Source organism: Globicephala melas, chromosome 15, assembly GCF_963455315.2.
Source record: "Globicephala melas chromosome 15, mGloMel1.2, whole genome shotgun sequence".
NCBI lineage: Eukaryota > Metazoa > Chordata > Mammalia > Artiodactyla > Delphinidae > Globicephala > Globicephala melas.
Genome location: NC_083328.1, coordinates 83050791 through 83121074, shown reverse-complemented (window position 1 = coordinate 83121074; position 70284 = coordinate 83050791). Strand labels below are relative to the sequence as shown.

The 70284-nt window shown below is 50.9% G+C and overlaps 2 protein-coding genes across 2 annotated transcripts; both read right to left on the bottom strand.

Moving 5' to 3' along the window:
* Positions 1 to 25237: 25237 nt before the first annotated feature.
* Positions 25238 to 33092, bottom strand: LOC132593515 (uncharacterized). The gene is given in 4 exon segments (XM_070043729.1): positions 25238 to 25251; positions 25558 to 25831; positions 26417 to 30282; positions 33068 to 33092. Coding segments are annotated over 4 exon segments (4179 nt in total).
* A 120-nt stretch (positions 33093 to 33212) lies between these two features.
* On the bottom strand, positions 33213 to 58917 carry LOC132593514 (uncharacterized). Its single transcript, XM_070043728.1, is given in 4 exon segments — positions 33213 to 33226; positions 33533 to 33806; positions 34392 to 38257; positions 58869 to 58917. Coding segments are annotated over 4 exon segments (4203 nt in total).
* Positions 58918 to 70284: the final 11367 nt, after the last annotated feature.

Below are 70284 nucleotides of genomic sequence, written 5' to 3'. Positions count from 1 at the left end.
CCAGATGAGACTGTCCCCCAGGAGCAACCGGAACTCAGGAGGGACCTTCAGTCAGGGACGTCCAAAGTCCTGACCCACAAAAACCGCAAAATAATAAGGCTGTCATAAAAAAACAATAATAAAAAGCAAAGTACTATGACAGGTCTCTCTCTCTCTCTCTCTCTCTCTCTCTTTCTTAATATCCTTCTCTCTCCCTCCCTCCCCGTCCTCCCATCCCTCCCTCTGTCCCCTCATCTCCCTCCCCCTCCCCCTCTCTCAGCTCCTGGGCTCCCCTGCCGGTCCACAGGCCATTGCCTTCGATGCCACTCATCTGTCTGCAGGCGACACAACACCCCACGTGACAGGACTGCACGGCCGTCCTGAGTCGCCACAACCAGGAGCAAAGCTGGCGAGCCCCGCCCGAGGCTCAGCAGACGCCCCCGACCCAGCCGCTGGGGTCTGGGGTCCCTGGTCTCTTTGGGGGCTGAGCAAGTTCTTTCAGGAGAGAACGTGAAGGGGAAAGAAATGTGATGATATTTCACATTTATGGAACACGCCTTACTGCCCGGCCCCCGTGCTAAACACTTTATCCCACTTAATCTTTACAACAATCCAACGAAGAAGGGATTATGACTTATCCCCCTCTTACAAATGAGGAAACGGAAGCTCACAGAGGTTACCCAAGGCCCCACGGCTAATGCCTGGATGACCAAGTTCAAGCCTGGGAGCTGGGCTCCAGGACCCACGCTCTTGGCCACGGACCATGTTACTTGCAAGCAGCTCTGAGGCCGAATGCAGGCTGGCGAGGGCAGCCCCTGCGAGAAACCCAGGGCGCCGAAGAGCCCACCGCTGCCCCCGGGATCCCTGAAGGCCCTTTAAGGCCAGTCCTGGGTGCAGCCTCTCCTGCCCACGAGGGCCTGTCAGTGTATTGATTTAGACCAGAGCGCCAGGCAGGCTGGCAGCAAGTCCCCCAGAAGAGACCCTGGCTGGTAAAGTGGACAGACGCCCCAGGACCTCCGGCAGTCTACAGCAGTAGGAGTGTCCTGAACGGCCGTGGATGTGTCTGGGCCACGGAACAGAGGAGGGGCAGCAGGAGTCCCCGCTGACGGGGTCTGACACAAGCCAGGGCTGAGAGAGGCAGGGCAGCTAGCAGCTCTCCTTCCAGCCACGGGCACAGGGCATCCACTTTGCCCAGCCGTCCAGCCCCCCACTGGAGCCTCCTCACTCCACCTCCAATGGGCTGAAATCCCCGTGCATCCACCTGGAGCGGAAAGGGCATGCACGAGCTCACAGAGGAGGAGGGCGTGAGGGGCACACCTGGGTCCAAGCGCTCATCAAGACACCTTCCTTCTCCTTCCCGATGCAGCCCTGAGACTGGCCTTATAACCCCGGCTACGTGACCAGCTCTGAACCAACGGTTATCCCCAAGGGATGGAAGATGCTGACTGCCCAGGGCTGGTGGCCTGCACAATGGATGGAGGTGGGATAGGATCTGCTCACCTGAACCTCACAGCCTGAGACCAGGGGAGGGGAGGCGCTCCAAACCCACTGCGGCCCCGCCACCTGGAGGCGGGTAGGAGAGGACCCGGGTGCTGGCCCAGAACACTGTGCTGCAGGCCGGCCCTTCTCGCTTTTAAAGGTCTGTGCTGGACTGTGCCATTCCAAGCCACGTGTCAGAGGTAGAAGTGGGGCAGCGGGGCTGTGACCAGAGCTGTTCCCGGGCATGTGACCTGGGCAGTCGCCAGAGGCCCCATATGCTCAGAAGGGCCCATCCTTGGTTTCCTGCTCTGCTGTCACCACCTTGAAGTTCCTGACGATGTGTTAATAAGGGCACTGCATTTGCATTTGCAAATTGGGTAGCAGGTGGTGGCTGTGATCAGCTTCCCCTCAACACACACACAACCCCAAAGCAGTGACGGTCCAAGTTCACTGTCTCTGTGTGTGCCAGGAATTCTTCCACAACCTCATGTCCCAAAGGAGGCAGATATGATGACGTCACAGGGTTTTCCCAGAGACCTGGGAAGGGGCTGGGAGACCGTCTACAAGGCTACGAAATCCAACTGCCCTGCAACTTACGGACAAGTCAGGCTTGGGGTCATGGGATCGTGTGTGTGTGTGTGTGTGTGTGTGTGTGTGTGTGTGTGTGTGCGCGCGCATGCACACGCGTGTGTGTTTCTCTCCTGGCCACCGAGAATCTGTTTTCCCTCCAGACAGAGATTCTTAATGTCTAAACCCAAGTCGGAAGAAAATCAAGGTGTGCTCTGCAATGGTCTGGGACCAAAATGATTCACTTCCAATAAATCTTTTGTTTCGTTAGAAAAATCCATGAGACTTGGGCAGCATCTCCACACAGACAATTTCCCTCCGAATCTTCCAGTGACACTGATGCTCAGGGGACAGACAGGCTGTCGGCCTCTTTCAGTCCCTGGGCTGCAGCCAGGGCCCCAGGAGGGTGAGGGGCCTGGTGCCGTGACCAAGCCAGAGGCTCTTCTCCGAGAGCCGGCTCCCTCATCCCAGCCCCAGTTCCTGGCCCTGCTCTCCTTCCACTGCTGGGGTTGGCAGAGGTTTCTACAGGGATGGTCAGGTCTGGGCCTGGACACCCCAGTTCACACGGGACCATCCCCTCCTATGCTTGCTGTCCTGGTCTCATCGTTAATATCACTGCCTTTCATGCCCCTCATCTGGGTGATACAGTCTCCCTGGTGTGACGGTTAATTCTGTGTCAACTCGCCTGGGCCAAGGGAGGCCCAGCTCAGAAGCTGGAAGAACATTCCTTTTGGTGTGTCTGAAGGGGGTGTCTCCGGAGAGGTTAGCATTTGCATCAGAGGCTGAGCAAGGGGATGCCCCCCCCCAGTGTGGGTGGGGATCACACAATCTCTTGATACCTGAACAGAACACATAAGTGGGGGAAGGGATGCCCTCTCTCTGCCTGAGCTGGACGTCCGTCTCCTGCCCACGGGCGTCGGCCCTCCTGGCTCTCGGGCTTTTGGACTCAGACGGGGACTTGTGCCGGCCACCCTCACTTTCAGGCCCTTGCACTGAACTAAGCCCCAGTGTTCCCCGGGCTCCAGCCGGGAGGTAGCAGACCGTGGGACTCCTTGGTCTCATAATCACGTGAACAAATTTCTACAATAAGTCTCCTCTTCCGTGTCTCTCTCTGGCCTCTTGGTTCTGTTTACCTGAAGGAGCCGGACTCACACAGACGTTGGTCCTGAGCGTGGCTCTAGAGGAATAGAATTTTCAGCATGAGTTGTCTGAACCGGTTCTGGGGTTTCTGGAATCCACTCTCTCACCTGATTAGATTGAACGATGCTAAGAGTCTATTTCAAGTGAGCGCTGACTGTCCGTGGCGTGAAGTGTTGGTAGAGGCGCACGAACATCTGCGTCGGCTTCTCCTCGTCACCTCATCCTTGCAAGAACCAAGGAGCTCAGGGGCCGTAAGTGATGCTTTTGGAGATTTTGGGAAAACCAAGGAATAGGACGGTGTTGGTTGGTGGCTGTGACTGTCCCTGGACAAACAGGTGAGAGAGAAGGATGGTCTCAGGGCTTCGGATTCACAGCTCCAGCCCACAAATGCCCCAAGAGCTTCGGGGTGGGCCCTGATGGAGCCCTCGTGTCCTGTGGCCCCAGAGCTGAAATTGCTGAAAATCAGACACACAGCGTCATCCCGACTGGATGGGTCACACAACTGAACCCCCAGCCTCGCCGGCGGTGAGAGGGAGGGTACTGATGGGGGAAGAGGGGACCCTGTACGTTGGGATGGGGGTACAGGAAGACCCACATGAGGCGGGCGGGGCAGGGCCTGAGGCTCCACCAGGCAGGAAAGCTGGCCTGTCACACGGTGTGCGGTGTGCGTCGGGCCGTGGGACCCGTGGCCCTTGTGTGAGAGACGGTCTCTCTGCTCATCTCTGCATGTCTCTGGATCTTGTTCTGGATGTCTCTCTCTCTCTCTCTCTCTCTCACTGTCTCTCTCTGTCTCTGCCTGTCTCTCTGCACGTCTGATTTTGGCCCGCAGTTCTCCGAGTTTCTGCCCCTCCCTCCCTTCCTCTCTGCTGATGTGATGGGAAATCCCTTTATCACACCACCCCTCTGCCCTGCCACGTGCCCAGGTTGGGGCCAGGCAGGTAAGGCCAGCTCTGCCCTTGTCCTCTGGGTGGACACCCCTGTCCTCCCTCTGCCGGCGGTGTTTGGACCCATCATCTGAGTGGGGGGTTGAAGCTTAGAGCTCCGAGCTTGGTCAGGAGGGGAGAAGGAGGCCTCAGCGTCACCTCTGGGGACCACCGGCCCTGGGTCCCCCCAGCTGATGGCCATCGCCACAGGGCTCAGCCCAGCACTCCGGCTTCCTGAGACGTGAGCAAAATGCTCGTGGGAACCTAAGGCTGCCCCGGCTCCAGACATTTCATCAACATCCCGATCTGGTCCCCTCTAGGGTTAACAGGCAATTTGTAGCACGAGTCTGCAATTTTTCATCAAATCATTTTTGAAGACAGAGGTTGAAACCCCAGAGGCAGCTCCCAGGGAGGAGGGCCAGGTGGGGCGAAGTTCCTGCTACATCGTTCTCAACTGTCTAAAAGTTCCCGCGAATCTTCTGGTCTCCTCTATGCTCTCTCCTCATTGATGTTGTTAAAGTATAATTTTTTTTTAAAGGGAAGATCACTATTTTCATATATAAATATAAATAAGCCTGTGTCAAAGATTTTATGGTAGTCAGTAAGTAATGGGAAAAACTGTCAGGACGTAAAAAGTGGTTCAAAGGAGAATCCAAAGGACAGCCGATCAGGACGCCGACGTGAATGTCCTTAGTGAAGACACAGGCTGGCTTCTTGGGGGCAGAAGGGGTGTCATCGCCACCACCACCAGGCCAAGGCATCTGCATTTCTGAGGACCAATCTACCCTACATCAATTTTCTATATTTTACGGGGCTGGAAAATAGCTCAAAGGCAATGAAAGTCACAGACACCCCATAGAATCTGATAGTCCAGGTTGGTGGCTAGGAATCTAGTTTTCCACAGAAAAGATACCCGCTTAAGTCTTCTATGATTTTTTTCCCTTAACAGTTTTTGCATTAAAATATTTTGTTTCTGGGCTTCCCCGGTGGCGTAGTGGTTGGGAGTCCGCCTGCCGATGCAGGGGACATGGGTTCGTGCCCCGGTTCGGGAGGATCCCACATGCCGCGGAGCGGCTGGGCCCGTGAGCCGTGGTCGCTGGGCCTGCGCGTCCGGAGCCTGTGCTCCGCGACAGGAGAGGCCACAGCAGTGAGAGGCTCGCGTACCGCAAAAAAAAAAAAAAAAAAATTTGTTTCTTTTGCCCCTGATCCCTGCGAAACTTTCCTGAAATATTCCCTTTTATTCCTGGGGCCTCCTGGACAGGCTGTCGTCAGCCTCTGCTCCTGCAATTTAGAAGCCAGGACTGGCCACCTTGGGCAGGATGGAGGCGTCCCATCCCCAGTCATTTCCTGTCCGGTCCCCCCTCCCCCTAACTCATTCCCCCCTCCTCCTCCTTTAGTTTATGTTTTTTAAAAAACTGTGTTAAAATACACACTTCCTAGAAGTTACCATTTTGACTATTGTTAAGTTCAGTGGCATTAAGCACATTCACACTGCTGTGCAACCATCACCCCCCTTGGTCTCCAGAACTTTTTCATCCTGTAAAACTGATGCTCAGGCTTCCGTGGTGGCGCAGTGGTTGGGAGTCCGCCTGCCGATGCGGGGGACGCGGGTTCGTGCCCCGGTCCGGGAAGATCCCACATGCCGCGGAGCGGCTGGGCCCGTGAGCCATGGCCGCTGAGCCTGCGCGTCCGGAGCCTGTGCTCCGCAACAGGAGAGGCCACGACAGTGAGAGGCCCGCATACCACAAAAAAAAAAAAAAAAAAAAAAACTGATGCTCCATCTCCATTAAAGAGTAGCCCCCCCCTCCCCAGGCCCCAGCCCCTGGCACCCACCATCCCACTCCTTGTCTCTACGGATTTGACTTAGGTAAGTACCTCACACGAGTGGAGTCTGCACTGTTTGTCCTTCTGCATGTGGCTTATTTCACGCAGAGTAATGATCTTTTCTTCTCATTTCTGCTCGGCTGAAACGTTCTGCGTTCATACTGGGAGCCTTCGAGGGAACATGGCAAGTGTGAAGATACGTCTAAAAAGAGGCGGCGTGGCCAGGCCACTCTCATTAGTGCACATGCAGTGGGAGTCTAGGGAATCACAGTTCTCTGCCTTAAATACTCATCTCCCTCTGAACCAAAGACCTGGGAGGGGCTGGGGGTCACCCCACTCAGAGTAAATCCCATGGGCGCAAGAGGAACATGCCCTCTTTTAGCGAAGTGAGGTGCTTTCCCAAAGAAGGGAGGGGGCTGCTGGGTGGCCACAGCTCCAGCAAGTGCCCCCCGAGGACGGGGGTGCTGGGTAATGTTGGAGGAGCTGGGGGCGGAGGCAGGGACCCAGTGGGACAGTCCCCACGTGGGGAAGACTCCAGGACTGGGGGAGAGGGGTTTCCACGTAACTCCTTCCAGAGGTGTTACTGAAGAGTAGGAATATTTATTTTTAAGTACTTTTATGACTTTCTTTCAAACAACGTGGCTCTGAGCACACAGCAGGCTTTAGGGGACGCTAACGCTTACCTGGATTCTATTCATTTTAGCGGAACCCGTGCGTGAGGGCCTGTGCCCTCTGGTTCACGGTGTGTGGCATCTCAGTGCACATTTGCTGACTTACTGTGGAATGCTGAGCCAGTGGTTCCAGTGCGACGTGATTCAAGGAGTCTGGGAAAGTGAGAAGGTCTGGCTCTGAGTCAGAGCCTTTGAGCTGAGCCCAGAGTGGAGTCCTGGGTGCCTGTGGCCTTGCCCACAGGAGGGCCATGCTGGTGGCCACTGTCCAGACCGACGGACCTGGCTGAGCCTCTGTAATGGGTCCCTGATGCCCAGGACAGCTCAACGTCCCGGATGTCTGGAAGATCCAGTCAGCCCAGGATGGTTCCCTCTGTCCCAGCCAGAGTCCCAGGCAGGAGAGGCCCAGAGATCCCACCTCTGAGTGCTGGTGGCCTCGGAGGCGGCTGCAGTTCCTGGGGTCCAGGGCCCATGTGACCCCATGAGCAGAGAAAGGGGCCCCCGCCATCTCCTCCCTGCACCGGCCACTTCCCTGGGACTCCGGTGCCCTCTGTAGGCTGTTCCTCAGAAAACCTGCAAAGATGCAGAGAGAAAACCACGAGTTAGTGACTTAGATAAAAATGTATTTGCTTCCCCCCTCTGAGAAAAGGCCAGCCAGGGCAGCAGGGCGTCCGCAGGTCATGTGGTTTGCCTGCTGTGCACATTCCTTACACGGGTTTTGGTGAAATAACGGATTTGACGGAGGTGTAGGGCGAGGCTGCTGGACCTGCCACAGTGAAATAAAGGAAGCCCCCTCCCTCCCAGCCCCAGCAACATCGTCGTCAGAGCCTGTGTCTCTGCCCGGCTCCTACACCTGTCTCTGGCCCACTCCACTCAGTGACCTGGCCCCTGCCGTCCCCAGCAGCCAGTGTCCTGCCTGAAATGCCCTCGAGGTAAATACACGATGTGGCTCCTGGATCCTGAGTGGTACCCAAGCAGCGCCCCTCACGTGCTTGGCATGTGGGGAAGGCACCCGCGGAAAGTGGTGCCTCTTGTTATCAGCGTGCCAACAGCCCACTGCTGGGTCGGGAGGCCACGGAGAGGATGACACACAGAGGGACAGCGGGGACATTTGGACACAGGACACGGAACTCAGAGTGGCAGGAGGGAGGGAGGAGGGAGGAGCAACACAAGGAGGAGAAGAAAGACAATAACATTCGTAGAAATGGGAGAAACAACAACAAACTAGCAGACGGTGTTTTTCTTTTTATGGTGGGGACGCTGTGAATCACCACCCTGTCAGGTTGCCCTCTAGTGGCCATTGGAAGGATTGCACCCAAAAGTCTCACGTTTTCCCCAAAGAAATTCACTTGTGACCGGAGGATCCTGGAACAAAAATTTCAGGGGCGCGACATACATATATATATTTTTTGCGGTACGCGGGCCTCTCACTGTTGTGGCCCCTCCCGTTGCGGAGCACAGGCTCCGGACGCGCAGGCTCAGCGGCCATGGCTCACGGGCCCAGCCGCTCTGCGGCACGTGGGATCCTCCCAGACCTGGGCACGAACCCGTGTCCCCTGCAGCGGCAGGCGGACTCTCAACCACTGCGCCTCCAGGGAAGCCCCAAATATATTTTTAAAATCACTTTATCTTACAAGTTTTATTTTAATTTTTTAATATTAATTCAAAATATAACCACGTTTGTTTTAATATAAGGCCCTGTTTTGTTCTGTTTGAATAAAACTCTCCGTGTGGCCCCTGAGGGCCCCTTTGGGTGTACGCCCTGCCATCTGACCAGGAGGGTCTTAGAGGTAAATTCCTGGCCCTTCTGCCGTCGGTGGAGAGGCTTCATGTGTGGTTGCAAGTTTACTCGGTAAACTTGGAACTTCATATAATAAAGGAATGATTTTTCAGTATAAGTATGTCCCCAACATTGCCTGGAGAGGCCTGGAGATAAAGCGTGTCAGGTCCTGTAGGACCACCATCTGCCCCTGACTCAGAGGTGAGCTGGTCCAATGGGCCTTGAACCCCTGTATGAACGCGCTTTGCTCACAGAGTCTGTCATTTTGAGCCAGAACTTTGTCAAGGTTATTAGGAGAACTGGACTCACGAGAATGATCAGGCCTCCCTGGGGGATGGACCTCAACCTGGAGCCCCAAATTCAGCAGGTGCGCAGCTGATAACCACCTGCCCAGGTGAGGATCTTCTGTCAGTTCCCATCTCCCCTGAAGAATCGATGTGTACGCAGCAAGGGGTATTGCCAATGACACAGACGCCACCTGGTTCTGCCAGCAGATCATCAAGGTCTGTTTTGTTGTCCATCACCACCTGGCCATCTGGTCCACTGAGTCTTGCTGGCTTTGGGGAGAGTCTGAGTCGTTGTGTACTGGCCAGGCCGATACAACAGAAGCGAGGACGAGAGACTCCATTCTCAGCCAACAAATCTGCGTGAAGTCCACAGCTGTGCGGGTTTTCATCAGGGAGCTCTTTTTAACCAGGCGCAGCCCAGGATTCTGCAGGGGGAGGCGAGTGCCCGCAGCCTGTCCCGCTCCACAGAGCTCTCCAGGCTGAGACACTGTTTGCCACCTCCCTGCGGACCCATTGCCCCTGTGGTTTCACACAAACCTTTTGGCCCAATTGTCCAATTCCACGAGGGAAGTGGCATCCTGAATGCAACTGACAATCCCTTAATATCACCCAGCGTGCTGAGCTTGGTGACGTCATTTTGTCAGTGACTCAGGGCAGGGCTGCACCACCTGTTTATCTAGAGCCCAGAAAAACCGCCAAGTCAATAATGACTTACCCGTCTGGGGAATGGGCTGTCACTGACCATTTTAGTGAGGACACCTGGCCCTGAGGGTGGATCCAACCTGGGATGGCCCCTTGCCAGTTTCCACGTCCTGGAGGCCTTTTTGATCAGCCAAACGGGGCTGTTAAATGGTGACAGATGGTCTGTAACATTCCTGTCTGCAGCAAGCCCTGAGTTAACAATCCCCCATCCGCCTGGAGGGCAGCCCAGCTTGCGATGAACAGCCCGCTGGGCTTGGGTAACGTAGGGGATTGGGTGGGAGTGGACACGCCCCACTGTTACGACTTGAATTCTTTGCTGAGGGTCAGACCCCCCCCAGATGACAGTGACATTCTGAGCCACAAGCAGCCAAAACGCCAGGGCCCACAATGCACTCTGCTGCGGGACCACCATTGCCAGCACCCCCAATGGCCCAGAGACCCCACCCACAGGCGTATCAGCACCCGTGTGTCATAGATCATCACATTCACCCCCAAATCCCCAATGTCATCCGTTTAATCCCACCCTAATGGGGACCTGGAAATATGGTCATGTGGGAACCAGCACCCAAGAGCCCCAGAAGAATCTGAATTCCCCCCATTCTGCCCTTTATCCTGATAGGAGTAGAGGGTCCCTGGTCCCAGTGGGTCCTGGAGACCTCGGTCCATCCCTGACTATGTCAAACGCCTGAATCATTTGGGTCTGCAATGTCCCTTCACCAAACAGACACACCAACCAGGCTGCCTGGGGCTCCCCCGCTTCTGCCCACGTCTGCCCTTCACTCTGTACTTCATCCCTAGAGAAGGATCTCATTTCAGCAGCCCCGTCAGCGGTTCTGTGCAGAGTGAGGCCAGCAAGTGACCGACCTGGTGGAGCCCCTCACAGGCCCCTACTTCCCTCTGACATCGTCCGCGACCCCCGGGACACCACGGGAACACCCGTGGCGGAGGGCACCTGAGCAGCCCGTCACCCTCCACCCCCAGAGCCGGCTTTGCCCTGTGGCAGTGGGCCGAGGAGCTTCGTGTTCCCACCAAGCCACGGGGTGCCTGTTGGCGACCTTGCTCACTGCTCCAGTGTCCAGAAAGTGGCCTCTGTCATCTGTCACCGGGAGCGGAAGTCTGAATGACTCTGCCCTCGGCCTCGTGGTACCCAAGACACCGAGAAAAAGACACCACAGCAAAGCACTGGATGGAGCCACGCAGAGGAGAGACATGGCAAGACCAGCCTCAGCAGTGGGCGGGCCCACGTGGAAGCCGACCCGGGGCCACTGGCCCGACGCACCCCTCCCGTCTCATCAGAAGGGCCCCGTCCCCTCCCCTCAGGGGACAGAGAGACAGTGGGGTTGGCCGGGTGCCGTGTGACACAGAGCAGAGACGACACACAGTCTGACCTGGGGAGAGAGATGCCCGCACGAGGGGCCGGGCCCACACAGGCTGCGTGCGAGGTGGGGATGTGCTCCAGGCCCGAGGCCCCTCCACTGGTGGCCGAGTGGGGTCGAAAGACGGCACACATGAGACTGCCTCTCCCAACATCCCCTTACGATCCGGCAATCCCGCTTCTGCGTATAAACCCTAAAGGATTGTAAACAGGATCTCGAAGAGCTGTTTGCACACCTGTGTTCACTGCAGCGCTGTTCACGATACAGGAAACATGGAAACGCTTAAACATCGGTTGGTGGATGGCTGGTACGCACCGTGCGGTGTAGACATCGGTGGAACGGTATTCAGTCTAAAGCAGAAGGGAACACTTGCTGTGCTACGTACAGCAGGGATGAGCCGTGAGGACATCGTGCTGAGTGAAACGAGCCCGACACGAAACACAGACACGGTGAGAGCCCACTCCATGAGGATCCACGGTCATCAAAGTCCTAGCAGGTTCGACGGTGGGCCAGGGGAGGAGGACTTGCTCCACGGGTAGAGTTTCAGTCTTTCAAGGTGAGAAAGTTCCAGAGATCAGATGCACAGCGATATACATAGAGACAACACCACTGCACTGCACACGTAAACATGGTCCGGATGGTTTTGTGTTATGTGCTTTTATCACAATAAAACAAGGAATAAGAACCTCAACTTGGGCTTCCCTGGTGGCACAGTGGTTGAGAGTCCGCCTGCCGATGCAGGGGACGCAGGTTCGTGCCCCAGTCCGGGAAGATCCCACATGCCGCGGAGCGGCTGGGCCCGTGAGCCATGGCCGCTGAGCCTGCGCGTCCGGAGCCTGTGCTCCGCAACCGGAGAGGCCACGACAGTGAGAGGTCCGCGTACCGCAAAAAACAAACAAACAAACAAACAAAAAAAGAACCTCCACTTATCTGTCCTAAAACTGCTGCTTTCAGACCCCCGGGTAGCACTCATTTCTTCTGTGTACCATGGCCTCCTGGGCTGTGCACGTCCCAATTCACAGAACCTTCGACTATGTTAGGTTACGTGGCAAAAGGCAATCGAGTGTGCAGTGAGTTAGGCTGGCAGATGAGCCGACTTCAAATGGGGAGACTGTCGTGGATTATGGGGGCGAGGCCAGGCAGGCCGGCCAGCACAGGAGCCTTCAGATTGGAAGAAGGAGGCCAGAGGAGGTCAGAGGGACCTGTCCTGTGCCATGAGCTGAATTTTCTCCACCCCCCACCCCGAATATTCACTGAAGCCCTAACTCCCGTGACTGTGTCAGGATATAGGGACTTCAGGGGGTAATTAGGTTAAATGAGGTCAGAGGGGCGGGGTCCCCAATCTGTGGCTTTGTGAGAAGAGGCAGAGAGGGAGATCTCAGCCTCTGCCCCACGTGAGGACCGTGGGAAGGGAAACACGGCTGGCCAGGAAGAGAGGCCTCCCCAGAAACCAACCCTGGCGGCACCTCGATCTTGGATTCCAGCCTCCAGAACTGTGAGAAAAGAAACGTCCGTGGTTTAAGCCCCCCAGCCTATGGCTCTGTGTTGTTTCAGTCCGAGCTGACGGAGACAGCCCACTTGCTGGCTTTGACGATGGAGGAAAAGGTCAGGAACCAGGGAATATAGGTGGATGCCAGCAGCTAGAAAAGATTCTCCCCCCAGAACCCCAGGAAGGAGCAGAGCCCTGCCCACACCTGGACTCCAGCCCCGCGAGACCCACGTCGGGCCTGTACGCAATACAGCTGCAAGACGAGAGATCTGTGGTGTTGTAAGTCACTAACTTTGAGGCAGAAACTCAGACATATCTCAGGATCGAATACATATATCACGAGTCTGGACTTTTCCTAACCCTAACTTCCATGGTTTCATAGATTCTACCACATTCTCTTAACCTTTCCAGAACTTTGCAGACTAACGAGTCCAGTTGTTTCTAAAGTCTTTTATAACGGCCCCTTGTTGTTTTAGATCTCTTTCCCCAGGTCTTCTTTCTCTTCCTTTGCCCCCGGACATAGATGACGAACACTGTTGCAGAACTGAGGATTCAGCTATATCATGCTTTGGGATGAGGTCATCATGGTTTTGGCTTTGTTTCCCAAATTGACTCCGTTATGGTGCCTACCCAGATGTCGTTAGCTGTGTGGGCTGTGGCGGATGAAGCCAACGTCTGTGGGAACACGGTACGATGGCTCTTTATAGTGTTTGTAACTGATTTCTCACAGTTATCCTTGTAGAGTCTGGGTTGTGTATTCCCTCAATGTAACAGGCTCATCTGCCATCTTTTGATTGGTTCACAGCGCCTGGAGGAATTTGCATGCATTTTGCCACTTGGAGGAACTTGACATCATCTGTGAGGCTGGACGTTTACCAGCACACTCTCTGCTTGAACACACTGCTATATGATTTTTAGTAGACACCAGCCCTTCCGCTCAATACTTAATCATGCTTCATCCAAGACAAAGTCAGTTCATGTCCATAGAGTTGTCTGGCCCTAATCTAGTCCCAGATATGACTTCTCCTTTCTCTAGCTCCTCATAGGTACCCTGCTCCACGGCCACCACTGGTAACTTACTAATATTCTCCCTATGTGTTTTACATATTTTGAATCTATGTTATCAGGTGCATATGCAGTTACATCGTCGCACCTTCCTGGTGCACAGATCCTTCCATTATAGTGACATGACTCTATCTCTAGTAATGTGTCATAAGTTAAAGTTTACTCTGCCTGATAACTAGTACCCGTATAGATAAGCCAACTTTCTTTTGGTTAGTATTTACATTCATCTTTTTCCAAGAGTTCACTTCACACTTTCTCTGCCCTTAGGTTTAAGTAGTTTATCTTGAAGGCGGCAACAAGTTTGTTTTTTTCTTCCAGTCTGGCAATCTTTGTCTTTTAATTGGATTATTTAATACATTGCTGTCAAATAAAATTGATAATATCTTTGAACTTACTTTTTATCCTCTTACCATTGGTTTTCTTTTGGTCCTACATTGATTATCTTCACTTATCGTCTTCATTCTCGCCTTTAAAAATTAATCAAGTGTGTGATATATTCCATTTTGTCCCACTAAGAGCTTGGTGGTTCTAAATTATTTTACTATCATTTCAAGCTAAAGTAAATGGTCCTTGTGGAACAAATTATAAATCCAGCTTTGAAGTCTAGAAGGCATTCGATCAAGAAGGTGTTGGTTCTGAAGCATCTTTTGGGGGCCAGGTGAGGACAGGCAGAGGCAATTTGGGTGAATTTTCTGGTTTGCGGTTTGAATGAGTCTCGCGGTGGCACTGGTTGTTCTCGTGAACTTTTGAGTGGCCCGCACAGCAGCAGGTATGAGGACTGTCCACACATTTGATCTGTTGTGGTGACTTCTCTGAAGTTTATATTAAGTCATTTGGCTTGTAGGGCTTTGGGGAAAACAGTTTTAGATTTTAGTGATTCCACGTCAGCAGGGTGAGAGAAAAACTGAAAACCTCATAAGGTATCCGAAGAGTAAACATCACTGAAGGACTTTACCTCCTCTTCCGGGGAGGGGCTTAGGGCATTGCCGGTGGAGGACGCCTAACGTAGATGGTTGTCTTGGGCGGGTACCGAGTTCTGTGACTGTCATAAAAAAGAATTCCCGAAGTCCATCACTGGGGTGGGGTCAAAGGGCATATGGTAATCGTTATTTTTCATGCTTCTTAGCAAGAGTGCCATCCCCTGCGATCCAAGGAAATGACCTTGTCCTTGATATTTACCAGCGATTCTGGTAGGAAGGAAACAAGAGGGGTAAGAAGGGGAGAGAGCCTGGAGCACCAGCTGGAGGCCAACGGTAAGCTCTGCTTGGGCTACTAACACTCATGACCTTGGGAGTAAACTTGCTGAAACTCAGTGCCCACCTCTGTAAAACGGTGGCAGCAAAGCCCATCTCGTTAGGTGGTCCCGCGGGTGTGGTGGGATGTGCAGAATCACCTGGCCCAGCGTCTGGCCCACGGCGGCAAAGCCCTCGACACACAGGAGGTTTCCCTTCTCATATTCTGATTTTCACGTCACTTCACAGCCCATCTTATTCCAAAGATGGCTTAATATGGATCATATAGACACAGAGGCTGCAGCAACAAAATAGGCATTTGGAGTAGATAGATCAGGCAGCAAAGACGAAGAGGGAGGAAAGGGCAGGGCTGGGAAATGGGGCCCAGGCTCAGGTGGGCGCACACCTGCTCTCTCGCTCAATTCATCCTTTCAAACTAGCATCTGTGAGCTCGGGGCCCTGAGCTCAGGCATGAGTAAGGCCCTTGGATAAAAATCATACATTTCCCTAGGATAGCCACGGTACTCAGAGTTTTAGGGAGGAATGGATTACTTGGATATTAAAACAAAAGCTGAGATTTGAGTAGAAGGCAGAATTCAAATGAGTTACAATTCTTAGGAGTTTATAGGGGGTACCATAATTAAGCAAGGGCTGCATCACTAATATCTGATGCCACGGCCCCTTCCCCATCAGAGCCCTTACCTGCCTTGTGCAAGAACTGTGGATGTGAGCACATCACCCACTCCACCCTCCCTAAATTGACGGGAACCAGGGCTCCTCAGAGAAAGGGCTGAGTCCACTTCTGGGGCAGGAGATGCATAGCTGAGCCTCGAACATCTGGTCACCCCAGGAGGCAAGGACGCTCTCAAAGTCTTTGAGTCCCGGGGATACGGGCTGACCCGAAGAGGCTCCCACTGGCCTCGATGAGACAGATGACCACCCAGAAGAATAATGGGGGCAGTGGCTGAATACATCTAGTGTATGAAATGCCATGAGTTTACGAGGGGAAGAAAAACCTCTCAAATTGCTAGGACATCAACTCTGTATTATGAAAATAGATTAAGGAAAAAAATGAAGCATTTATCCTCCTGTTCCCATAAAAACCGTATTCCAGAGTAACCAAGTAGTTGATGAGGAAAGAGTTCTCCGTGTTCTTATAAATAGAATTCCAGCTTAAAAATGCCAAGGGAATGATGTGATTAGAATATCGTCGTTTTGCAATTTCTAGTGAAGCGATGGAGCTAGGCATAGTCAGAAGCTCCTGCTCACACCATCCGGTGAAACGTGGACGGGCAAATTTTATGATGAAAGGACCCGATTCAACCAAGTGGGACAGCCCAAAGGAGACACCCTGATATTCTCTGCCTCTGGATGGGAGGTAGTGGGATTCACACCTGCCTCACCCAGAGGTCTTTCCCAAAGACTCAGACCTGAGACTGACGGAGCATCTCAGTCTAACCACCAGTTCCCAGGAATGCAGGGCGCTAGGGCAGTTAAACCAGACCTGGGGCTCCTATAGCCGGACAAATATTCAGTTTCTTCAAAAGATAAATGCCATACCCACCCCCCAAATAACAACGAAACTTGCGAACAAAAATGAGGAAAGCAAGAAACTCCGTAAGTGGAAAGACATGTTAGAGACATTTCATCCAACACAAATGTGCTGACCTTGTTTGGATGTGAGTTTGAACAAAGCAACTGCGAAGAGGCATTTTGAGATAATCAAGAAGTAATAAAAGCGGAACTGGCTTATATAGTATCAAGGGATTGGTGGTATTTTGTTAGGGGTGACGATGCGATGGTGGCTATGTCGAAGGATTTAATGAGTCCTTTTCTGGAAAAGACACATATTGGATTATTTTCAGGTGAATCCAGACGTGTTCGGGATTTGCTTTAAGACACTTTAAGAAAACAGGGTTATAGGTAGGATGGATGTAACAAAACTGGCCAAATATTAGACACTATCGGGCCTTAGGGCACCTGGAGGTTCATTTTCCTATTGTCCTTACTCCCGTGGGGCTTCAGCTTTTCCAGAACAAACAGGAATATTTATACTCCAGTGCTTTTCTCAGGGAAGCCTCAGGAATCCTTAATATGATGACGCTTCCCTCTAGTGGTGGCTGGGAAGACTGAAGCCGAGATTCTGCAAACGTGCATCTGAATCTCGCATAAGCAATACGCCAGGTGCACGGCAGAGGGCGCCAGGTGGGCCAGGGAGGAGGGGATGGTTTTGCTGAATCTTTCAGTCACTGAACTTTCCATTTTAATTGTTACGTAGTGATTCCAAATTAATTGCCTGTATAGGGACGTTTGGTTAAAAAAATTAAAATGCAATTTAAATTTTTCAAATGCTCAAGGTAAACGATGCCCAGAGTCTGGACCCCGACTTCACATAACCCCCAAACCCGGCCAAGGACCCCGTGGTTGGTGAGCGACCCCTGCCCTGACAGCCACGAGCTCAGAGTCCACGTGTGCCACCCCGGGACCTGGTGGGTGACCCGAGCCTTACCCAGGACCACTTCATGGCCAGACCCTTGTTTGTACTCACTGTTCCCCACCCCTGTCCTTCTGCTCTCATTTATGTGACACTCTGAGCCCCTGTAGCCGTCTGTGGGAAGGAAGGAGCGTGAACCAACACCGAGCAATGGGAGTGTGATTATAAACTAGCTTCCACTTGCTTAAGGCCCTGTGTGATGTCACAGCCGCACGGAAGGTGGAGGCCCCTTGTCCACTTGTGAGGGGACACAGGTGCTTGGAGAGGCCACAGGGCAACAGAGCTCATGAGCCACACTAAGATCGAGGCAAAGTCTTTCCTGGGGTCCCCCCTCCTGGGTGTCAAGGGACCAGCACAACCTGCTCGTCCTCCATCCCAGCCCCAGGGAGTGGCTGCCCGCAGCCCGAGGGGTGAGCTGCCCCCAGGCCCCCAGGGAGGGCCCTTATGATGCTCTAGTGTCCCAAGGGCCACGAAGGCAGAGAGGAGAGTGACAGGAGCATCGTCATCACACACGGAGAAGCGGGATTTTTCTAGAGCACTTACGTCACTTTTACCCGATGGTAAAATTGGGTCACTCAGTCGTTCTCAGATTCACATTTGCAGACCCGACGAAGACACAGGGGAGTGTTTGGGGTGAAAAAAAATGTGAACTGCTTACAAGAGAAATTTTTCATATTGCTAGGGGGTTATTTTTGCGATGAAAAGCGTGAAAAAAGAGAGCAGCAAAGCCAGTTTTAGCAGCCTAGTGAGAAAACCCCACCGCTGCAGCGCGAACGCGCTATTGAACGAGACCTGCATATTTCAGAATTTTATATTCTTAAATGGATTTTTTTTTTTTTTTTTTTTTTGCAGTACGCGGGCCTCTCACTGTTGCGGCCTCTCCCGTTGCGGAGCACAGGCTCCAGACGCGCAGGCTCAGCGGCCATGGCTCACGGGCCCAGCCGCTCCGCGGCATGTGTGATCTTCCCAGACCGGGGCACGAACCCGCGTCCCCTGCATCGGCAGGCGGACTCCCAACCACTGCGCCACCAGGGAAGCCCTTAAACGGATGTTCTTCAACCTCATGTCCTCAAGCATGGTCTCAGGGACTTTGAGAATTTGTTTCCTTTAAAATGAACTTGGCTCAGGCTAGAAAAACACAGCAGGGCTCCCTGCTAGAAAACACATTCTATTTCTCAGTTTTGCTCTAAAACTGCCGTTTTCAAACATCTTGGTCTTGTGACCCCTTTGCACTCTTAAAAAATGTTGAGGATCCCAAAGAGCTTTTGTTTATGCAGAATAAATAGAGAAATGGATAGATTTACCGTATTTAATATAAAAACTTATGATTTAAAAATGTTTATGTATTCATAAAAAAATACTAATAGACCTAATACATTGCTGGTGGGAAGGTAAATGGTGCGGCCACTTTGGAAGACAGCCTGGTAGCACCTTATATAGTTAAACGTACACTGATCACAGACCCGGCAAGTCCACTTTTAGGTGTTTATCCAAGAGAAATGAAAACATACATACACACAAAATTGTAGGTGTATTATTCACACTCGGCATTATTCATAATAGCCCCAAATGGAAAGAAATTCAAATCTCCAGCAACTGGCGCGAATAGATAACCGAATCCCGGCGCATCCCAGCCAACTCAGCAGTAAAAGTGAACAAAAGATTGACTCGTACACTCACAGGAACGAGTCTCCAAAACCTCATCTATCAAATACATACAGAAGCCCTAAAGTCTCAGAATTCAAGCAAGCCCTGAAGCTTAAGAAACAAGCTAAGGATATAGACAGAAAACTCACAGAACAAGAAATGCAAACGGTCCTTGATCCTATGAACAGGTACTCAGCCTGATTTATAATATGAGAAATACAAATTAAAATTACACCAAGACACAGTCACTTAACAAACTGAAAAAGCAGCTTGCAACGTGCTCTGTGGTTGATACTGTGGAGAAACTGACACTCTCTAATGTCGCTGGTGGGAAGCCAATTCCTGGGAAAGGGGAGTGAGGCGACTTGCAGGACAGTCCTGTGTGTGTTTACCCCCTGACCTATTGATCTCACTTCTAGGACTGTCCCCAAAGACACACAGGAAAAAATATCAAAAGAGGAATGCAAAAGGGACAGGTAAATACATCCACGTAAACACTTATATTATCACAAAGAAACAATGTAAATATAGCCAAAATCTAATAAACTGGGCGACTAGTGGTGGAGGGGAAAATTAGGATGGAGAAGACAGAGATGACACTCAAGTTCTCTGGCTGTCATTTTTATATCATTTTGATCTGGGCACCATGTAAATGTTTTTGCATAATTAAAAAAGGATTACATTTAAAAAGGAAAACAATCTTTAAAATTTGAAAAGGATAAAATAGATAACCGACAAGGACCTACTGAGTAGCACAGGGAACTCTACTCAATATTCTGCAAAAACCCAAATGGAAAAAGAATTTGAAAAAGAATAGATATATGTATATGTATAACCGAATCGCTTTGCTGTACACCTGAAACTAACACAACATTATAAATCAACTATAGTCCAATATAAAATTTTAAAATAAATAAATGAATAAATAAATAAACAAAAATACTTAACAACAAAAAAATTTTTTTGGAAAGGAAACAAGCCTAAAATTCTATCAGACTGGTAACATCACCACACGGAGAAAATCATTGGCTCAATTGACTTTAAAACACACTTTTAGCTATATAGTCCTAATAGGATATATTCTGAGGAAAAACACTCAAAGAAATGTCAGCCTGGCTTCATTACTGGGATGGCTATTTTGAAACTATTACAGAGAGATTGTAAGATAAAGTACACAATTATGTTAATGTTATTGTCGTTGGCAGCCACGGTTTTCAGCCTTCCAGAAAAATTTTAAGTCAACGAAGCAACTCCCGAGAAAGAATAGATACATGTGTATATATAACTGATCACTTTGCTGTACACCTGCAACTACCACAACATTGTAATCAACTACATTCCAATATATAAAAATAGAAGCAACTCCCTGTAATCTTAATGTTAAATTGAAAATATTGGTATAAACACATTTTCTTTATAAAATATTTTCTGTCTCCTACAAAGATTTAGAAGACTACAACCCAGTAGTATTTAAAAATGAACACCCCTAGTTTGCAGATTTTAGTCCCTAAACACTAACTCCATCTTGTTATTCTTAAAAACTGATACACAACTGGAAAGAATAGAGCAATTATCTCGACAATCTCGTATGGACTGGACTGTATTGCAGGGCCATCACATAGGTGATGAGGGAGTCTTCTTGGGAAGAAAATGCTAGCTAATATAAATTCGGGGGAATGACACAGTTTTAAAAATCACTCTTTTGACCCTCTAATAGTAATGGGACAAGGCAATAGTTATCAAGGGACACTGAAACCAGGAAGTGTGGTATCGGTGGGAACGAATCTACTGGCTCCATCAGGTGATGATGTGGGAAGTAATTCCATGCTCGTTCACCATCACAAAAGTGAGATAAAAAAAAAACACGTGCCCCATGGTTCTGGGCCCACCTGTGCAAGGTGCTTGCCTCATACACTGAAGCTGAATCTATTGATACTTCTGGATGAGATACCTATCCGTACAAACTACAAACCACACAGCAAAAGTTTAAGTTACTGCACAAACCCAGAACGTGAGTCATTCCATAACTAAATGACAGGTCTGCACTGGAGTGGAGTGGGATCTGCACAGGGAGGGGACTATGCAGGGCTTAACACCAAATGACAGAGGTCATGGGACCACCTTAGAGTTTGCCTATCATAGCGATGGCTTGGAGATCTCCGTCTGACAGGAGGAGATGGGATGCTGGTATGTGAGCTGCTTATTTGTACATTTTGGCCTGGGATAGTAGCTCTCAACTCAGGCTTTCAATTACAATCAACTGGGTTGGTTTTTTTAGAAAATGTAGATGGCTGGTTAACATCAGAACAATTAAATTAGAATAACTGAGCATCAATATATTTAAAAGATTCCACCTACCACATACCATACACATCTAATAGGCACTCAAGGTGGCACCATGGTTTCCTAGAGGGAAGAACCATTGCTCATCTCCTGGAGGCTGGAACACAGCTTGGGTGGCCAGGGGGCCTAGGGCGCAAGGTGGCACCCATGCTGGTGGAGTGTCTGAGCAGAAGAAAGAGTCGCCAGATGATGGAAACAACAAAATTCATGCAAGTTAACCAGGAACAGCTGCGCTGGACCAGTGGCCACCAAGCCCTCCAGGGAGCAGAACCTGTGAGCAAGGTCACAGCAGGGCTCCTCCGATTTCCAATCCCCTCTCCCTTCAGTCCAGCTAAGGCGGACAGGGCAAACTCGCCAGGAACCCTCAGAGGACCCATCAAGGGTGGGATGCAAGCATTACCTTTCTGACAGTTGTTTTTATTTTGTTTTAAATTTTAAAAGACTCTCACATTGTACTCCCTACTATAGGGATGATCGTTTTAATACCAAAAGTGCTAGGTAGGTAAATAGACAGACAGACAGACAGATAGATAGATAGACAGATTTTTCAATATTATTTTAAGAGCTTTGATGTAAAATGTGTGTCAGGTTTCTCTGGACTTGACTGAAGCCCAGAACACGGCCAAGTACAGGGAGCACACACGTGCCCCGGTTCCCAAGGCTGGAGCTGGAAGCCCCCGTGTGTCCCACCGCTGAGTGTGCTCTCGGCCTCCTGGGGGGTGATCTGCGTTCCAGCCTCTCCGGGGGCCCATTTCACATCCTGACCTCCGTTCTCACTCTTTCTCCTCCCCTTCCTTCCCTCTCCAGATCTCCACGTGCTGCTCTAATTTACATACATTGTGGGCCTCTGGAGCCCTTGTTGAATAACGAGGGAGCCTGGAACATCACAACAAAGGTGATCTGATTAGACAGCAGCTTGCATCGCACCGGGGCTATTATTCGCCAGGACTGTGAGAGGTCTTTGCACCCTCGCGTTCAACCTCACACCAACGGCATAGGCAGGACTCTGGTTTGACAGCGGACATGGGAGCCAGAAAGGATAATGAACTTACACGGATCGCACGCCCGTGCGTTTGTGCTGTGACACTTCCTGTGGGGTCAGACAGAAGGGAGGCAGCCAGGCAGTGGGGAGTGCTCATCTGGGGCTGGTGAGGCTGCCCCCTGGGAGGGAAGACCGCGATTAATGGGTGATGTCTGACAAAGGCAAGAGACGGAGAAGGGCAGGGCAGGTGGACGTGTCTGCAAATCTGGCCTGAGGGGACATACACTGTCCTATCCATGAGGGCCGGACAGCGCAAAGGTGTGGCCTGAAGCAAATAGTGAACCAACAACAGAAACAACAATAGCGCTGCCAAAGCGACAACATTGATCTGGGAGGGGGTACTTCTCCGACGCTTTTGTTTGCTTCTTCTGCTTTTATCTTCCTTGAATTTGTGGCCCAGTGTTTCCCAATGGCTGTCTGCAGACCCGTGGACATGCAGAGTGTGGAGATTCCACAAGGGATTTTTAAAAACTTACACTTTACCAGACAGAAAAATACCAGCCTGCCGCTGCAACGTAAAAGTGTAATTCAAAGGCTACTTGATAGTCTAAAATTTTAAGGTTTAAAATTAAAATTATGGTCATCCCTCTGTATCCGGGATCTATAGAGGGGTTTATTCCAGGACCCCAGAAGATACCAAAATCCATGGATGTTCAAGAACCTTCTCTAAAATGGGCAAGTATTTGCATATAACCTAAGCTCATCCTCCCACGCACTTTAAATCATCTCTGGGGTACTTATGTGACCTAATACAATGTAAATGCTAGGTAAATAGTTGCAAATACTCTCTTAATGCTAGGTAAATAGTTGCCAGGTGGAAAATTCAAGTGTTGCTTTTTGGAACTCTCTGAATTTTCTTCCGAATATTTTCGATCCGCAGTTGGTTGTATCTGAGGATGATGCACCCGTGGATACAGAGGGCTGAGTGTACTCTGAGTCTCTGACATGTTTCCTGAAAGTCTTCCTAGGGGTCCAGGATGCTGCAGGGACCCCTGAGGGGGTCTGAGGAAACCACCCTGGGCATGGCCTTTTGAGGTCTCTTGCTTTCTCGTAAAAGGGTATTTAAGTTTTGCTTAAAACTGCCTTTGAAATGCCCAAGGTCGCGAGGCCCCTCCACAAGACCACCAGAGTCGAGAGTCAAAGCCAAACGGCAAGGGTCATTTATTGCAGGTTCGAACCTGGACCTCCGCGCACTCGTTGCCGGTGACGCTAAGAGGTGCTGGCGGAGTTTAGTACAGCTCTTTTATAGACCGGTACAAACATAGTCGCCGATTGGTTGACTTTTAAACAGAGACACTAGTCGCCGATTGGTTGACTTTTAAACAGAGACACTAGTCGCCAATTGGTTGACTTTCAAACAGAGACACTAGTCGCCGTCTGATTGGTTGGACGGTTGCGGGGGGGGGGTCAGCAGGCGTAATTACAGAAGCGAGAGCGGCTGGTTAAGTTTCGGTTTCCTGAGGTTTCGTTTCTTAATTAGAAATACTTAAGGCGGGGCCATGGTCGCAAAAAGAAATAGTGCAAACAGGAGGACTGATACAACCCTAGCAGTGCTGCGGCCTCCACCAGCCCAACGGCAGGGCGTCGGGAGGCTGTGCGCCCAACTTCAGGCGGCGCTCCCAAATGTGGCAAGCCCAGCGCCGCGCCCTGGAATGGTCCTTTTTCGGCCCTTCCCCTCCGGAAAGAACAGAAAAGAAATTCCAGGAAAAGCACAAATTGAATGCAGGGCGTCAACTCAGTCCTATTCTCACCAAACTAGAACATAGCCCCCTCATTCCCCCCTTTCTCATGAACCAGAGGAGCCAATCTTGGGTCCTCAAGGCTCCGTTTCTTCAATTTCTGAGGCCTCGCAGGGCTGATATTGTGTTCTTAATATCATTAGCTGGACTGTATTTATTCTTTCGCGAACAAAATTCATGACTTTACTGAGTATACAGGGACCTATAGTGAGGAGGAGAAGGAGGCATAGTAGAGGGCCCAGGATGGGGAGGAGGAAGGGGAGCATCCCATGAAATCCTGACCAAAGGGGATTATCCGCTAATTCTTGCCGGCGGCGAGCTAGGTCTTCCTGGAGCTGGTGGATCTTGTTTCTTACAATGCCTGATTTATTTGCATAGAAACAACATTTTTCTTTTAGGGCGAGGCATATCCCACCCTGTTCAGCTGTCAGCAAGTCTAAGCCCCTCCTATTCTGTAGGACCACCTCGGCCAGCGAATCTAATTGGTCCTGTAAGTCCTGAATGGTCCCAGAGAGAGTTTCTACATCTTCTATTAATTGCCTAGACAGCTGACTATAGGAGTGAAGGGAGACCCCAAGACCCGTACTCCCTGTGGCCACAGCTCCTGTAATTCCTAATCCTACCAGGAGGGGTAGGACTGTAATGGCTCGTTTGGTTCTCCCTGCCCAGAGGTCAAAGCTGGGAATGGGCAATGGGGTGTCTCCCGAGATCAGGTCTACATTGGGGAGAAGGGTGGCCAGGGTGCAGACCCCTGTCCAATTCGGGGGTAAATAGGTGTATGCTAGGTTACTTCCACAGACAAAGACAGTGGTATTAGGACTACAGAGGGAGGAGTTCACGGGGATATATTGACTACATCCAGTGGATGAAAGGATTCCCAAGTCAATACTGGCGTTAGAGAGGGAATCGTTCTTGACAAAGCATGAGGTATTAAAGGTGGTTGAAAATTTTGAAAATTGTATGGGGAATGGCTCGGGGAGTGAAGTAGGGTTACATCGTTCGCTGATATTTAAATTGGCGAAGGTGGGGATGGCTATAGGGCGGGGCGGTCCTTGAGGAAGGCAGAGCCAGCAATCCTGTGCTAAGTTGGGGTTGGTGGTATTCAAAAGCGCAAAAGTAGCTTCTAGTATGGACATGGTCTGGGAGTCCAATTCAGAGGGATCGACCTTAGGGAGAATTAGGGGGTGGTAGCTGAGCTGTGGGTACAGATGCCGATAGGCCTCTTCTATTTGTCTTCGGGTTTCTATCTGGCGCACTGCGTCCTGGGGCCCCCCACCGTCTGACATATGTGTGGGGGCCCTGGTATTCCAGCATACCGGGGTCCCGGGGGTGCCAGTGCATCCAGCCTGAAGGTATTTATTATCATCACTAATGGTGGGGCTTTTATTATTCTGTAGTATGGCTGTGAAATAAGTCTTGTTATTGGCCCCTATACATTGCTGGTAAGAGGAATAGCACATGCTATGCATCGATTCCTGGAAGGTAGAACAGGGGCAAGTAGCTCGAGGGGGGAGTGGCTTAGGCTTATGGTAGCATTGCCAGTTTTGAGAGGCCCCGGTAACCCTATATTCCTGAACAAGATACGCAGTTATGCCCCCGCAGTCCTGCATATGAGTATACCCTCGGGGAACAACAGGAGTCTCCATAGTACCTCCCCTGCACTCGCATGGTGCACCATATAGTAGTTGTATTAAAGTATTCTTATTGGGGGGAGGGCCGAATCCTCCCCTCGTGGCCCGAGGGTTGAGGGTTAGGACTATCATTAGGGCTATCAACAGTACCTTGGTCATCATGGGGGAGGGTACGGCGCAAAGTCAGTTTGAGGGGATTGTTCTTACTCCGGTCAACAGTCCAGGTGACGTCAGCTTTAGTGGACTTGATGAGGTCAGAAAATGGGTCCACCGGCTTGACGTGTGTGTGATGGATCCAGGCAGCTATGCTGTCCACCTTGATGGCTGTCGGCGTTGTCAGGATGATCTGGTAAGGTCCTTTCCACCTGGGTTCTAGGGTCTCTTGTCGATGGCGTTTGACAAGGACCCAGTCACCTGGCCGGAGCTGGTGTGGAGTAGGTGGGGGTCCTGTTGCATATAGCTCTTTTAGTTTGGGCCAGATTGTCTCGTGTATCCGCTGTAAGGCTTGGAGGGAAGACAGGAGATTATTTTCTGGGTCCAATTGGATAAGGTTAGTCTTTAGGTTAGGGATGATAGGAGGAGGCCTACCATGCATTATTTCGTAGGGAGTAAATCCTAGCTTATAGGGGGAATTTCGCACCCTAAACAGAGCGTAGGGGAGTAGGACTACCCAGTTAGCGCCAGTCTCCATGGTCAATTTAGTCAAGGTCTCTTTTAGAGTTCTATTCATCCTTTCTACCTGTCCTGAACTCTGGGGGCGGTATGCACAATGTAATTTCCAATTAGCCCCAAGTATGGAAGCCAGATCCTGACTTACCTTAGAAACGAAGGCTGGCCCGTTGTCGGACCCTATCATAACTGGAAAGCCATACCTGGGCAGGATCTCTTCTAGTAGCTTCTTAGCTACTATTCGTGCAGTCTCATTCTTGGTTGGGAATGCCTCAGTCCAACCTGAAAAGGTATCTATAAACACCAGTAAATATTTATACCCATATTTGCCAGGCTTTACCTCCGTGAAGTCCACTTCCCAGTAGGCTCCAGGCTGGTTTCCTCTCTCCCGGATGCCAGTGGTTGGCGGGTGGGTGCTGGCATTATGGAGTTGGCAGACTGCACAGTCAGCAACCAGTCGTTCAGTCTTCTCGGAGACATTTTTAATTTTAAGTCCAGTCTGCCTGATGAGATCCTGTAGCCGTCGGGCGCCCAAGTGGGTGCTACGGTGGATCCGTTCAAGGACCAGGGTTCCTAGTCTCTCAGGAAGGAGGATATTGTTCTTAGCGTCCCGCCACCATCCGTCTCTAACCTGGGTTAGAGGAAGCTTGCTCATCCATCTGATGTCATCCTCCGAGTAGTCGGGTTGGGGCGGTAGTTCCCGGGGGCCTGGATCCGGCAGTTGCAGGGGAAGTAATGGTATTGGAGTGTGTGCCGCCTTTCGAGCCGTCTGGTCTGCCAAATTGTTGCCTCGGGTGACTGGATTCGTGGGTTTTTGATGCCCCGGGCAGTGTACAATGGCTAGCTTTTTGGGTTCCCATATGGCCGCTAGCAAGGCCAGGATTTCCTCTTTGTTCTTGATGTCTTTGCCCTCTGCTGTGAGTAGTCCCCGCTCTCGGTATATTGCCCCATGTATATGTGCGGTAGCGAAAGCATACCGGCTGTCTGTGTATATGGTAGCTTTTTGGCCTTTGCTCATCTTGAGAGCTTGGGTCAGGGCAATTAATTCAGCTTTTTGGGCTGAGGTCCCTGGGGGGAGAGTCTCTGCCCATATCACCTCAGTTTCTGATGTTACTGCTGCCCCCGCATACCTCTGACCTTGCTGGACAAAGCTGCTGCCGTCAGTGAACCATGTGACTTGTGCATCCGGTAGGGGCTGGTCACGTAGGTCTTCCCGAACCCCATGGATCTGGGCCAGTACCTCTGCACAGTCATGGAGTGGGGAGTCCAAATCTGGGTCAGGTAATAGGGAGGCAGGGTTTAATGCCCGCGGCGGAGTGTAGCTGATTCTGAGGGGATTTAACAGTAGACCCTGGTAGTGGACTAATCGAGCATTGCTCATCCATCGGTCGGGAGGCTGTTTGAGAACCCCGTCGATGGCGTGGGGGGTGGTGACATGTAACTCCTGCCCCATAGTTAGTTTGTCAGCATCCTTTACCATTAGGGCCGTGGCGGCGATCATCCGGAGGCAAGGAGGCCAGCCGGCAGCCACTGGGTCCAATTTTTTTGATAGGTAAGCAATAGGTCTGGGCCAAGGACCGAGGGGCTGGGTCAACACGGCCTTAGCTATGCCTTTGCTTTCATCTACAAAGAGGTGGAAGGGCTTGGAGACATCAGGGAGACCCAGGGCGGGTGCGGATAGCAAGGCAGTTTTAATCTGCTGAAATGACTGCTCAGCCTCTTCTGTCCATTCAAAGGGCGTCTGCTCTTTGGTGGCTAGGTATAGCGGTTTGGCCATTTCAGCAAATTTGGGTATCCATAAACGGCAGAACCCAGCCGACCCCAAAAATTCCCTCACCTGTCGAGGCGTGGTGGGTCTGGGGATGCGGAGGACGGTTTCCTTCCGTGCATCTGTGAGCCATCGTTGCCCCCCTTTCAATAGGTATCCCAGGTAAGTTACCTCAGGCCTGCAGATCTGTGCTTTCTTGGCAGAGGCTCGGTATCCCAGGGTGCCGAGAGTCCGTAGGAGGTTTCTGGTTCCCTGCAGGCAGGCTTCAGCGGTCTCAGCAGCTATTAAGAGATCATCAACATACTGCAGGAGGGTTATATTGGGGTTTTGTCTCCGGTACTCACTGAGATCCTCGTGTAGGGCCTCATCAAACAAGGTAGGCGAGTTTTTGAATCCTTGGGGAAGTCTGGTCCAGGTGAGTTGTCCGTTTATACCTCTCTCGGGATCTGACCATTCGAAGGCAAAGAGTTCTTGACTTTTGGGCGCCAAGGGTAAACTAAAAAAGGCATCTTTGAGGTCCAGCACAGTATACCATTGTTTTTCTGGACTAAGGGCGCTCAAAAGAGTATATGGATTGGGCACAGTAGGATGGATGTCTATGACCCGTCTGTTGACTTCCCTCAGGTCCTGCACTGGGCGGTAGTCTTTACTGTTAGGTTTGCGGACTGGCAGCAGGGGTGTATTCCAGGCCGACTGGCAGGGACGCAGTATCCCCAGATCAAGAAGCCGGCGAATATGAGGAGTGATACCAGTCTTGGCCTCTAGGGGCATGGGATACTGTCGGACACGTGCAGGATCTGCCCCCGGTTTGATCTCTATGAATAGGGCTGGGCGGTGTTTGGCTAGTCCCACCCCCCCTGTTTCTGCCCATGCTTCGGGGAACTGCTGAAGCCATGACTCTATATCTTGATTTTGGGAGGGTGGTTCCTGGTGAAGTCGGTACTCATCTTCCAAGTTCAGGGTGAGCACAGATATGGGTTGGTCGTGAGGGTCTGTTACGATTGGCCCCTCTGGCCGAAAATGAATTTGTGCTCCCATTTTAGTGAGTAAGTCCCTCCCCAGTAAGGGGCAAGGGCTATCGGGAATGACCAGAAAGGTATGGGTTACCCTTCCCGTGCCCAAGTCCACAGTTCTCTGAGTGGTCCATAGGTAACGTTTGACTCCCGTAGCTCCCTGGACCCAGGAGGATTTGTTAGAAATTTTCCCGTGGGGCTTAACCAAGACCGAATGCTGTGCCCCTGTATCCACCAGGAATTGGACTGGTTTCCCCTCCACTCGTAGGGTTACCCTGGGTTCGGGGAGGGGCTCCGAACCCCGTCCCCCCTACTTTGTATCATGCGTAAACAGGACTGGGGTGGCGTTCGGTTGCCATTGCCCCTGGTTGGGGCGCGGCTGCCTTTTCTTGGGGCATTCCCGAGCCCAGTGGCCCTTTTCCTTGCAATAGGCACATTGATCTCTGTCCAATGGTCGCCTGGGAGGTCGAGTGGCTGGGGGGCCCTCTTGATCTTTCTGAACAATGGCCGCCAAGACTTTAGTCATTTTCTCAGTGGCTTTAAGTTGTTTATCCTCTGGGGCGTCCCGGTTATTAAAGACGCGCTGGGCGATACGGAGTAAGTCCTGTATCTGTTTGCCCTCCAGATCTTCTAACTTCTGGAGTTTCTTTTTAATATCAGGGGCTGCCTGGTTAACGAAGGACATTACAATGGCGGCCTGATTTTCGGGGGCCTCTGGATCCATAGGGGTATACTGCCTAAAGGCTTCCATTAATCTTTCTAAATAAGAGGAGGGACTTTCTGTTTTACCTTGTACGATTGAATATACCTTGGCCAAATTAGTGGGCTTGCGCGCGGCAGCCCGGAGACCCGCCATTAGAGTCTGGCGATAAATGAGCAGTCGTCCCCTACCTTCTCCGGTGTTATAGTCCCATTCATCCTGCGGGGGGCGAGTTAAGGGAAAAGCTGCATTGATGAGGTCAGGGTTAGCGGTGGGTTGACCATCATCTCCAGGAACCAGTTTTCTCGCCTCCAGCTGGATTCGCTCCCGTTCTTCGGTAGTGAATAGGATCCGGAGGAGCTGTTGGCAGTCATCCCAGGTGGGCTGATGAGTGAACATAACGCTATCTAGAAGAGCTATCAAGTCTTTAGGATTATCAGAAAAACGGGCATTCTGGGTTTTCCAATTATATAGGTCACTGGTAGAGAATGGCCAATACTGGAGTCGGGGGTTCCCTGTCTCATCGGGAGGGCCTATTTCTCGCAGGGGTAGGGCTATGGTGGAATCAGGATGGCGGAACCCTGGGTCGCGCTGAGTGCGTCCGCGAGTACGCCCAGCCGGCCCCTGGGAATTATTTTCATTGGGCAGGGGGACCGGTAGTGCCTCTGCCTCTCGGTCCTCCGGTTCTGGCCTGGGTGGCCCTCCGGGAGGGGCCGCAGGAGGTTCTACCAAGGGGAGAGGAGCAGAGCCAGGAGCAGGAAGGGGGACTGGTTGTGGGGCCACAGGAGGAGATTGATATGGGGGGGGGTCTAGGAGAAGGAGGTCTTGGCTGTCAGAGAGTATGGGTGCAGTTCGGGTCTGAGGCTTGGGAGGTTTAGTTGGTCGGGCCGCAAGGATCTTACATGACCCTGATGACAAAAAGGGGGTCATCCAGGGAGGAGGGTTTTCTACCAGGTCCTGCCATACCAGGATGTAGGGGATCTGGTCCGGATGGCCTTCTTTTCCTGGCAAGAAAACTCTAGATTTAACTTTTAGGATTATAGGAAGACAAAAGGTACCCTCGGTGGGCCAGCCAACCCCGAAAGTTGGCCATTCAGAGCGGCAGAAGGTAATTAGTTTTCTTCTCCGGATATCCAGACTGAAGTTGTGTCCTCGGGACTTTACATCCCCGAAATTAGCGAGAAGGAGGGAGAGGGGGGTACTCTGTGCTTGGCCCATGTCTAGGTCCTGGAAGAGATTGATTAGAAAAGGTTACTCTGAAAACAAAAGTGATTAAGAGCAGTCCCAATAGCGGAGTCTGTAAAAGGAGGAAGGGGAGGTTATCGCGTGCGCGCTTCAGATGGGCTGCCAGCCCCAGATGGGTCGTGGTGGACGTCTCCAACCACACCCGACTAGGTGTCCTATAGCGCGTCCGCCAGGACTGTCCTAGTCCCCAAAACAGAAGGTACCCTGAGCCGGCTTACTTACCGATCGGTTGTCAGCGATGACCCGTTGACCTGATGTCTGGTGGGCTTGGGGGCATCCCGGACGAGCCCCCAAATGAAATGCCCAAGGTCGCGAGGCCCCTCCACAAGACCACCAGAGTCGAGAGTCAAAGCCAAACGGCAAGGGTCATTTATTGCAGGTTCGAACCTGGACCTCCGCGCACTCGTTGCCGGTGACGCTAAGAGGTGCTGGCGGAGTTTAGTACAGCTCTTTTATAGACCGGTACAAACATAGTCGCCGATTGGTTGACTTTTAAACAGAGACACTAGTCGCCGATTGGTTGACTTTTAAACAGAGACACTAGTCGCCAATTGGTTGACTTTCAAACAGAGACACTAGTCGCCGTCTGATTGGTTGGACGGTTGCGGGGGGGGGGGTCAGCAGGCGTAATTACAGAAGCGAGAGCGGCTGGTTAAGTTTCGGTTTCCTGAGGTTTCGTTTCTTAATTAGAAATACTTAAGGCGGGGCCATGGTCGCAAAAAGAAATAGTGCAAACAGGAGGACTGATACAACCCTAGCAGTGCTGCGGCCTCCACCAGCCCAACGGCAGGGCGTCGGGAGGCTGTGCGCCCAACTTCAGGCGGCGCTCCCAAATGTGGCAAGCCCAGCGCCGCGCCCTGGAATGGTCCTTTTTCGGCCCTTCCCCTCCGGAAAGAACAGAAAAGAAATTCCAGGAAAAGCACAAATTGAATGCAGGGCGTCAACTCAGTCCTATTCTCACCAAACTAGAACATAGCCCCCTCATTCCCCCCTTTCTCATGAACCAGAGGAGCCAATCTTGGGTCCTCAAGGCTCCGTTTCTTCAATTTCTGAGGCCTCGCAGGGCTGATATTGTGTTCTTAATATCATTAGCTGGACTGTATTTATTCTTTCGCGAACAAAATTCATGACTTTACTGAGTATACAGGGACCTATAGTGAGGAGGAGAAGGAGGCATAGTAGAGGGCCCAGGATGGGGAGGAGGAAGGGGAGCATCCCATGAAATCCTGACCAAAGGGGATTATCCGCTAATTCTTGCCGGCGGCGAGCTAGGTCTTCCTGGAGCTGGTGGATCTTGTTTCTTACAATGCCTGATTTATTTGCATAGAAACAACATTTTTCTTTTAGGGCGAGGCATATCCCACCCTGTTCAGCTGTCAGCAAGTCTAAGCCCCTCCTATTCTGTAGGACCACCTCGGCCAGCGAATCTAATTGGTCCTGTAAGTCCTGAATGGTCCCAGAGAGAGTTTCTACATCTTCTATTAATTGCCTAGACAGCTGACTATAGGAGTGAAGGGAGACCCCAAGACCCGTACTCCCTGTGGCCACAGCTCCTGTAATTCCTAATCCTACCAGGAGGGGTAGGACTGTAATGGCTCGTTTGGTTCTCCCTGCCCAGAGGTCAAAGCTGGGAATGGGCAATGGGGTGTCTCCCGAGATCAGGTCTACATTGGGGAGAAGGGTGGCCAGGGTGCAGACCCCTGTCCAATTCGGGGGTAAATAGGTGTATGCTAGGTTACTTCCACAGACAAAGACAGTGGTATTAGGACTACAGAGGGAGGAGTTCACGGGGATATATTGACTACATCCAGTGGATGAAAGGATTCCCAAGTCAATACTGGCGTTAGAGAGGGAATCGTTCTTGACAAAGCATGAGGTATTAAAGGTGGTTGAAAATTTTGAAAATTGTATGGGGAATGGCTCGGGGAGTGAAGTAGGGTTACATCGTTCGCTGATATTTAAATTGGCGAAGGTGGGGATGGCTATAGGGCGGGGCGGTCCTTGAGGAAGGCAGAGCCAGCAATCCTGTGCTAAGTTGGGGTTGGTGGTATTCAAAAGCGCAAAAGTAGCTTCTAGTATGGACATGGTCTGGGAGTCCAATTCAGAGGGATCGACCTTAGGGAGAATTAGGGGGTGGTAGCTGAGCTGTGGGTACAGATGCCGATAGGCCTCTTCTATTTGTCTTCGGGTTTCTATCTGGCGCACTGCGTCCTGGGGCCCCCCACCGTCTGACATATGTGTGGGGGCCCTGGTATTCCAGCATACCGGGGTCCCGGGGGTGCCAGTGCATCCAGCCTGAAGGTATTTATTATCATCACTAATGGTGGGGCTTTTATTATTCTGTAGTATGGCTGTGAAATAAGTCTTGTTATTGGCCCCTATACATTGCTGGTAAGAGGAATAGCACATGCTATGCATCGATTCCTGGAAGGTAGAACAGGGGCAAGTAGCTCGAGGGGGGAGTGGCTTAGGCTTATGGTAGCATTGCCAGTTTTGAGAGGCCCCGGTAACCCTATATTCCTGAACAAGATACGCAGTTATGCCCCCGCAGTCCTGCATATGAGTATACCCTCGGGGAACAACAGGAGTCTCCATAGTACCTCCCCTGCACTCGCATGGTGCACCATATAGTAGTTGTATTAAAGTATTCTTATTGGGGGGAGGGCCGAATCCTCCCCTCGTGGCCCGAGGGTTGAGGGTTAGGACTATCATTAGGGCTATCAACAGTACCTTGGTCATCATGGGGGAGGGTACGGCGCAAAGTCAGTTTGAGGGGATTGTTCTTACTCCGGTCAACAGTCCAGGTGACGTCAGCTTTAGTGGACTTGATGAGGTCAGAAAATGGGTCCACCGGCTTGACGTGTGTGTGATGGATCCAGGCAGCTATGCTGTCCACCTTGATGGCTGTCGGCGTTGTCAGGATGATCTGGTAAGGTCCTTTCCACCTGGGTTCTAGGGTCTCTTGTCGATGGCGTTTGACAAGGACCCAGTCACCTGGCCGGAGCTGGTGTGGAGTAGGTGGGGGTCCTGTTGCATATAGCTCTTTTAGTTTGGGCCAGATTGTCTCGTGTATCCGCTGTAAGGCTTGGAGGGAAGACAGGAGATTATTTTCTGGGTCCAATTGGATAAGGTTAGTCTTTAGGTTAGGGATGATAGGAGGAGGCCTACCATGCATTATTTCGTAGGGAGTAAATCCTAGCTTATAGGGGGAATTTCGCACCCTAAACAGAGCGTAGGGGAGTAGGACTACCCAGTTAGCGCCAGTCTCCATGGTCAATTTAGTCAAGGTCTCTTTTAGAGTTCTATTCATCCTTTCTACCTGTCCTGAACTCTGGGGGCGGTATGCACAATGTAATTTCCAATTAGCCCCAAGTATGGAAGCCAGATCCTGACTTACCTTAGAAACGAAGGCTGGCCCGTTGTCGGACCCTATCATAACTGGAAAGCCATACCTGGGCAGGATCTCTTCTAGTAGCTTCTTAGCTACTATTCGTGCAGTCTCATTCTTGGTTGGGAATGCCTCAGTCCAACCTGAAAAGGTATCTATAAACACCAGTAAATATTTATACCCATATTTGCCAGGCTTTACCTCCGTGAAGTCCACTTCCCAGTAGGCTCCAGGCTGGTTTCCTCTCTCCCGGATGCCAGTGGTTGGCGGGTGGGTGCTGGCATTATGGAGTTGGCAGACTGCACAGTCAGCAACCAGTCGTTCAGTCTTCTCGGAGACATTTTTAATTTTAAGTCCAGTCTGCCTGATGAGATCCTGTAGCCGTCGGGCGCCCAAGTGGGTGCTACGGTGGATCCGTTCAAGGACCAGGGTTCCTAGTCTCTCAGGAAGGAGGATATTGTTCTTAGCGTCCCGCCACCATCCGTCTCTAACCTGGGTTAGAGGAAGCTTGCTCATCCATCTGATGTCATCCTCCGAGTAGTCGGGTTGGGGCGGTAGTTCCCGGGGGCCTGGATCCGGCAGTTGCAGGGGAAGTAATGGTATTGGAGTGTGTGCCGCCTTTCGAGCCGTCTGGTCTGCCAAATTGTTGCCTCGGGTGACTGGATTCGTGGGTTTTTGATGCCCCGGGCAGTGTACAATGGCTAGCTTTTTGGGTTCCCATATGGCCGCTAGCAAGGCCAGGATTTCCTCTTTGTTCTTGATGTCTTTGCCCTCTGCTGTGAGTAGTCCCCGCTCTCGGTATATTGCCCCATGTATATGTGCGGTAGCGAAAGCATACCGGCTGTCTGTGTATATGGTAGCTTTTTGGCCTTTGCTCATCTTGAGAGCTTGGGTCAGGGCAATTAATTCAGCTTTTTGGGCTGAGGTCCCTGGGGGGAGAGTCTCTGCCCATATCACCTCAGTTTCTGATGTTACTGCTGCCCCCGCATACCTCTGACCTTGCTGGACAAAGCTGCTGCCGTCAGTGAACCATGTGACTTGTGCATCCGGTAGGGGCTGGTCACGTAGGTCTTCCCGAACCCCATGGATCTGGGCCAGTACCTCTGCACAGTCATGGAGTGGGGAGTCCAAATCTGGGTCAGGTAATAGGGAGGCAGGGTTTAATGCCCGCGGCGGAGTGTAGCTGATTCTGAGGGGATTTAACAGTAGACCCTGGTAGTGGACTAATCGAGCATTGCTCATCCATCGGTCGGGAGGCTGTTTGAGAACCCCGTCGATGGCGTGGGGGGTGGTGACATGTAACTCCTGCCCCATAGTTAGTTTGTCAGCATCCTTTACCATTAGGGCCGTGGCGGCGATCATCCGGAGGCAAGGAGGCCAGCCGGCAGCCACTGGGTCCAATTTTTTTGATAGGTAAGCAATAGGTCTGGGCCAAGGACCGAGGGGCTGGGTCAACACGGCCTTAGCTATGCCTTTGCTTTCATCTACAAAGAGGTGGAAGGGCTTGGAGACATCAGGGAGACCCAGGGCGGGTGCGGATAGCAAGGCAGTTTTAATCTGCTGAAATGACTGCTCAGCCTCTTCTGTCCATTCAAAGGGCGTCTGCTCTTTGGTGGCTAGGTATAGCGGTTTGGCCATTTCAGCAAATTTGGGTATCCATAAACGGCAGAACCCAGCCGACCCCAAAAATTCCCTCACCTGTCGAGGCGTGGTGGGTCTGGGGATGCGGAGGACGGTTTCCTTCCGTGCATCTGTGAGCCATCGTTGCCCCCCTTTCAATAGGTATCCCAGGTAAGTTACCTCAGGCCTGCAGATCTGTGCTTTCTTGGCAGAGGCTCGGTATCCCAGGGTGCCGAGAGTCCGTAGGAGGTTTCTGGTTCCCTGCAGGCAGGCTTCAGCGGTCTCAGCAGCTATTAAGAGATCATCAACATACTGCAGGAGGGTTATATTGGGGTTTTGTCTCCGGTACTCACTGAGATCCTCGTGTAGGGCCTCATCAAACAAGGTAGGCGAGTTTTTGAATCCTTGGGGAAGTCTGGTCCAGGTGAGTTGTCCGTTTATACCTCTCTCGGGATCTGACCATTCGAAGGCAAAGAGTTCTTGACTTTTGGGCGCCAAGGGTAAACTAAAAAAGGCATCTTTGAGGTCCAGCACAGTATACCATTGTTTTTCTGGACTAAGGGCGCTCAAAAGAGTATATGGATTGGGCACAGTAGGATGGATGTCTATGACCCGTCTGTTGACTTCCCTCAGGTCCTGCACTGGGCGGTAGTCTTTACTGTTAGGTTTGCGGACTGGCAGCAGGGGTGTATTCCAGGCCGACTGGCAGGGACGCAGTATCCCCAGATCAAGAAGCCGGCGAATATGAGGAGTGATACCAGTCTTGGCCTCTAGGGGCATGGGATACTGTCGGACACGTGCAGGATCTGCCCCCGGTTTGATCTCTATGAATAGGGCTGGGCGGTGTTTGGCTAGTCCCACCCCCCCTGTTTCTGCCCATGCTTCGGGGAACTGCTGAAGCCATGACTCTATATCTTGATTTTGGGAGGGTGGTTCCTGGTGAAGTCGGTACTCATCTTCCAAGTTCAGGGTGAGCACAGATATGGGTTGGTCGTGAGGGTCTGTTACGATTGGCCCCTCTGGCCGAAAATGAATTTGTGCTCCCATTTTAGTGAGTAAGTCCCTCCCCAGTAAGGGGCAAGGGCTATCGGGAATGACCAGAAAGGTATGGGTTACCCTTCCCGTGCCCAAGTCCACAGTTCTCTGAGTGGTCCATAGGTAACGTTTGACTCCCGTAGCTCCCTGGACCCAGGAGGATTTGTTAGAAATTTTCCCGTGGGGCTTAACCAAGACCGAATGCTGTGCCCCTGTATCCACCAGGAATTGGACTGGTTTCCCCTCCACTCGTAGGGTTACCCTGGGTTCGGGGAGGGGCTCCGAACCCCGTCCCCCCTACTTTGTATCATGCGTAAACAGGACTGGGGTGGCGTTCGGTTGCCATTGCCCCTGGTTGGGGCGCGGCTGCCTTTTCTTGGGGCATTCCCGAGCCCAGTGGCCCTTTTCCTTGCAATAGGCACATTGATCTCTGTCCAATGGTCGCCTGGGAGGTCGAGTGGCTGGGGGGCCCTCTTGATCTTTCTGAACAATGGCCGCCAAGACTTTAGTCATTTTCTCAGTGGCTTTAAGTTGTTTATCCTCTGGGGCGTCCCGGTTATTAAAGACGCGCTGGGCGATACGGAGTAAGTCCTGTATCTGTTTGCCCTCCAGATCTTCTAACTTCTGGAGTTTCTTTTTAATATCAGGGGCTGCCTGGTTAACGAAGGACATTACAATGGCGGCCTGATTTTCGGGGGCCTCTGGATCCATAGGGGTATACTGCCTAAAGGCTTCCATTAATCTTTCTAAATAAGAGGAGGGACTTTCTGTTTTACCTTGTACGATTGAATATACCTTGGCCAAATTAGTGGGCTTGCGCGCGGCAGCCCGGAGACCCGCCATTAGAGTCTGGCGATAAATGAGCAGTCGTCCCCTACCTTCTCCGGTGTTATAGTCCCATTCATCCTGCGGGGGGCGAGTTAAGGGAAAAGCTGCATTGATGAGGTCAGGGTTAGCGGTGGGTTGACCATCATCTCCAGGAACCAGTTTTCTCGCCTCCAGCTGGATTCGCTCCCGTTCTTCGGTAGTGAATAGGATCCGGAGGAGCTGTTGGCAGTCATCCCAGGTGGGCTGATGAGTGAACATAACGCTATCTAGAAGAGCTATCAAGTCTTTAGGATTATCAGAAAAACGGGCATTCTGGGTTTTCCAATTATATAGGTCACTGGTAGAGAATGGCCAATACTGGAGTCGGGGGTTCCCTGTCTCATCGGGAGGGCCTATTTCTCGCAGGGGTAGGGCTATGGTGGAATCAGGATGGCGGAACCCTGGGTCGCGCTGAGTGCGTCCGCGAGTACGCCCAGCCGGCCCCTGGGAATTATTTTCATTGGGCAGGGGGACCGGTAGTGCCTCTGCCTCTCGGTCCTCCGGTTCTGGCCTGGGTGGCCCTCCGGGAGGGGCCGCAGGAGGTTCTACCAAGGGGAGAGGAGCAGAGCCAGGAGCAGGAAGGGGGACTGGTTGTGGGGCCACAGGAGGAGATTGATATGGGGGGGGGTCTAGGAGAAGGAGGTCTTGGCTGTCAGAGAGTATGGGTGCAGTTCGGGTCTGAGGCTTGGGAGGTTTAGTTGGTCGGGCCGCAAGGATCTTACATGACCCTGATGACAAAAAGGGGGTCATCCAGGGAGGAGGGTTTTCTACCAGGTCCTGCCATACCAGGATGTAGGGGATCTGGTCCGGATGGCCTTCTTTTCCTGGCAAGAAAACTCTAGATTTAACTTTTAGGATTATAGGAAGACAAAAGGTACCCTCGGTGGGCCAGCCAACCCCGAAAGTTGGCCATTCAGAGCGGCAGAAGGTAATTAGTTTTCTTCTCCGGATATCCAGACTGAAGTTGTGTCCTCGGGACTTTACATCCCCGAAATTAGCGAGAAGGAGGGAGAGGGGGGTACTCTGTGCTTGGCCCATGTCTAGGTCCTGGAAGAGATTGATTAGAAAAGGTTACTCTGAAAACAAAAGTGATTAAGAGCAGTCCCAATAGCGGAGTCTGTAAAAGGAGGAAGGGGAGGTTATCGCGTGCGCGCTTCAGATGGGCTGCCAGCCCCAGATGGGTCGTGGTGGACGTCTCCAACCACACCCGACTAGGTGTCCTATAGCGCGTCCGCCAGGACTGTCCTAGTCCCCAAAACAGAAGGTACCCTGAGCCGGCTTACTTACCGATCGGTTGTCAGCGATGACCCGTTGACCTGATGTCTGGTGGGCTTGGGGGCATCCCGGACGAGCCCCCAAATGAAATGCCCAAGGTCGCGAGGCCCCTCCACAAGACCACCAGAGTCGAGAGTCAAAGCCAAACGGCAAGGGTCATTTATTGCAGGTTCGAACCTGGACCTCCGCGCACTCGTTGCCGGTGACGCTAAGAGGTGCTGGCGGAGTTTAGTACAGCTCTTTTATAGACCGGTACAAACATAGTCGCCGATTGGTTGACTTTTAAACAGAGACACTAGTCGCCGATTGGTTGACTTTTAAACAGAGACACTAGTCGCCAATTGGTTGACTTTCAAACAGAGACACTAGTCGCCGTCTGATTGGTTGGACGGTTGCGGGGGGGGGGGTCAGCAGGCGTAATTACAGAAGCGAGAGCGGCTGGTTAAGTTTCGGTTTCCTGAGGTTTCGTTTCTTAATTAGAAATACTTAAGGCGGGGCCATGGTCGCAAAAAGAAATAGTGCAAACAGGAGGACTGATACAACCCTAGCAGTGCTGCGGCCTCCACCAGCCCAACGGCAGGGCGTCGGGAGGCTGTGCGCCCAACTTCAGGCGGCGCTCCCAAATGTGGCAAGCCCAGCGCCGCGCCCTGGAATGGTCCTTTTTCGGCCCTTCCCCTCCGGAAAGAACAGAAAAGAAATTCCAGGAAAAGCACAAATTGAATGCAGGGCGTCAACTCAGTCCTATTCTCACCAAACTAGAACATAGCCCCCTCACCTTAAGGTGTGTGTTCTACCAAACACTACAACTGCATTTGCCTTAACATTGAAAGTGTCACTTCTGAATACATTTCTGTAAGAGAGCAGGGCAACACAGCAATGTCTAGGTCGAACCCCTCTGCATTTTTGGTGATTTGGGGCTCAGTTTATAAGCTTAGGGTTCTGTGGACAAAGAATGTTGTCTGCCATGTCAGTAAACAAAAGATGTTGCTGTCATCCAGCCCTCAGCCACTGCAGCCACCCCCAACTGTGAACCCTGAGGGGATTCAGGATGGAGAGAAGCAAGATACTGGCCCTAGATGGTTAAGGTGCACATCAAAGGAATGATTTCAATGAGCCCAGACAATTGCATCTTCCCATACATAGAAAAGTGCTAAATTCATTAACTTGAGATGTCTGGTTTTCTTTAATTAACAGTAATCTTTTGATGTTCTGAATACCTGGCTTTTGTTGCAAAAACCCCTCTATATCCTGGCTCCTCTCTTACCTCTGTGGAGAAGTCCCTTGGAGCTAGCTGAGAGGCTGTTTCCCAGGTTTAAGTCCTCAGCAAGTTCGCCTAGTAAGATACAATTCTCAACTTTTAGGTTGTGCTTTTTTTTGACAGTGGCTTTTTTTTTTACAGCCTAACAGTGTAACAGGGAAGACCAAACCTGACTCCACCTTGGATGGTTCCTTTACCTCTAACCTTAGTGCCCTGTTGCCTGCGGTAAGTCCTGCTGACCCTGCACCTTTTGTAAAACAATGTTGCCTATTGCCTGAAATATACAGGATAGCTCTTTCCCAAGGCTCTGCCTACCAGGGATGACCTTTAAAAAAATATAACACTTCTCATTTATATGGAGATAAAAAGTTGCAGAACAGAGAATAACATCTGTCTTGGAGGTTTATAGGAACATCCTGACCAGACCTAGGTGGACAGCTGCAAGAGCAAAGGATTCCTGTACTAAGTAGTTTGCAAAACCCAGCCACACCCCCTCCCCTTTTAGTATAAAAGAAGCCTAGATTCTAACTCAGACAAGATGGTTCTTTGGGACACGAGTCCACCCTCTTCTCGGTCTGCCAGCTTTCTGAATAAAGTCACTATTCCTTGCCCCGACAACTTGTCTCTTGATGTATTTTGGCCTGTCGTGTGGCGAACAGTATGAGCTCGGACTTGGTAACATAAGCAGAAACAGATCTCCTCGGCACTGGCTAGCTTTAAAGTGGCCTGGCTAACTGTAAAGACCAGCCAGGGCAGGAATGGTACCCAAATAATGGAGTTGAAAAGGAAAACAACAGTGACAATATTAACAATTAAAATGTAAACAGGAAAGAAATCGGTGAGGGAGATTAAGAGGTACAAACTCCCAGTTACAAAATAATTATGTTGTGTAATAGGAACTAACATAGTGTTGTAGGTCAATTATACTTTAAAAACAAACAAACAAACACACAGAGTCATAGAAAAAGAGATCAGATCTGTGGTTACCGGAAGTGGGGTGGGGAGGGGAGTTGGATGAAGGTGGTCAAAAGGTGGAAACTTAGATATATAAGTATTATCAATAAGTATTAGGGATGTAATGTACAATATGATAAATATAATTAACACGGCTATACATTACCTATGAAATTTGTTAAGAGCGTAAATCCTAAGAGTTTTCATCACAAGGAAAAATATTTTTCTATGTCTTTAATTTTGTATCTAAATGAGATGATGTATGTTCACTAAACTTATTGTGAAATCATTTCATGATGTATCTAAGTCAAATCATTATGCTGTACACCTTAAACTGATACAGTGTTGTATGTCAATTATATCTCAATAAAACAGGAAGAAAACAAAAAAGACCCACAAAAAGGACATAAAATACAAACAGAAATGGTGTTTCTGCTGGACAACAGTTTGGTTTTTACTCACAGGTAATGGTCAGTCCTGGGATGCGATTGCATGGCCTTCTGGTGGATGCTACAGGGATTGCTGCTGGCTTTTCCAGTTTCTTGGTCCATCACTCCTTGCAGAAGAAGCTCCCCAGGTACCCTGCAGAGGTTGGCCCTCTCAAATCAAGGCATTTGGTGCGCTGCCTAAATGTCTTTGATTTATTTTGCTTTATCTTTCGAAATCCGTGAAAACCTCACGTCTTAGCTTCCACAACCTAGAGGTGTTTGTGATCAGAAAAGTGATTGCATTTTTAATCCTCTAACTGGACGATACAAGGAGCATCAGCTGTGTCCTTTGACTTCAGGCAGTCCCAGCACCTGGGCAAGGACTCCTGCGGGTCAGCCACCACAGCCTGGGCTTCCAGCCAAGTGCAGCCCGCCTGCCAGGCGTGTGCCCAGGCCTGGGTGCCGGCTGGGTGTGCTGAGGCCTCCCCCGGGGCTATTACATGAGCTGACCACCCCTCACACCTGTCCTGCTCTGATCTTTGTGCCATCACGACCCTCTGAAACCCGCCCAGAGACAAGAGGGTGTGTGAATAAACGGGCAGCTGTGGTGATTTGATTGTGAACCCCGTTCAGGGGTGGCTAGCGTGTGCCGGGGTCTGGGCAAGGCACCCCTCCCCACCCCACCCCGCCCCATGCTCAGTCCTACAGAGCAGACGCTTAGCTCATTTGACAGAGGACACTGTGGCCAGGAAGTTGAACTAATTTACAAGCGGTCGGGCAGCTGCCCCGTGTCATTGATCCAGCATCGTTCTGACCTCAGACACTTCATATTTGGGGCAGAGATTTGGAGGGTAATTACTCCCATCCCACCCGCCGACCCCAAGACCCCGCCACTACCTTGCCCCCCACCAGCCCTAGGCACCTAACTGGCTTATAGGTTTTCCTATGGCCCTTTACTGAGCCACCCAACCACAACTTGTTCAAGGACGGGCAAGTTCCCAGGGTCTGTGGCTGAGGGACATGGACACAGGCTTCAGTGGCCTGTTCTAAGTGCTGACCTGCAGCCCGGACCTGAGCACCGCAGAGGCTGAGGCCGGCACAGCAGTCAGGACCAAAGGGAGGCTGATGACAAAATAATAAGTAATGGATAGAGAAAACCATAATTCAAAAAGATACACGCACTCAGCGTTCACTGCAGCTCTATTTACAATAGCCAACACATGGAAGCAACCTAAGTGTCCACTGACAGATGAACGGATAACGATGTGGCGCATATATACAAGGGAATATCACTCAGCCATAAAAAATTAAATAATGCCATTTGCAGCAACATGGATGGACCTGGAAAATATCATACTAAGTGACGTAAGTCAGAGAAAGACAAATATCATATGACAGCACTTATATGTGGAATCTTAAAAAAAAATGATACAAATGAACATTTTTACAAAACAGAAATAAACCCACGGACATAGAAAACAAACTTATGGTTACCAAAGGGGAAATCAGGGGAGGGATAAATTAGGCATTTGGGATTAACATATACACACCACTGTATATAAAATAGATAACTAACCTACTGTATAGCATGGGGAACTAGACTCAATAGTTTGCAATAATCTATAAGGGAAAAGAATCTGAAAAAGAATATATATATATATATATATATATACACACACACACACACACATATATGAATCACTTTGCTGTACACCTGCAACTAACACAACATTGTAAATCAACTATACTTCAATAAAAAAGTATTTAAAAAACAAGTAATGGAAATATTAATAAGAATAGCACACATGAAGAGGTCACATTTCTCCAAAAACACTTTTTCTTTCATTCTATGGACATAGTAAAACTTGTCTCCAGAATTACTGAGCTAGGGGTCTTCTGTTACGGGTTGAATAGTGTTCCCCCAACATCTACATGTTGCAGTCCTAAAACCTCCAGCACCTCAGAATGTGACCTCATTTGGAAATAGGATCATTGCAGGTGTCATTAGTTAAGATGAGGCCGTACAAGAGTAGAGTGGGCCCCTAATTAATAATTAGCGTCCCTTTTGGGACTTCCCTGGTGGTCCAGTGGTAAAGAATCCGCCTTACAATGAAGGGGACCTGGGTTCGATCCCTGGTCAGGGAACTAAGATCCCGCATGCCACGCCGCAACTAGGCCCTTGTGCTGCAACTACTGAGCTTGCGTGCCTCAACTAGAGAGCCTGCGTGCTGCAAACTACAGAGCCCACGTGCTCTGGAACCCGCACGCCACAACTAGAGAGAACCCCCACGCTGCAACGAAAAATCCCGCATGCCTCAACGAAGATCCCACGTGCCACAACTAAGACCCGACACAGCCAAAAATAAATAAGATAAATAAATAATAAGTAAAACTTTAAAAAAATAAGTAGTGGCCTTTAAAAGGGGGAAACTTAGGCTCTACACATAGAGAGGGCGGACGAGGTGAAGATATAGGGAGAACGTCAGGTAAACATGCAGACATCCATCCACGAGCCAAGGAACGCCCCAGGCTGCCAGAAACTGGGAGGAAGGACTGAACCAAACTCTTCCTCACACCCTCAGGAGGAACCAACCCTGCTGCCACCTTGATCGTGGACTTCTGGCCTCCAGACTGTGAAATAATCCAATCCTCTTGTTCTAAGCTACCCTGTTTGTGACACTTTGTTGCAGCAGCTCCAGAAGACGAATACATCTTTAGACCCGTGGCAGTATGCAAAGTATTCTGGGGGGAAATTCCCAACAAATCACACATGAAAAAAATCTGTATCCGTGCTGTTCTAAATTATCTTACCAAACATAAAAACAAAATTATCCTGCAAAATCCCAATGGAAAGATATCTTTCACGATTTAATACTTTTGATTCTTAAATGGAGATTTTAAAAACTGGAGTCTTCTGATATGTCCTGAGGATTTTAAGGGTTATTTTCTTTGGAGGTTAAGTTTCTCAGATCTGAGGAGTTCAGGTGTCACCTGTGGGTTTCCCTGAGGTGGTTTAGGGCTGGAGAAGCACCTTGGTAGTGGCCAAGAAGATGGGTTCTGGGGTGGGTGGCCTGGCTCAGCCCAGCTCCGTCTCTCAGTGCGTTCCTTAATCTTTCTATGCCTCATTTGTCCCATCTGTCAAGTGGGGCTATTAACAGTGGCCTGTCATGGGACTTCCCTGGGAGTCCGGTGGTTAAGACTCCACGCTTCCGATGCAGGGGGTGCGGGTTCGATCCCTGGCCGGGCAACTAAGATCCCACATGCTGTGTGGAAAAAAAACAAAACAAACCAAGCAGTAGCCTGTCTCCTAGTGTGCTTGTGAGGATCGAATTTATTAATATACGTGTGATTGGCTGAATAACAGCCTCCATATACACCCACATCCTAATCCTGGGCGCCTGTGAATGTGACCTCACACGGAAAACAGCCTATTCGCAGATGTGATTAAGTTGAGAATCCTGAGATGGGGAGATTTCCCTGGATTATCCAGGTGGGACCTGAATGCAGCCACATATGTCCTTATAAGGAGGAGGCAGGGGGAGTTTCGGTGCACACAGAGGAGAAGGTGATGCAGAGACAGAGCAGGGAGTGATCTGAAGATGCTGGCCTTGAAGACCAGCCTGACGATGGGGCCACAAGCCTAGGAAATCTGCAGCTACCAGGAACCGAGAGGCAAGGAACAGATTCTGCCTTCCAGCCTGCAGCCCTGCTGACACTGGGGTTCCAGACCTCAGGCCTCCAGAACCGTGAGAGGATCAATTTCTGTTGTGTTAAGGGCCCCCTAGCACCCCACCCCCACCGGTTTGTGATGTTTGTTACGGCAGCTGCAGGAACCTTATACAATACGTAAAGCTTTCAGTGCAGGGCTGCTTCTCAATCTTGACCACCTTGACATTTGGGGTAGATACTCATGTGGGTGCTGTCTTGTGCCTTGTGGGATTTCAGCACCCAGAGCTGGGACAGCGCCTGGCCCCTGATTGCCTGGGACACCCCTCGGCTTTATTTTCATCCTAACTTCTCGTGCTGGCAGAGTTGAGGCGGCCCTTTCCCAGTTCTTCCCCCAAGACTCCCTGGGTCAGAGGTGGCCAAAGGGTCCCCGCTGGTGAGGACACGGCAGGTGGGGAGGGCGGAGGAGAGACCGAAGGGCTCTGAATGCAAACACTTCATTTTTTCCGTGGGAAGACTTTTGTTCTCCCAAAGGAAAATGCATTCGAATCTGGTGTTCTACACAATGTTACAACTGTATTTGCACTCACGTGAAAAGAATTTCTTTAAATCCTTGAACAAAATTCCCACCCAGACACTGAAGGGCTGCAGTCTGGGGGACGCTGGGGGGGTCCCGGCTTCGAGGCCCGGAGCCGGCGCCTTGGTCACTAAGCTCAGCCCCCCTTGGGTACGATGGGGACGAGGGACCGCTGGGTGGGTGGAAGCAGGTAACTCCAGAAGAGTGTCAGGGAGGCAGGAGGTCCAACAGCGAAGGTCAGCCGTCGTCAGCACGGAGGAAAAGGCACCATTTTCACTGGAACACGAAGTCACGTGGCTAAATGTACGGGGAGGTAGGAGCCCCTCCCCGAGAAATCAGCCCAGTTGGCGGGGCTGCCGGGCTGAGCGGGGGTGAGCTCGGGGCAGAAGCGGAGGAAGGGGTTTGTGTGTCTGTGCGGTTGGCTGACGTATCCCCACTCCTAACCCAGGCCCCACGTGGGTCTGAAGAGGAGGCAAAGGATAGCGCTGTTCAGATGAGCTGGAGGTGGGTCCAGAGCGGGGTGTGAAGTGAGGCGGGGCCGGACTGAGGGAAGTGAGAGGAAGAGGTGGGCGCAGACACGGAGAGCACCCCAGGGCCCCTCCCCAGGAGCCTCTGAGATTGCTCCTGAGTGAGCAGGGGTCTGGAGGCCCGGAGCTGCCTCCCTCAGGGTAGGGGTTTGCTTTGATCCGGGTCCCTAAGCCCCTGAAAGCTAGGGACGGGTTAAGGGATGTCCCCGTGCATCCCAGCAGCTGCTGGGACGAGGCCAGTCTGGCCCATGGTCCCCAGCACAGGGACGCCCCAGGGCTATGCTCACTTCGGGTTTCATCCAGATTTCCAGGGGAATAAAATGACTTCCCCTGACTGGATATTTGGGTGAAGGCAATGGTCCTGAGTTGGAGCCTCCCTGGGTCAAATTTCAGTTCATGGACGGATGGGCATGCCTGGATCGGCAAATCACTCCCCTCGTGAGGGGGAGGCACGGTGACTGTGGCTGTGGCCCCTGGTGACGGCCGCCGGGAGCGGGGTGTTGACATAAGATGTGTCCTTCTCACAGGGAAGGGGGGCAATGCTGGCTGTCTGGTCCAGGAGTGGAAGCCATTCCCTCACTCCGGCCCGACCTGACAACCTGTGGACCGTTCCACGTTCGGCCCCCTTGTCCGCCTCAGCTGGGCTCTGCGGGGGCGAAACTCAGCACGAGTGTGTCTCCAAACCCAGCTCACAGGTGCCTGACAGGCAGCCAGCTCTTGCAGGACACAGGTGGAAGTCGGCCCCCTCTGGCACCAGAAACCAGGAGACCCCACCTCACAGAAGCATGGAAACCGGGAGGGAGGAAGCAGGGTGCTGGCACCCAACTGACGTGAGGACGAGGGGGAGGAAACCGGCAGCAATTCTCATGTCAAAACCATCCCGAGCAGTCAGGCTTCCGTGAGATCGCTGTGCTTTGCATCCCCGGGTGCTGTGAATCGTGGACGTGATTACGTTTCTAAAGGCTGCAAGGAGAACTAGAGCGGAGCTTCACCAGTTTTCCCATCGAAGTCCTCCCGCGTTGAACAAGTAGAATTCAGCGTCTCCACTGCCGGGCTCTGGAGTGATCGCATGAAAGCATTCAGTTTCCTTCATTCTTCCCCTTGAGCTTTAAAATGAATGGAAATTTCAACTTTTACTCCCAAATATGGGCATGTTTCTTTGGGTATAAGATAATGGCATTTTTTTAATCTTCAGAGTTTCAAGTTAGAAGAGGTACCAGCTTTGTCCTGGGGCTTTATACCACCCCAGCCCGGGGCCAAGTAACCCAAGGGTAAGAGGTCTTTGTCCTCAAAGCACAGGCTCACAGCCCAGGTGACCCTCCTCCCTGTGGCAGGGACCTGCCCTGAGATGGTGGGGCGGCTGGGGGGTGTGATCTGTGTTCCTAACTCCCCCTGGGGCCACGTTTCGAGTTCACGTCCATGGTGAGCTTCCAGGCCCCCACCCCCTTTACACCAGGAGCTCCCATTCTTGGAGAACCCGTCAGGTGCAGGAAGCGTGCAAGGGCTTCTCACTGAGCCCCCAGAACTCACTGGGGTTGCCCATCCTCGCTTGAGAGAGAACCCAGACCTCAGAAAGCTTAATGCATTTACATGAGGCCATGTGGCTGGTGGAGTTGAACTTGATCCAGACAATCTTGCCAGCCGTCAGACAGGGACCAGGGTAGAAATCTGTGTCCATCATGTAGGGAGAGAGAACAGCAGGCTCCGTCTACAGGGAGCACACGACAGAGGATGGTGGGTTTCCTCAGGCCCGCGGCGAGCTGGGGTGTGATTGATTAGTGATGTCTGCCAAGAGCAGGTGAGGAGCGGGTGGCAGCCCTTCCACCTTCAGTAGCGACGCTGATTTAAACAGACTCACAGCATCCAATCAACTCAGCCAAAGGAATCTCCAGGGAAGAGGTTGAATTAACGCCATCAACCTTGACGAGGGCCACCGTATTTATTCTTCTCGAGCGTCAGATTTGCTTTACTCTGAAGGGCACCGTCAGCACTGTGTCTCAGCGTTTCGCAGACCCTGGAGCTGTGTGCCCTACGGGGCATTCCGTAATATCCTGTGTCATTTTCTGGTTTCTTTTCAGCAGTAATCTTTTAACAGTTTCTTTTTGTTTTTAACAAGTTGAAAGAAATCTGCTCTGTTGAATAGTTTATTTACAATCGAAAGGCATTTTGCATCCTCCAAAACTTGAGATTCTTATATCAGTAGATTTCAGCCTGGGGTCTTCAAACACATTGAAAGCTCCATGCAACTTCTTTGCCTCTGAAAGAAAATTGGCTCGAGTTTCAGAAATACTGATGGAACTGATCAAATTTCACCATAATGACTGAAAGAAAATGGACAGCTTTGCATTTGCAGATCCTCTACCAGCGTGTCCCAGAGGCACAAGGTGGAGAAACCAAGTTCCCCCAGGAGGTCTGGGATGGGCTGGGGGAATTTGACACGGCGGGGTGGGGGTGGGGGGTGCAAAGTCACTATATTTTCGTGATTTCTTCAAAATGCATTCAAAGTTTGTATTCCACTAAACAATAAAACTGTTTTTCTTTAAATGGAAAATGTGGGGGGTTTTTTTTGTTTTTTTGCGGTACGCGGGCCTCTCACTGTTGTGGCCTCTCCCGTCACGGAGCACAGGCTCCGGACGCGCAGGCTCAGCGGCCATGGCTCACGGGCCCAGCTGCTCGGCGGCATGTGGGATCTTCCCGGACCGGGGCACGAACCCGTGTCCCCTGCATCGACAGGCAGACTCTCAACCACTGCGCCACCAGGGAAGCCCGAAAATGTGTTTTTTATAAGATTTCATATAAAATAAGTTCTCAGTAGAGATAAGGCAGCAGAGTATGTACAGGTTAAAAGCACTGGTCAGGGAGATTCATGTCAGGGTACCAAATCATAGCTCTGCCTTTCATTAGTTCTACGTTTAAAACCTTAAGGAAAGACCCTTAACTTCATTGTGTCTCAGTCTAGCCACATTGGTAATATAGGAATGATAGTTGGCTCTATATCACAGGACCGCTGTTAGGATGGAAAGACATAATCCATGTAACATACGTGGAATTGTGCTGGACGGAGTGAGCATGGTGCGTAACTGTTAGGATCCCGGTGTTCTCGGAAGATGTACCTCATCCCACGGCTTCCCCAGCCCTTGGCACGTGGTCAGTGCTCCTTGCAGGACAACCCCCAGCTTGACAAGAATGTGTTTAGAAACAAACCAGTGGTCCCTTCTAGCAAGTATACATTTCTCATTCCTAGTTTGCCTCATTTAAAATTTTCTTTATTACCTACTTCTAATTTTTTGGTTGCTCTATTTTATACTTCTGTATGACCATTTAAAGCCAGCTCTGAGACAATAATGGCTTAGCTTTCCCGACAGCACTGTGCTGGGCTGGTCCCTCCACTCCATCACATTCTCAAGACAGTGTTCTCAGGTAGAAATTACTGCCCACGTTTTGCAGCACTGATCCACGTGCCCAAAGGATTTATGTAAACTACCCTCAGACGTATAACTGAGAAGTAGTAGAGGTGAAAATAAGAGCAGAGGGGAAAAATCCATTCATTCATTGATTCAAATAAAAAAACAACACAGGGAAGAGAGAGAGGGAGAGGAAAAGTGAAAGCACAAATATCCAACATCAGGAATGAAAAATAGAATGTTTTTGTTGTCGACATTAAGAAGATGAGAGAATGTTATAAAAAACTTTATGCCAAGAAGCTTGAAAATTTTGATAATGGACAAATTTTTTTAAATAGCCATACATTATTAAAACTGATGCAAGGGGCTTCCCTGGTGGCGCAGTGGTTGAGAGTCCGCCTGCTGATGCAGGGGACACGGGTTCGTGCCCCGGTCCGGGAAGATCCCACATGCCGTGGAGCGGCTGGGCCCGTGAGCCACGGCCGCTGAGCCTGCGCGTCCGGAGCCTGTGCTCCGCAACGGGAGAGGCCGCAACAGTGAGAGGCCCGCGTACCGGGAAAAAAAAAAAAAAATTTACCATTTTAACCATCATAAGGGTACAGCTCAGTGGCGTGACATGCATTCACATTGCTGTGAGCCATCACCACCATCATCTGCAGAACTTTTTCATCTTCCCAAACTGAAACTCTGTCCCCACCAGACAATAATCCTTCATTTCCCCCTCCCTCTGGCCCCTGACAAGCACCCTTCTACTTTCTATGAATCTGACTCCTCTTGGGACCCCCTGTAAGTGGAATCATACAGGATTTGTCTTTTTGTGACTGGCTTAAGTCATGAAGCCTGATGTCCACAAGGTGGCACCTGTCGATATAAACAGATTTTTCACATCCAGGCTCTTAATGAAAAGGTGCCTGGGTCTGTCCTGCTGCTTTACGTGACCTCCAGCACATGGACACAGAGATAGGGACCCAGGCGGTGCAGGCTCAGAGCCCAGCATGTGGCCCAAGCCCCTGGGGACAAGTGGGGACCAACAGGACCTCCTGGGTGCCGGCCCCACGCCACCCCTCTTTCCTGTCCTGGTTCTGTGCTCCTTCCCTGGGCAGCCCCTTTCCTTCTGCTCCAAACCACAGTCCTGGCCCTGCCGCTCTAATTTATGAGGCACTGTCAGCCCAAGGAGCCCTTTCTGAAAGGAAAGGAGTGTGTGAATAAGCCCATAACCATGGGGATTTGATTAAAATACAAGCCCCACGTTCTGGAGGCTGCAGGTCCCTCGCGAGGGACATCACACCCTCGCCTACTCTATCCCACACCAACGGAAAGGTGAAGGTTTATTACTCTCATTTGACGGAGGCCATTATGGCCCCAAAAGGTTAATTAATTTTCACAAGGTCACATCGCCAGGTGGAAATGAATCATTCTGGCCATATCCAGGCTGGAAAGACACAGGCATCACCCAGGTTTGGGTGGTAAATCGTTTGTCCCCACTTGTCTCCTGGGATCCAGGGCTCCGGGCTATCCAGGGAGCAGGGAGGTGGGCTACATCCTGCATCCGGGGAAGATAGCTGTGACGGCATAGAGGGGATGGGGGGCTGGCGGGGAGACGGCCTGACAGATGGCCAACCGTACTGGTTTATCCAGAATTGGGGGGTTTCCTGGGGGAAGGTGGCTGAATAAGGGCTCCCCCGAATGTCCACATCCTAGTCCCTGGAATTTGTGGCTCTGTTACCTTATACGGCAAAAGGGACTTGGCAAACGTGATTGAGTTAATGATCTTGAGATGGGGAGACTGTCCCAGGTTATTCAGGTGGCCCAAAGGAATGACGGATGTTCCTGGGAGAGGGAGACAGGAGGGACCGAGTCAGAGAGAGAGAAAGAGAGCGTGGAAGATGCTCTGAAGATGGGAGAAGGGCCAAGAGATACGGCATGAAGGCAGTTCCGAAAGCTTGAAAGGCAAGAATGAATTCTCCCCTAAAGCCTCCGGAAGGAATGCAGCGCTGCTGAAACTATGATTTTAGCTCTGCGAGACTGAGTTGAGGATCTGTGATCTCCAGAATGCTAAAGGAATACATTTGTGGTGTTGGAAGTCACTAAGTGTGCGATTAGTTACAGTCGTTGTAGGAAACAAACACAAAGGACATGGGACATTCCAAGCGAAAATCAGGAAAGCCCGAGGCACACTGGTCACCTTAGACCCGCAAGGACTTCCCATTAGTCGAGGCTGATTGAGAAAGGCAGCCATTGTCCTTCAGGGGCACCCCCGGGTCTCGGAGCTGTGCTCGTCCAAGTTTCTACACCTTCCTAGAATCACCAGAAGGGATGGCTGTCTGTGGGCTCTGGAGCGGGGCAGGACCCGTAACATGGTGGCCGATGCTTAACTACCGGCTTTCCAGAAAAGAAAAATAGGTGTACGTGTGTACGTACATAGGTTTATGTTTGTTATAAATTTTACTGACATAAAGGGTGTGTAGCAAACAGCCCACAAATGATAAGTTACAAGGTTCTATTGTAAATTCCATACAACTCTAACTTCAGTATAACTCGGATTTCTTGCAAAAACCATCATCAGCTTTCAAAATTCGATTGCCAACAAAAGAGGCAGGTTAGCAGGCGGTGAAGGAATGCTTGATTGAGATCTGATTCAGCAAAGAGCCTGGCTCGCATCACTGACAAACAGCTATAGTTCCGACCTGAAGGTTGGTTGATATTTTCATTTACGTTAACGAGTAATCCAAAAGTGAAATAACAAAGACAGCTGTCAAAACTTCACTCACTCAACAGGGATGGGAATAACTTCCTCACTGAATGAGATAATCGTTTTCAAATACTGATAGGATATTTCCTCCACATTTTTGTGCCATTCACAATACAACAGCTATAGACAAGACACAGATTTTAGGTTAATTTGCATTATTAACATTTGCCCATCACTTGCTTAAGTCTAGACAATCAACAAAACTATATAACAAGGGCTGATCTCTATAGTGTAAATACTCCCACCATAGATGATTTCAAGCTATAAACTAACATTGCTGAAACAGAGTTGGGCAGAGATGTGCACCTTCATACAGTGTTTCTACCGAACAGGTGCAACAGACACAAATAACCCACAAACACAGAGCATCATAAAATGTAGTCAAATAGTGAGTGATGGTTTTAAAGCAATTATTTGCTTTGTTTTTTATATAGTTTAATTATAAGTGTGACATTTTTAATTTTTAACATTGTTAGTCAGCAGCTTACGATATTCCTGAACATTTCTGAAGAGCCTTTCCTAAGCAGCTCTTGTAGGAAGCTAGAGAAAGCAGCCTAATGGGGTTTGACAATTGAGGTGTAATTGACAAATAAAATTGTAAGATGTTTAAAGGGTACTGATGATGCTTTTGTATGTGTACACACTGTGAAAGGATTCCTCCTATCGAGTTAATTAACATCCATCACAGCATATGTTTATCTTTGTGTGTGTGTGTGTGAGAACATTTAAGTGCTACACTCTTAGGATATTTCAGTTATAACAGTTATCAACTACAGACACCATGTTGTACATTAGATCCTCAGACCTTAGTCATCTTACAGCTGAAATTTCTTACACCTCTCCTTATTTCTCCCACTCCCCAGCCCCTGGCAACTACATTCACAGTTTCTTCATGAAGTACCTTGTATTCCCTTAAAATATATTTAAGGTTTGTATTCGTTGATACAATTGTTTGTTTTAAGATAAAGATTGTTTTCCAAATCTTTAGTGAAATGAAATCTTAACAAAATTGAGTTGTAGAGTATCATGGTGAAGAATATTATTCTAATCTTCCAGCTATAAACATTAAAATTAGGGCTTCCCTGGTGGCGCAGTGGTTGAGAGTCCACCTGCCGATGCAGGGGACACGGGTTTGTGCCCCGGTCCGGGAAGACCCCACATGCCGTGGAGCGGCTGGGCCCGTGAGCCATGGCCGCTGAGCCTGCGCGTCCGGAGCCTGTGCTCTGCGACGGGAGAGGCCACAACAGTGAGAGGCCCGCATACCACACACAAAAAATAATAATAATTAAAATTAAATTAAACCCACGACAATGAGATATCACTTTACACCCATCAGGGTGGCTCTTATCAAAAACAAACAGAAAATAAGTGCTGGTGAGGATGCGAAGAAGTTGGAATCTTTGTGCATTGTTGATGGGAATGCAGTCTCTGTGGAAACTAATATGGTAATTCCTTAATATAAACATAGAATTATCATACGATCCAGAAATTTCACTTCTGGGTGTATACCCAAAAGAAGTGAAAGCAAGGTCTCAAAGAGATATTTGTACATCCACGTTCATAGCAGCTTGATTCACAACAGCCAAAAGGGGGAAGCAACCCACCTGTCCATGGATGAATGAATGGATACACAAAGGTGGCATATACATGCACTGGAATATTATTCCACCTTTAAAAGGAAGGAAGTTCTGACACATGCTCCAATATGGATGAGCCTTGAGAACATTATGCTAAATTAAATAAACCAGTCACAAAAGGACAAATACTGTATGATTATACTTATATGAGGTACCTAGAGGAGTCAAGTTCATAGAGACAGAACGTAGACTGGTGGCTGCCAGGGGCTGGGGGAGGGGAAATGGGGAAGGTATTGTTTAATGGGGACAGAGTTTCAGTTTGTGAAGATGAAAAAGTTCTGGAAATAGATAGTGGTCATGGCTGCCCAACAATATGAATGTACTTAATGAAATAGAACTATCCACTTAAAAGCCTATAGTTCTAATGCCATATAGTTCTAATAGCATAGAAATATACATTTAAAATGGTTAAAATGGTAAATTTTATGTTGTGCCATTTTACAATTAAAAAAATTAAGTTAAACTCAAAGAAAGTAGATAGAAGGAAATAATAACAGTAAGAGTGGAAGATAAGAAAAAAACTAAAGAAAAGAAAACCTAAAATCAATACAGAAAAGTGAATTAAACCAAAAGCTAGTTCTTTCAAAAGGTCCATAAAGTTGCTAAACCTTTAGTTAGACTGATCAAGAAAAAGAGACAAGACACAAATTACCAATACCAGGAATGAAAGAACAGAAAAAATACAGTATTGAACACTTCAAAATTTGTTAAGAGGGTAGACCTCATGTTAAATGTTCTTACACACACACACATACACACACAAATAAAACATTAAGGGACACAAGGAAACTTTGGGAGGTGTTGATATGTCTATACCTTGATTGTGGTGATAGTACCACGGTGTTTGCATATGCCCAGACTCATCAAATTGTACATATGAAATATATGTGCCATTTGTTGTATATCAATTATACTTCAATAAAGCTGTTAAGAAGAGAGAGAGAGTACCACAGATGTTATAGTCATTAAAAGGATAAAAGAGACGATGACAAACTTTATGTCAATAAGTTTGACAAATTAGATGAAATGAATGAATTCCTTGAAAGACAAAATGTATCAAAATGGACTTAAAAGGAAGTAGAAAAACAAAATAGCTCTATATCAATTAAGAAATTGAATTCAAAATTGAAAATCATTCCACAAAGATAACATGATGATGTGTGTTAGAAAATTCCAAGGAACCAAAAAAACCTCTATTTTTACAAAGCTCTATATTAGTTGTAGTAACTAATGAATGACTTTACCATAGTTGCAAAGTTTTACCAAAAAGTCTGCTGAAATTTTTTATTGGGATTGCTTTGAATTAATATACAAACCCAATTGTATTTCTAAATACTAGTCAACAATTGGAAAAAGAAATTGACAAATATTTTCAATGGCTCAAAAACCACGAAATACTTAGTGATAAATTTAGAAACATGGATTCAGGATCAATACACTGAAAACTTCAAAACCTTGCTGAGAGAAATTTAAAAGGACCTCAAGACATAAAGAGCTATACCATGTTCATAGATTGGAAGACCTGATATTTATCTGTAGATTCACAGCAACCTCAATCAAAATCCCAGTAGGTTTTTCTGGTAAATTTAACAGGCTGATTCTAAAATGTATGTAGAAATACAAAATTAACAAACAGTGAGGTTTTGCATTAAGATAGACAAACAGATCAATGGAACAGAAGAGCAAGTTCAGAAATAGACCCTCACATACATGGTCAAGTGACTTTCCATAGGGTGCAAAGGGAATACCATGGGAAAGGACAGTTTTTTCAAACACTGGAGCTGGAAAAAACCCTGAATATCTGTACTAGAAAAACTATCTTTGATCCTTACCATACAATATACACAACAATTAGCTCAAACTTGACCAGAGACCTAACTATGAAATCTGCTATTACCATGCATCTAAAGAAACAGGAGACAATCTTTACCATCTTAGCATAGATCCTAGATCTGATATAAAAAACACTGGCCATAAATGAAAAATGGATACAAGAAAGACAAACACACAAATGTTCACGGCAGTTTCCTTCATAATAGCCCCAACTGGAAACAGCCCAGATGTCCCCCAACGGGTGAATAGAGAGTCGTAATCCATACAATAGAACGCGACAGTAATAACAAATACTGTAGAACCAGTTACAGAGACACTCAAAATAGGAATGGATCTCAGAACACCTTGAAAGAAGTTGGACACCAGAAGGTCCGTACAATTTCATTTATGTGAAAATCAAGAAAAAGTAAAATTATCTATAGTGACAAAAAGGGGCAAGAGGGGACATTTTGGAAGAGAGGGAATGTTTGCATGTAAGGACCGTTGTCATGGTTACACAGGTGTATACATTTGCTAAAACTCGTTGGACTGTATACTTTCAATGGATGATTTTCATTGTATATAAACTGATTTAAAATGTGGAGGTGGGAAGACTTTTGTGTCAGAACAGGCCTAATCGAAAAGATGTGTGGCTGGGAGCAGGGTGTGTACTTGGGAGGATAAACGGAAGGCAAATGTCAGAACAGCCCATAAGGCACTTACAGGAAAAGACAAAGAGACTTTCTGTGGGCAGGGAGGGGACCACTAAAGAGCCTGGCTCTAGGTCCATCCACCTCATTACAAACAGCTCAATTTCGTTTCTTTTTATGGCTGAGTAACAGGACCTAGAGTCTGTCATACAGAGTGAAGTAAGTCAGAAAGAGAGAGACAAATACCATATGGTAACACATATGTATGGAATTTAAGGGGAAAAAATGTCATGAAGAACCTAGGGGTAAGACAGGAATAAAGACACAGACCTACTAGAGAATGGACTTGAGCATATGGGGAGGGGGAAGGGTAAGCTGTGACAAAGCGAGAGAGAGGCATGGACATATACACACTAACAAACGTAAGGTAGACAGCTAGTGGGAAGCAGCCGCATAGCACAGGGAGATCAGCTCGGTGCTTTGTGACCGCCTGGAGGGGTGGGATAGGGAGGGTGGGAGGGAGGGAGACGCAAGAGGGAAGAGATATGGGAACATATGTATATGTATAACTGATTCACTTTGTTATAGAGCAGAAAAGAGTCTGGCTATTTCAAAGGGAAGATGGGGCTATGCCCTGAGCCTGGATGGCAATCCCCAAAGGCATGTCTCTGGCTGCCCCAAGGGTCATGTTCTCTCGGGCCATATCTAGATTCTGCAGGAGAGCATGTACCCCAGAAACTCAGCATTTAAGCCCGAGGTGTACTCAGGTAGGCTCATTGCCGACTCCTGCGGGCAGGTGGCTGTTCTCTGAACATATTCACAGGAGGTTTGATGCTATAGCAGGGACTTGGAAGGAACCAAGGTCAAGAAATGGTGCTCAAACTGGTCAATCCGAGGAGAGAGGGTAGGAGGTAGAAAAAGTATTATTACAGTAAGACATAATCAGGTTCTACACCTGAGCAAAGGTTTCCTTTTGCCTCCTGGACACTGGGAGGGGCCAAGGTGTCCTCTAGTGGCTGCTGGGAGGATTGCAGCCAGGGGGCCAGATTCCCTTGGCTGGGTGGGCCCTGGGGGCTGGGCTGAGCCTCTGCTCAAGACAAGGGGTGGGAGGCAGTGCCTTCACTATCCTGAATTCTTTTGCTTTGTCTATCACATTTCTAGGGAATTTCTATTAAAATTCATGGGAGGGCTTCCCTGGTGGCGCAGTGGTTAGGAATCGCCTGCCAGCGCAGGGGACACAGGTTTGAGCCCTGGTCTGGGAAGAGCCCACATGCCGCGGAGCAACGAAGCCCTGCGCAACAACTACTGAGCCGGTGTGCCACAACTACTGAGCCTGCGAGCCACAACTACTGAGCCTGCGAGCCACACTACTGAGCCTGTGTGCCACAACTACTGAGCCTGTGCACTACAACTACTGAGCCTGAGCTCTAGAGTCTGCGAGCCACAACTACTGAGCCCACGAGCCACAACTACTGAGCCTGCATACCACAACTACTGAGCATGCACTCTAGAGCCCACGAACCACAACTACTAAAGCCCGTGCACCTAGAACCCACGCTCCGCAACAAGAGAAGCCACCGCAGTGAGAAGCCCGCTCAATAAAGAGTAGCCCCCGCTCACGGCAACTAGAGAAAGCCCGTGTGCAGCAACAAAGACCCAGTGCAGCCAAAAATAAATAAATAAATAAGTAAAATAAATTTATTAAAATAAACAAAATTCATGGGAAATTTACCTTTTACTTTCTAATACAGTAAAACTTTTAAAAATATAAGATTAAAAAATATAAAATCTTTTATTTTCACACTGTCACATTACAAGATGCCCCAGGTTGTCACATAGACCCAGGCACATGGCCAGGGGTCCCTGAGGTCTTGGAGCCCAACTTGGGCCCACCCAGCCCGGCCTGGACCCACTCCCGGGTCAATTTCTCTAGTTCAACTCTCTCATCCACTCTGAACCTCTGCCCCATGGCTCTGATTGAGGGGCCAGTGTGAGCCTCCTTTGACGGGAGAAGGTATGAATATACACCTAACGATGGTGATCTGATTAGAATCAGCTCCCATTAACAGAGCCCCTATCACGGGCCAGGCAGGCGCTCTGTGAACGGCTCACACTGAAGGGGATTGTGTGTGACTCTGACTTGACTGAGGACACACAGGCCCCAAAGATGGTGGGTTTCCATGGGGTCCCACAGTTAGTGGAGGGATTCTGCTCACTTCCTGGGGCGGCCAGCACCACCACCACAGTGCCGGGGGCCGGCCTCATGCTAGCCCTTGTACCTAAGCACTCATGGGCACTTCCCGTGCGCACGCGTGCACACACACACACACACACACCCTGACACACACACCTGGGCTGCAGTGAAAGACACCACACAGCTGAATTCTCTGGGGGTGCTCCTTGGGGACACAGTTCCACCATGCGGGGGTCCAAAGGGAAGAGAATCAGTAAGAGGAGTATAGTAAGGGCGACACAGCCTCCGGCATGACACGGAACTCAGACAATAGCAGCGTTAGGAAAAAATCAGGAAAATGAGTAATTACAACTGTTTTGCTTTTTTCTTTGGGAGCCTGAGAAGCTTTGGAACTCATGAAACTGCCCTCTAGTGGCCACCAGGAAGCACGCAACTGACTTTTCCACCAAGGTCTGTGGTGACCCAGCCACACCTGCAGGGGGCCCCAGGGGCTGCACCAGGAGGGGACAGCAAGCACATGGGTATATTCCATGCACAAGACCCACTCCTGAGCCCACCGTGGGTCCCGACCCTTGTTCTTTCCTCCCTGTTTTTAGCTCCCCACCTGTTTTCAGTTCTGTCTTCCTGCTGGGCCTCCTACTAATCATAGCCAATGAGTCTTTACAGTTGGCACCCAACTGATTTACCCTCACCTCTGAAGTGGGGAATCGTATTATCTTTTGTAAAGAGAAACAGGCACAGAGAAGACATATGACAACCCAAGGCCACGCAGTTACTGAGCAGAAAAGCAAACACTAGGATGCAAGCAATCTGAGACAGGGCTGCGTTCTCAGCCCTCGGGCCCGTGTACCGCCAGCTCACACAACACTCAGCAGTAGAAGTCACCTTCAAACGCTTTGTAACAATGTTTGTGTCTGCATGCTTCACAAGGGCCTCGAATCCACAACAACCCCACTGTCCATGCAGAATGGATACATTTTGGTTTATTCATGCAATGGAATATTACACAGCAATGAAAAATAACGAATGGCTGCTACACGCAGTAATATGGACGCATGTCAGACATAATGTTAAGTGGAAGAAAAGAGAGACAAATGTGCAGACAAGATGATTCCGTGTTAAAAGAAATTAAAAAACCAGTTAATACAGTTTAGAATAGTGGGTGCCTTTGTGGGTGGGAGGAGTAGAGAGGAATAGGCGAGGGCGAGGGGAGCCTGCCGGGACCCCGGGCAGGTGTGTATGCTGATCTGGGCAGCGGTGCCTGTGTCAGCGTGGACACATTCACTGAGTTGTGCACGAAGATTTCTACACTGTACTGTGTAGGCTCATGACCTGCAGGATGGCCCCGAGGATGGCCACAGCCTAATCTCTGAGACCTGTGAGTACGCTGGGTGACCTGGCAAAAGGGGCTTTTCAGATGTGATTGAGGTGACAGGTCTTGAAATGCGGGGGGGGGGGGGGGGGCGTGGGTTAACCTGAATTATCTGGGTGGATCCAATGTCATCCCAAGAGCCCTATGTATAAGCCAAGAACTTTCTCTGGCTGGAGTGAGAGACGTGGCAGGAGAGATTGAAGCATTTATTCATTTTCTCTGCTGCTGGAACAAATTAGCACAGTCTGAGGGACTTCACAAGGTATGACCTTACTTTCTCACTGTCTCCATAGGTAAGACGTCTGGGTGGGCTCAGGGTCCCCTGCTTGGTCTCACAAGGCCAAAATCAAGGTGTCGGCCAGGGGCTCCTTGCTGGAGGCTCTGGAGAGGGGTGAGGGGGGTCTCCACTCTCCCCAGTGCCCAGAATCCTCCCCTTCCCCCGGAGGGCTCTTTCCCCAAATAAACCCAAGGTGCCACGCCTCAGAGAAAGCTGGAAGGAAATACATCGTCTCAGCAGGGCTGGAACTAGGGTAAGCGAGGTAAGCGCCCCGGCACCGAGCTTGAGAAGGGATCCCTAAGAATGAGTGTCTTTTGTATGCACCTGGGGGCTTACCTCCCCTGTCACCGTGGTCCCCACCCTGCTGAGCAGAGCCCTGGGTATCACACCAAGAGCATCACCTTCCCTGCCTGTACGCCAATGCTCGTGGTGCTGAATCAAATCAATGAATATGTTTGCTCATTCATTCATTCACTCATTCACTCACTGCTGAGTTCTGACCCCAGGTGGGAAGTACCCACAGCTGGGTACTGTTCTGGGGACGGGGACCCCTGCCCTTGCAGAGTTACCTGCTAGGCCTGGGGCCCCTCCTCTGAGTGGGGTCCTGTGTAGAGTTGCCCCATTTAGCAAATAAAAATACAGAACACCCAGCTCAATTTGAATTTCAGATAAACAACAAATAATATTTTTTTAGTAGAAGATTGCTTCATGTAACATTTGGGACATACTTATATTTTCTAAAATGCTGTTTCTTTGAAATTCAAATCTACCTGGGCATTCTGTATTTTATCTGACAACCCCAGCGGGACCTCTGCCCACTGTCACCATCTGGGCAAGTCACCCTTTCCTCTATCACCCTGGTCGCCATGGGGCCCTGGCCCCCACAGGGCCCCGTCCAGGGCACAGCTGACCACACAAGACCTGCCCTGTGTTGGGTGGTGGTCGGCTACCTGCACCCCTCCTGCAGTCCAGGGTGGCTGCTGAGGCTGCCTGGGTTTCCCTGAAGCCCGGGTCTCCAGTGTGCCTGCACCGTGGTCACCTGCCAGCCAGTGCCGCCCCAGGGGTTTGGACTGAATTGGTCTGGCGGCAGCCCCGGCATCAAAAAATGTCAAAGCTTGCCAGGGGGTTCACTGTGCAGTCAGGTCTGAGGCCCTGTCCCCTCAGAGGCTGCCCTGACTCAGGACCCCTGTCTGAGGATGAACCTGGGAGTGGGAAGCATGGTACCTGTCTGTGCTCGCTGGGTCCCGGGATCAGCCGGGCCTGGGTTCCAATCCCGCCTCTGTTAGTTTCTAGCTGTACGGCCTCTGGGAAGTTGCCTTTGCCCCTGAACTTCCGTCCTCGGTCCCTCATAACCTGTTGTGAACATCAATCAAGGCAGAGGTCTTCAAAATGTGGTCTCTGGACCAGCATCACCTGTGCATGTGTTAGAGCGGCAAGGTCTCCCCCGCCCCAATCTTCTAAAGCAGAACCTCGGGGATGGGGCCAGCAATCTGTGTTTTGATAAGCTCTCCTTGTGACTTAGATGCATGCCCAGCCACAGATGTAAGATGACAGGGGACAGGGGCAAGAGGTAAAAAGGTGGATAAATGAAAGCTAGTTACTAAGCCTCCAGGACCGACTCCTGAGTCCTGGGCCCCCACCTCTCACTTCCAGGAGCCCGGACTTGAGCGTCCGTCCCGCCCCGCATGCCTGTCAGAGCCCAAGGCCGCTGCTCATCATGTAAGGACTTGCACGTGGCCGAGAGCTTCCAGGGTCTTCCCTCCCTGACCCAGGAGCGCTCATCTGCCACCTCGGAGAGATTAAAGCTCCGTCAGGCTCCTGCCTCTGTCCCTGTCTCCAGGCCCCTAATTCTGCAGCTGTATGCAGGGCAGGGTCCCCTCAGCCCCCAGGTCAAGAACTTTCTGTCCCAACGCTGCTTCACAGACTCCAGGCTCCACTGAATTTTGCTCCAGAATCTGGAATTGGGGCACAATTCCGGGAGAAAGTTTTTAATTCCCCTCCCAATTCTTTTAACCCTGCAAACTGCCTACTGCTTGGAAAACAAAATGTAAAGGGATTGCTGATTACGGGCTAGAACAGAAATAATACACATTTTCTTCCTTCGGCTAAGTTAAAATAGCTTCCATCACGGCACGGGCTTTGGAATCACAGAAACCCAGGTGCTCAGCCCAGATTGGCTGGACTTCTCCGAGCCCCATTTTCTCCGCGCAAACAGCAGTAATAATTGCTCTTACGATCACGAGAACAGCAGAATTTGTGAGCGCTTTCACCCTCCCCGCCTCTCTCGGAGGCAGGGCTGCAGGTCGCCAACTTGGACGCTTATTAGCATCGCCTCGGGAGATGTTTACACCCAGATCCCCAGGCCACAGCAGGACCAGGAGAACCGCGGGCGGCAGCGCTGTCTGCCTTGTTCCAACTCCCCCATGATTCCAAAGTGCCGCTGAGTTGGAGAGCCCCGCGGCCTGGGGATCTGGATGCAAACATCTCCCGAGGTGATGCTAACGACGCAGGCCCGGGAGCGCTGCCGCGGAGCCTGGGGCCCCTTCTTCGGGGAGCGGCACCTCCATTCTCCTTTCGGGACCCCCTGCTTCGGACACACACATCTCTCAGGCTGACGCAGGCACTTTGGGGGCTCGGCCCTCAAACTTGGGGTTCCAGAAACTAGTGCCAAGGGATCTAACCCAAGTCAACATATGGGGACTTTAAACACTACTAACTTCATTTTAAGGAAAAAGAGATGACTTTTCGGTTGAGTTTACTACAACAACAGAGCAAGGCTGTGCCGTTAATGGGGCGCAGACGGGCGGCCTCTCTGTGGACTGACCGAGCGCAAGTCCGGCCGTCTTCCCGCTGCATCCTCTGTGCGCTGGCCCAGCCTGTCGTGGGTGCAGAGGCACGGGCTCTGGGGCCTCCACCTGCCTCGATTCCCTCATCATCATGAACATCTGCCGCACTGAGCCTGCCTTGTGTCCCCCGGGCCTGGAAAGGCCATTAGTCACCGTTTCATCTGGAGATGTCACAAACACCTCCTGGCTTTGCCAGCTCCACCTGGTCCAAGGCCCCCTCCTGAGCCTGTGTCTCCCATGCAGAATGCCACACAGCGGCCCTGAGTGACGGCCCCTTGGCTCAGGCCAGGACCACGTGGTGGAACAGAGGCCACAGCCCTGGTGCTGGCTTTGGAGTTGCTTTTTGGGCTCGCAGCTCTCTCTGGGTCTCTGCAGGGGGCTCCCCTCCCTTCCCACGTGGCCTGGAAGGCCAGGGCGGGGAACCTGCGGGGTCTGTTCCTGCCCTAGGGCATTTGCACCTGTTCTAGCCTCCTCTCGAGAGACGCCCCTCCCCCTGCAGATCCTTTCCCAGCTGCTGCTCTCATTTGGTCTCAGGCCTTCTTCGACACCGCCCCCCCCCCCCCCCCCCCGCCATCTAGCCCTCCTCCTTCCTGGTGATTTTTAATATCACATTGACTTGTTTTATCTTTTTTTCCCCAAAGCATTGACACTCCGTGGATGTTTTCTTCTTTGTTGTTTTGGTGTAGTCTTGTGTCCTGCTGGCATGTGGGCAGGAACACCTCTGTCTTGGACACAGTTGTAGCACGAGCTCCTCGTATGGTCCCCGCACGCAGCAGGTACTCGAGGAATATTCTCGATGCCATCTGGCCGGGGTAGCCCCACCTCCCGAGCTTCCATGTATTCAGCTGTGGGGAGGGGATGTGAGCGCCACCACCCCAGTCCCTGGATGCTTCCAGAGGACAGGGAGACGGCCAAGGAGAAGGGCTTGGGGCAGTGCCCGGCTCAGCGTGTGGGAGGGCGGACCTGTCTGCTCTTCCGTGCGGGTGAACCCCAGGCCCGGAGACTTGGGGAGGTGGGTGATTGTGAACGTTTGATGGGCTCCGGCAGCACAGATCCGGCCTCCTCGGGGGTTCCGGCCACTGCCCACGCGCTGACACCCTGTTGTTTCTTTTAATGGGCATCCGGCCTGTTCTAACCTGTGCTGGGAGATGAAGCAGACTCCGTGTCTATGAAATCGACTTGTGGGCCAGCGGTAACAACACAGGCTATTTCCACACGTGTGAGGCTTGCTTAGCCGGAAGCCAGGAAGGCTCCAGCAGGGCTCGTGTGGAGCCCCCATTGATGGCGTTTCGGCGTCGTGCAAAGCCAGGTACATTTGGAGGCGGAGGGCAGGCTAGTGATGGGCTTTCCAGATAAGAGGCAGCTTAAACGGGAAGGGGGCTGAGTCTCAAGCTGCGGCCGCCAGAGGGGTGGAGGAAGAAGGTCCTTGACCAGGGGCTCTGCGCTCTGTTTCCCGGCAGCTGAGGCCAGGCTGACTCCACGATTTCCTTATAGTGTCAGAGCCAGAGCCACTCTTCTCCTCCACCCTGTACCCACCCCCGGGGAGGACAGCGCCATCCACAGAGACTCAGGCACCGTCCTGGAGGCCTCCCCTCCGCACATCCCATCAATGCTGTGTCCACTTCTCTCCCTCCCCACCCCACCTCCATCACCTCCACAAACAGCCTCAACTCCAGGCCCCAGGTCTCCCCGCCCCGGCCCAGCTCTGCGTTTGTCCGACCCTCGTTCCAAATGGCAGATTAAATCTGTGTTCCTGAGTTACCTTCAGAATAAGGCCCAAGAACACGAGCTCTGGACTCACCCACTGAGTTCAAATTTCAGCTCTGCCACTTCGCTGCTGTGTGACCCTGGGCCAGTCACTTCACCTCTCTGTGCCTTAGCTCAATCCTCCGCAAGACAGGGATGACAATGACAATCTGCCGTGGTATCTGTCAGGGTACGGGCAGGAGACAGACTGTGCCAGTAGAGGGACTTGGAGACAGGTGTGGGCTGGGTGGGTACAGGGATGGCATGATGCCCAGGGCCAGTGGGGGGGACACGGCCATCCCAGCCTGATGGGCAAAGGGAAGGTGTGCTTGCTGGAATCTGAAGACTTGAGGGCAGGGGAGGATGCCCTGATGCCTCCGTCATCTCCACAAACAGCCTCCCGTACCCTCAGGTCTTCAGATGTGATGGAGGCACTGGGGGAATAAAACCCGACCTCCTCCTCCTCCACCTGCATCTGGCTGGCCTCCTGCTGGGGCTGCGATCAGCTTAGACCCAAGGAGAAGGCAGAGGGCACTCTGATGGACGGAAGTACGAAGGGCATCCACCACCCACTGTGTCTACTTCCAAACGCTGTCCCATGGTTTCAGCCCAGGGGATCTGTTGGTTCCTGGGTTCCTAATGCATATATTTTTGTTAAAACTCCTATGTTGATGAGGGCTCTTCAGTCACAAGGGAATCTAGTCCACGCTGGCTTGAACAAAAGAAGGACTGGCTGACTCATTAACTGAGAAATTGAAAGGTCCGGCTTCAGGCATGGCTGGATCCAGGTGGTCAAAATACGTCATAAGGAATCTGACATTCTCCATCTCTCAGCGCTGCATTCCTCTGTGTTTGCATCTATGGTCGCTAACTAGTGCTGTGTAACAAATTATCCCAGGATTTATCTGCCCCAAATAATACACATTTGTTATCTCACACAGGGGTCAGCAATTCAGAAGCTGTGTCATGCTTTGTGGTCTCTCACGAGGATGAAATCAAGACATCTGTTGGGGCTGCCGTCATCTGAAGGCTGGACCAAGGCTGGAGGAGCTGCTTCCAAGATGGGGCACTCCTGTGGCTGTGGGCAGGAGGCCACTGTTTCTTGCCACGTGGACCTGCTTGAGTGTCCTCACAACATGGCTGATGAGTGAGTGGTCCAAGGGGGGGCTGCAATGTCTTTAATGACCTAACCTTGATGCCACACTCCACTGTTTGTGCAATCTTCCACTGGAACCACAAGTCAGCATTACCAAGGCAGAAGGGGACTACCTCAGGGCAGGAGTCCCAGGAGGTGAGAATCACTGAGGACACTTGGAAGGCTGGCAGCCACAGCTTCTTTCCCAAGTCGTGTGGAAAAGCAATCCCAGGCCGTAATCCCAGCAGAAGAAAAACACAACTTTCTCAATAATCCCGGCAAAATTCCACGACCTGATCTCATTGGCTGGATTGGGTCACATGCCCACCACTGACCAAATTATTTCTGGCTCTGATTGGCCAGGCCGAGGCATGTGCTCACCCCTTGGGTCAGGCAGGGAGAAGGATAAACCCCATCCGAGCCCTATGGGCCAGGACTCCGAGCAGAGCTCCTCCCCTGGGGGAGGTGAGTTGCTGCTTTCGGAAGGGGGACAAGATGCTGACCAGACAAGAAAACACTGGGGTCTCTCCACCGATGAAAATGCCTCTGTCCTTTGGGGGAGTACTACTGGAGGAGTGGGTGGGAGGCCGAGATTCAAATGGTACAGAGGTATGAAGAGAGAAGGGCCTGGCTCCCCGCAGCCAGGGGAAGGCAGCAGGAATGCACTTGGATTTTCTAGGTCCAGTCCCCCAAGCTGATCACTTCCCTGGACCCCAGCCCCGGGCAGTCATGGGTCCAGCAGGTCCCCTCTCTCAGAGCAGAGACCAGTGAGAAAGTAGGACTTGCTTAGCACCCCTTCTCCATCCTGGAGGAAGAAGCATCCAGAACACGTTTTCTGGCTGAAGCAATTCTTAAACAGGCCAGATCGTGTGGTCACATCCATCCCGGTAACTCACAAAGAGGGATGGTTAAGAGCTCAGACTCTGGAGCTGCAGCCTCAGTCCTGGCTCCGCTACTCTCCCGCTGTGGGACCTTATGGCAAAGGCTCTCAGCTCCTCTGATCCTCCATTTCCTCATCCGTGAAGCGGGGATAATAAATGAACCGAGCGCAGACAGTCCGGTGAGCGCTGGGTGATGCACCGGAAGTGCCATGGCACGTGCGGACCCTGCACAGCGCGTGCGCGGTTGTCACTTTTGGATGGACGCCACCTGCCCACAGAGAGGAGTATCACGCGGCAGCTAGATACAAGATACAGGACAATCAAGCCTCGGTTTGAAAACCACCTCTGCCACGTCAAGCGGAGGCACACATTTCTCTGTGTCTCAGTTTCTGTATCTGTAAAATGGGCAGGAAACCCCCTCCTCCTTGCAGTGATGATTAGGAAAGATAGTGTATTCAAAGCACCCTGCCTAGTCCTTTGACAGACACTTTGAGAAACAGTGGTTATCTTCATAAAGCACAGAGATTTGAGCTGGGACTCAGAGCCCGCTGCTTAAATTCAATCCTAGTTGCTGTGTGATGGTGACAAATTGGCCACCCTCTCTGAACCTCCGTTTTCCAAACTGTGAGATAGAGACGATGTTAATACCTCCCTCGGGCTGCAGTGAGCGGCCAGTGGGTTTTCAGACGGGGCCTGGATGGGGTGAGGATGGAGGTGCTAGCTGCGTGCTGAGTGATGATCGGTTTTGCCTCTCGCATGTTTATGGGTCCTGTTTGGGGCCCTAGAGACTGGACCGCCATCACCTTCATTCACAAAATTCAGGTCACCGCTTTCTCTACTCCACGTGGAGTCACAGGGAGCTTGAGAGCGAGGGGTCAGAGCAAAGTGGCTGGAGGGGCTCTGCCGGCGGGGGATAGGGGAGCAAGCCGGGCAGGGGCCGCCGAGCTCTCCTTCCCGCTGCGTCTCCGAGCCCCACGGAGTCTGGGAGAAAGGCCCAGAGCCAGACTCCAACTGAGGCCACGTCCCGCCACTCTGCTGCCCCTTCTAGAGACTGTCTAGGAGGCCACTGAAAACACTGCTGGCCCAGGGTGGTCGGGGGGGAGGACTTCAGTCTTTCCTGTTCTTCAGACATCGCCAGGGGAGTCTCTGACACATAAACAGACCCCAGGAGAGCCTGGATCTCTGGAATTTTCCAAAGCAAACAGCACACACGTTTCCACGGTTGGGGTGTGTGTTGGTGGGGGGTTGTCAGTGCCAGCTGGGGTTCAGGCGGCCCCTGGGACGGCAGAACAAGCCCGAATAAGGTTGTGTTCAGTCAGTGCCTGTCCCGGGGGCGGGGGGTGGGGGGTGGGCGAGGGGTGGGCGAGGGGACCAGGAGGGTGAGCGGCGGACGCCTTCAGGCAGACCCTTCTTCTGCCTCCACTGTCCCTCCGCATCATCCGAGTTCAGGGGCGAGAGCCCGAGGCACGGGTGAGAGGGATGGAGGCCATGACCACGAGGCCGCCTTTATCTCCCTGCAGGAACTCAGCACGCTCTCTTAATCTCGGGGTGCAGGTGCTCTGAAACCCGAAGTTCTAGAGGAAATACCACTCTCCGACGCGAGGGGGCGCTGTTGCCTCACAAATGAGCTGCCCAAAGCGGCTGCTGGAAGAAACCGCTCTCTGGGGTCTGAGGACTCCCAGAAGTCTGCATCTGCAGGCAGCTGGCACAGGGCCCGAGTTCTGACAGCCTGGGCCTTTCTCCTGCTGGCCGGGGAGGGCCCCCCTCCGGATCCTCACAGGCTAGGGGGAGGGGAGGAGAGTTATCAGAGCTTGGGAACGTAGCCCAACGCATCCCCGCACCACGAGGTATCACAGACTTTTACAATGTGTCACAACGTAGCAAAACCTGGCCCTGCGCTAAGCTTTCCAGACATTTCCTGGACTCCCACAGTCACCCCGGTGGTCCCCGCACTGCAGAACCTCAGAGTGGTCTGTCACGTGCCCAGGATCCAGGGCGTCCCGGCAGAGAGTGGCATTTGGACCTGGGTCTTTGCGGCTCCAGGACGATGCTCTTCCCTTCTGTTATCTGGGGGCCGTGTGGCTGCCGGGCCTCAGGCTGCAGAATGGCATGTCTGCTCCCCGACTGCTTTGCCCCTTTCTGCTCGGGGCAGCATCTGTCTGAACTCCCCACTTGAGGATGTGGCAGTGGCTGGGTCTGGAAGTGTGGGTCCTGGTTCGTCCTCCCTCTCCCGGCTGGCTGCAGTCTCTTCACGTCCCAGCTGCCCTGGAGGGGGTCTGGCACGCACAGAACCCCTGGAGAAGTTTCCATTAGACCATCAGCTCCAGCCAGATGTTCTTGGTTTTTAAGCCACATTTTCATGACCTAAGAGGGACCCTTTCCCTATTTTTCAGGGAGGGAAGAACAGAAGTGAGGAAGCTGGGCTCAGGCCGCCTGGTTTACCCTGGAGTGCTGGAAAGGAGGCCTAGGCCTGGGCCCCCAGCGTCCGCTGAGCCAGCAAAAAGCAGCCCGTTCATCAGGCAGGGGAAGACAGGAGGCAAAAGATGTGTTTTCTTTGCGCATTTACGCGTTAAAAACAGAGAGAGCGCACGGGATGGAAAATGGACAAGGCAGCTGCGAGCACGATTCCTCCCACGCCTGGGTTTATGGAAAAGCATACGTCAATTCAATGTCCACAAAAGCGGACTTTTTTTCCAACGTGGACTGTTCTGCCAGCACATCTAGTCCATTTCTTGGGGCCACTCTGAGTTTTTGTCAACAAAACCAATGAGGACCACTGGCAAACACTGAACGTTGTTAGGGAAAACTTGTTCATCCGAGGCCGACTGGAATTTACTGAGCACACCGAAATGCTGGGGGGCTTCAGGTGGCGCTTGCGATGGCTGGTGGGGGGGGGGCACTGTTTCTAATTGACTTGACATCTTGCCAGGGGTGCTTGCTCGACCCCAAGCAGGGCTGGTCCTCAGGGATCCTTGGCCCACACGCTGGAGCCCAGCAAGGTGGACGAGGTGGCAGCTGAGACGTTCTCAGCCCTGTGGCCTCCCGGGTTCCCAGAGGGTCACTGCAGGCTCTGCTCAGCACACTTGAAAGGGATACAGGAAACACAGCTGTTCTGGAAGCTTCTCCTCACTTCATCAGCTTTCTGGATGCTCCCTGCAGCTGCAGAGCCAACCAGCAGGGG